The sequence below is a fragment of the Salmo salar genome, chromosome 27 (genome assembly GCF_965601325.2).
Source record: "Salmo salar chromosome 27, fSalSal1, whole genome shotgun sequence".
Lineage (NCBI taxonomy): Eukaryota > Metazoa > Chordata > Actinopteri > Salmoniformes > Salmonidae > Salmo > Salmo salar.
In genome coordinates, this window is record NC_138317.1 from 35,396,121 (window position 1) to 35,468,209 (window position 72,089).

General features: G+C 43.8%; 3 protein-coding genes across 4 annotated transcripts; 2 read left to right on the forward strand and 1 right to left on the reverse strand.

Annotated features, from left to right (window-relative positions):
* The first annotated feature begins 12,232 nt into the window (after positions 1-12,232).
* On the forward strand, positions 12,233-34,756 carry LOC106588968 (protein tyrosine phosphatase type IVA 3). Of its 2 annotated transcripts, XM_014178559.3 has the most exons (6): positions 12,233-12,487; positions 13,386-13,988; positions 14,853-14,945; positions 30,700-30,830; positions 33,806-33,880; positions 34,163-34,756. In XM_014178559.3, exons 2-6 carry the CDS (start codon positions 13,884-13,886, stop codon positions 34,278-34,280), a joined length of 522 nt encoding a protein of 173 aa, XP_014034034.1. In that variant the 5' UTR covers positions 12,233-12,487; positions 13,386-13,883; the 3' UTR covers positions 34,281-34,756. The 2 variants fall into 2 exon arrangements, with proteins under 2 accessions (XP_014034034.1, XP_014034038.1); XM_014178563.3 differs by lacking the exon at positions 33,806-33,880 and having other exon boundaries at positions 34,163-34,426.
* Positions 34,757-37,769: 3,013 nt separating this feature from the next.
* LOC106588967 (casein kinase II subunit alpha) lies at positions 37,770-56,470 on the reverse strand. The gene is made up of 13 exons (XM_014178557.3): positions 56,335-56,470; positions 45,232-45,366; positions 44,540-44,651; positions 43,757-43,858; positions 43,511-43,561; positions 43,323-43,382; positions 41,510-41,593; positions 40,759-40,869; positions 40,231-40,332; positions 39,813-39,913; positions 38,989-39,137; positions 38,643-38,732; positions 37,770-38,469 (listed from the first exon to the last, which is right to left on the reverse strand). Exons 2-13 carry the CDS (start codon positions 45,330-45,332, stop codon positions 38,357-38,359), a joined length of 1,176 nt encoding a protein of 391 aa, XP_014034032.1. The 5' UTR covers positions 45,333-45,366; positions 56,335-56,470; the 3' UTR covers positions 37,770-38,356.
* A 3,599-nt stretch (positions 56,471-60,069) lies between these two features.
* Positions 60,070-68,588, forward strand: LOC145864388 (uncharacterized). Its single transcript, XM_082970233.1, has 9 exons — positions 60,070-60,146; positions 61,040-61,104; positions 61,244-61,270; positions 61,410-61,442; positions 61,563-61,598; positions 67,383-67,418; positions 67,550-67,579; positions 67,719-67,751; positions 67,932-68,588. Exons 1-9 carry the CDS (start codon positions 60,136-60,138, stop codon positions 68,102-68,104), a joined length of 444 nt encoding a protein of 147 aa, XP_082826359.1. The 5' UTR covers positions 60,070-60,135; the 3' UTR covers positions 68,105-68,588.
* Positions 68,589-72,089: the final 3,501 nt, after the last annotated feature.

The following is a 72,089-nucleotide window of genomic DNA, read 5'->3' on the forward strand; positions in this document are numbered from 1 at the left end:
CGAGCCCCGACTGGTAAAAACGACTAAAAATACTAACCCTCACCATGTGACAGGTTACATAAGGCATTTAGGTGGCCTAGTTCAGTTCAGGGCCATGTTCAGCAGGGCACACCATAGTGAAACATTTTGCAATAGAATCTGTGTTGATTCATAATGGATAAGTTCAGGTAGTCCTAGTCTAAGTCCAGTTTCAAAATGTTCTCTCCCAACTGAACACGACCCAGCCATATTGTATATTTCAGATCTTCTGTCATTGCTCGAGACAGGTGGGTGCTCACCCCAAAAATGAGTGCGACTTAGAAATCTAACGTCACTTTGAATGAAACTCACCTGTTTCGTATCAGTGAGAGAAGATAGGAAACAAGACAATATGGTGGCGTACACATTGTTGGTTTACCTCATGGAGTAAAAATGTATTACATTTAATAGCAGAGCATTTTGTAAATTCTTCCGTTCCACCTGCAATTGGAGATGAGAAGACCCTTGTCACTTCCCAGTTGAGAGGAAGTAACGTTATCGTCGTGTTCATTTTAGTCGAAAGATTCCTTCCGAGGTGTTACTCTAGCTAAGCTGTAACGAGTAAGGGAGCATTACATATCCCGTTACAATTCTGTAGCTAGTCCTGAACATGTTAGGTATTTGATGAAAATTAGGATTTGACACTACTAATTTAATTTAACCCTCCATATGAGTCTCCATTTCCATGCCAACAATATTCATTTCCTAATTTCCAAGTTTAGCTTATGCCATCTTAATTTTCACTTTTTCAAAAGGCAGTGGTCAGTGGATTGCTTCATGGTGCGCATCTTTGATTTCAAAACAAGTGCACACCCCCTCCCCTCCCCACTCTCCCCTCCCCACTCTCCCATGCTATCTCATACTGTGCAGCCCTCAGCTTTCTGTACCCACAGGCCTAAATGCATCAGAAAGCAGCTGCCAGGTTTATTTTTAGTTCAGTTTCAGTCGAGAGAGCATCAGGTCCCTGTTCTTCAAAATCGCCTCACTGAAGTGTCAAAACAACCCTGTTGAACATGGAGGTTACACACACACACACACACACACACACACACACACACACACACACACACTGGCACCCAAACCACTTACAATCAGTACAAATGTCACCCCACCGCATGATGCTACACTCACTTGTCCTTACACCTCTGATATCGTGTGTCTCCACAACGATAAAACCGTCACACTTTGAAGAGGTCACTCTCATAATAAGAAACGGCAGCATTTTAAGGAGGACACCATGTTGGCACGGTCATATGACTTGGCATTTCAAAATAGCAAATCGACCTATCGGACCAACCACGTGCCAAGTCTGAGTGTCCTCCAAATTTAGAAAACAGATTCTGAGCTGAGGCCTCCAGGCAGGCCTCTCTGTGGCCATCAACCCCGTCAAGGTGCAGAAATATAGATCTCCAGATTCCATAGGGACACGTTGCAGCAATGTGACATGGGTGCACGAGCACTAGGGATGCATCTGTACTTGCAACCCCCAATGCTGATCCGTGGTGGGGGTTTGGGGTTGAAAGGTTTGCAGTTGACCCAGCCAACCAGCCTTGGATGCTGCTAACAGGGGCCTCCTCCTCCTTCTCATCCTCCTCCTCTTCCACCACCTCCTCTTCATCCTCCTCCTCCACCAATCCCCCATCTCCTTGCCGTTAATTAAACTTTACTGCAACGCTGCTCGCTCCTCTCCTCTCCCTGTTTTGAGGTTTATTTAAGTGCTGTCATACCCGGGTCCCAGATACAAACAGCTGCTCTTAAAATGGTCACTGTAAATATTTATTCATGTTACCCTTGTGGGAAACAGCTGGGTAATTGTCTTGAAGGAAGTGTAGACTGCCAGTCCGTTTTATTAAGGGCGTAGGAGCTCAATGGAGGATAATGCATGTGTGAGTAGGTGTCTCTACAATAGTAATAGAATGAAAAAGAACTCATTCTAGTTCTGTGGGTTTAACACCCCTAGATACTAAAAGCTGGAATCCTTAATAGTGAAACACCCCCCTCCCTCGGACATCATTGCACATGCGATAGAACAGCAGAATATATACTGCAATTTGTTTACCACGTTGGACGAAGCTCCTCACATCCGCTTCGTCAACATAAACAGTAACAACGGCCTTGTGGCGGACAGTGGCACTATTTCCTCTACCGCAGATTCCATCTATTCATTTAGCCAGTCAGTCCACCTGTTGTGTGTGTGTGTGTGCACCCATCGCCCTTGTACCTTCTAAGGATGTTTACTGGTCTCTCTCTCTCTCTCCTGTTGATTGCATGTGACCCTTGAGTCTAACCGGCACAAACACACATCACAGGAACACACAATTAAGCTCCATCATAGTTCCCGCTGTACTGCACTGACTTCTGGGAACTGGGCCCTACTCGGGGACCTCAGCCTGTAATTGTGTGCTTCTGTTTGTTTAATTTTGCCTGTTCTGCTCATCTACCCACCTAGAATCCCAGTTTGTCACTTCACTTTAAGATTATAGGGCTGGGGCTTCACTGTTTTCTCAAGCATCAAGCGTGATTGTCAGGGTGGTATAGAATAGGTTTGCTGTTTACTTGTGGTTCAGCTGCCTGGGCATGCAAGACGGGTAGAGGCCAGGCCGTAGAACTGTATGGCTAATGTTTAGACGGGTATCTCAGGGGAAAAAAAGAGAACTGCTGGACAGACGAGGCATCGAAAATCACAGATGTGAAAGTTAGATCACTTTACTCTCATTGTTTATTTGGAGTGCAAATGACCAGCCAAACATGTAATGGATTTTTTTGGTGGAGGACCTGACCTCTTTATTGGCTGTTTTACTGCTCTTTTTAAGGGCTCAGGGTGTTTTCCCCTGGGTCCTCATGAAATGTCGGGTCAGCATCTTTCGTCAAGCAACCCAATTCCTTATTTTGCTTAATCTAACATGGGCTGTCATATCTCCCTTCTTCAAATTTACTTTACTGGATGTTTATTCATTTATTGGGTCCAAAGAGGCACTTGTAATGTTTAAAATGTGACCTCTTTCAATAATATCTCATTCACAAAATGTCTGGAATTGATGTGACATTGTCACAGATATTAACCATGCTTGGGAATGTAGAGTCATTCTCCATTCAGAACTTCACTCTCTTATAGGGTTGCAAAGGGTAGTAAACTTTCTGGTAAATTTCCGGTATTTTGCTGTAAATTTTCCATGGGAAGTTAAGCCCTGGAATTTGGTGAATTTTTCTTAAATTCATCAAAGAAAGTTAGCTTATAACAGTGAACCTTTTTTGTTGGATACACATAAGGCAATTATAGGTCTTGTGGCATATTGTGGTTAAACTATCCCCAATTCAATGGAATTGCAACCCTCTGCATGCACAGTGCATTCTTCCATCACATGTACAGCTGATTCTCAAGATCTTTCACACTAATGAGATGCTATTGATCCCAGGACTACATGCTTTCTGGTAAGTTTTGATTACAATACTGGGTGGGGTGAATATATGTTATATGACAAACATGATTTTTTTGTTAACTAGTAAATAGTAGCTTACGGCAAAGTGTGTTTAAATCATTTCTAACATGTTAACAATTTCTGCTAGTTAGTTTTTGCTACCATGTGGGTTTTAGCTTGCTTGAGCCTGCTAACTGAGGAGTGTTAATTCACCTGTTTCCATACATGTTTCGTTTTAAAACATTTATCTTACAAATTAGTTGTTTAATCTAACTGCTTAACAATTTAGCTGTACATGGAATTGTATTTGGGGCTTTTTTACTCATTTTTTTCTAATCTTTATAGGAAAATGCCAAGGGCACTATGTGGAGACATTTCACTGCAGCTAATGTAGAAGGAAACGCTGTGTACATTTACAAATACTGTGCCAAGTCATATATGAAGAATGCAACAAAGATGCAGAATCATCTGGCCAAGTGCATAAAGTTCCCTCAGCGCTCACAACAAGCAACCTCTGACAAAAGTCCCTCTACTTCTATTTGAGGTGAAAATGATGAATCAGACACCGTATCGATAGCAACAGCTCATGGTCCTCCTGGAATCAGAAGTTATTTTGACTGAATGGAGGAACGTCATCAGAGAAATGCTGATGAATGTCTTGCTCGAGCTGTGTATTGGAAGAGATTTCTGAATGTTCTTCACCCAGCATACACCCCTCCAACCAGACATGCTTTATCTACTCATTTGCTGGATGCAGAGTTCAAGTGAAGGTCAAGCAAATCATAGAGAAAGCAGACTGTATTGCAATCATCTCTGATGGGTGGTCTAATATTTGTGGGCAAGGAATAATTAACAACATCATCTCCACCCCTCAACCAGTATTTTACAAGAGCACAGACACAAGGGACAACAGACACACCGTTCTCTACATTGCAGATGAGCTGAAGGCAGTCATCAATGACGGAGGACCACAGAAGGTATTTGCACTGGTGACAGACAATGCTGCGAACATAAAGTCTGCTTGGTCTAAAGTGGAGGAGTCCTACCCTCACATCACACCCATTGGCTGTGCTGCTCATGCATTGAATCTGCTCCTCAAGGACATCATGGCACTGAAAACAATGGATACACTCTACAAGAGAGCCAAGGAAATGGTTATGGATGTGAAGGGTCATCAAATTATAGTAGCAATCTACCTCACTAAGCAAAGTGAGAAGAATAAGAGCACCACATTGAAGCTGCCCAGCAACACCCGTTGGGGTGGTGTTGTCATCATGTTTGACAGTCTCCTGGAGGGGCAGGAGTCTCTTCAAGAAATGGCCATATCACAGTCTGTCGATATGGACAACCCCATCAAGAGGATCCTCCTGGATTATGTATTTTGGGAGAGAGTGGTAAGCAGCCTAAAACACCTGAAACCTATAGCAGTAGCCATTGCATGAATTGAGGGAGACAATGCCATCCTGTCTGATGTTTAGACTGCTTGCAGATGTAAGAGAAGAAATCCGTACTGCCCTGCCCACTTAGTTGTTGCTCCAAGCAGAGGAAACTGCAGTTCTGAAATGCATCAAAAAGCGTGAAGACTTCTGCCATCTCCAAGATGGCGTAGCAGTCGGACGTCTGTTTTGTCTTGTCCCATCCCATGTATATATTGTTTTCTTTGTATATATACAAAATATATACATTTTCAATCTCAATTTCAATCTACGGACTGAACATACTCTCCTGCAACCCGCCTCGCCCAATGTGGTACGGATCTGCTATTTTTTTACACTTTAGAACCAGAACCCCCATCAGCAGCTAACTAGCTACTAGCTAGTAGTCAGTTAGCCACTGCTAGCGGTCATCACTGTTAACTCGGACATCAGCCAGCCTCAGCCCGGTCAATTCCTACCAGTCTGCACAGCGCGATATCAACCCAGAGCATATCGGACTGCTTTTTCTCTACCACATCTCCGGATTCCTACCACAAGCTCTGAACCTTTACACCAGATCATCGCAGCTAGCTAGCTGCTATCAGAGTGGCTACTCCTGGCTAACGTCTCTGTCCCAAAGCAAGCGCCAGTTAGCCTGGAGCTAGCCTCGAGCTAGGCCCATCTCCCGGCTAGCCGAAGAGGTCCATCAGCCAATTCTTGGGTTACAATACCTATTTTGCCAATTGGCCTGGACCCCTTTACTGCCGACACAGAGCCCCGCCGATCAATCACGACTGGTCTGCCGACGTAACCGTCCGAGTGGGTTTCAACAGGCTCTTCCATTCCGACGTCCCCCGGAGGCCCATCTGCTAGCCCCAGCCCGCTAGCTGTCTGAATCGCCGTGTCTCCAGCTCGCCTAGCTACTCACAGGACCCTATGATCACTCGGCTACACATGCCTCTCCCTAATGTCAATATGCCTTGTCTATTGCTGTTTTTGTTAGTGATTTATTGTCTTATTTCACTGTAGAGCCTCCAGCCTTGCTCAATATGCCATTGCTAGCCCTTTTGTTCCACCCCCCACACATGCAGTGACCTCACCTGGCTTAAATGGTGCCTCTAGAGACAAAACCTCTCATCGTCACTCAATGCCTAGGTTTACCACCACTGTACTCGCATCCATCCATACCCTTGTCTGTACATTATGCCTTGAATCTATTCTTCAGTGCCCAGAAATCTGCTACTTTTACTCTGTTCCGAACGCACTAGACGACCAGTTCTTATAGCCTTTAGCCGTACCCTTATCCTAGTCCTCCTCTGTTCCTCTGCTGATGTAGAGGTTAACCCAGGCCCTGCAGCCCACAGCACCACTCCCATTCCCCAGGCGCTCTCATTTGTTAACTTCTGTAACCGTAAAAGCCTTGATTTCATGCATGTTAATATTAGAAGCCTCCTCCCTAAGTTTGGTTTATTCACTGCTTTAGCACACTCCGCCAACCTAGATGTCCTAGCCGTGTCTGAATCCTGGCTTAGGAAGGCCACCAAAAATCCTGAAATTTCCATCCCTAACTATAACATTTTCTGACAAAATAGAACTGCCAAAGGGGGCAGAGTTAGCCTGCAGAGGTCTGTCATGCTATCCAAGTCTGTGCCCAAACAATTCGAGCTTCTACTTTTAAAAATCCACCTTTCCAGAAACAAGTCTCTCACCGTTGTCACTTGTTATAGACCCCCTTCAGCCCCCAGCTGTGCCCTGGACACCATATGTGAATTGATTGCCCCCCCATCTATCTTCAGAGTTCGTACTGTTATATGACCTAAACTGGGACATGCTTAACACCCCGGCCGTCCTACAATCTAAGATAGATGCCCTCAATCTCACACAAATTATCAAGGAACCTACCAGGTACAACCCTAAATCTGTAACCATGGGCACCCTCTTAGATATCATCCTGACCAACTTGCCCTCTAAATACACATCTGCTGTCTTCAACCAGGATCTCAGCAATCACTGCCTCATTGCCTGCGTGCGTAATGGGTCCGCGGTCAAACGACCACCCCTCATCACTGTCAACCACTCCCTAAAACACTTCAGCGAGCAGGCTTTTCTAATCAACCTGGCCCGGGTATCCTGGAAAGATATTGACCTCATCCCGTCAGTAGAGGATATTGACCTCATCCCGTCAGTAGAGGATGCCTGGTTGCTCTTTAACCTCTATGGGCTAGGTGGGACGCTTGCGATATTCAAATACCTTAGAAATGCTATTACTTCAATTTCTCAAACATATGACTATTTTACACCATTTTAAAGACAAGACTCTCGTTAATCTAACTACACTGTCCGATTTCAAAAAGGCTTTACAACGAAAGCAAAACATTAGATTATGTCAGCAGAGTACCCAGCCAGAAATAATCAGACACCCATTTTTCAAGCTAGCATATAATGTCACATAAACCCAAACCACAGCTAAATGTAGCACTAACCTTTGATCTTCATCAGATGACAACCCTAGGACATTATGTTATACAATACATGCATGTTTTGTTCAATCAAGTTCATATTTATATCAAAAACCAGCTTTTTACATTAGCATGTGACTAGCATGTGACTAGCATTCCCACCCGAACACTGCCGGTGAATTTACTAAATTACTCACGATAAACGTTCACAAAAAGCATAACAATTATTTTAAGAATTATAGATACAGAACTCCTCTATGCACTCGATATGTCCGATTTTAAAATAGCTTTTCGGTGAAAGCACATTTTGCAATATTCTCAGTAGATAGCCCGGCATCACAGGGCTAGCTATTTAGACACCCAGCAAGTTTAGCACTCACCAAAGTCAGATTTACTATAAGAAAAATGTTATTACCTTTGCTGTCTTCGTCAGAATGCACTCCCAGGACTTCTACTTCAATAACAAATGTTGGTTTGGTTCAAAATAATCCATTGTTATATCCAAATAGCGGCGTTTTGTTCGTGCGTTCAAGACACTATCCAAAAGGGTAAATAAGGGTGACGAGCATGGCGCAATTCGTGACAAAAGATTTCTAAATATTCCATTACCGTACTTCGAAGCATGTCAACCGCTGTTTAAAATCAATTTTTATGCATTTTTTCTCATAAAAAAGCGATAATATTCCGACCGGGAATCTGCGTTTAGGTAAACAGACGAAAGAAAATAAAGCATGGGGTCGACTCGGGCACGCGCCTAAGCCCATAGTACTCTGATCGGCCACTTGCCAAACGCGATAAAGTGTTTCAGCCGGAGGCTGCCTCGATATCGTTCAGCTTTTTCCCGGGCTCTGAGAGCCTATGGGAGCCGTAGGAAGTGTCACGTTATAGCAAAGATCCTCAGTCTTCAATAAAAAGAGCCAAGATGAAACACAACTTGTCAGACAGGCCACTTCCTGGATGGAATCTTCTCAGGTTTTGGCCTGCCATATGAGTTCTGTTATACACAGACACCATTCAAACAGTTTTAGAAACTTTAGGGTGTTTTCTATCCAAAGCCAATAATTATATGCATATTCTAGTTACTGGGCAGGAGTAGTAACCAGATTAAATCGGGTACGTTTTTTTAATCCGGCCGTGTCAATACTGCCCCCTAGCCCTAACAGGTTAAAAGTGCTTTCCTCACCATTTTAAATGAGCATGCACCATTCAAAATTGTAGAACTAAGAGATATAGCCCTTGGTTTACCCCAGTCTTGACTGCCCTTGACCAGCACAAACATATCCTGTGGCGTTCTGCATTATTTTTATTTTATTTTTATTTCACCTTTATTTAACCAGGTAAGCTAGTTGAGAACAAGTTCTCATTTACAACTGCGACCTGGCCAAGATAAAGCAAAGCAGTCCAACAAACAACAGCACAGAGTTACACATGGAATAAACAAGCGTACAGTCAATAACACAATAGAAAAAATAACGTCTATATACAGTGTGTGCAAATGGCTTGAGGAGGTAAGGCAATAAATAGGCCATAGTAGCAAAGTAATTACAATTTATCAGATTAACACTGGAGTGATAGATGAGCAGATGATGATGTGCAAGTAGTGAAACTGGTGTGCAAAAGAGCAGAAAAGTAAATAAAAACAATATGGGGATGAGGTAGGTAGATTGGGTGGGCTATTTACAGATGGACAATGTACAGCTGCAGCGATCGGTTAGCTGCTCAAATAGCTGATGTTTAAAGTTAGTGAGGGAAATGTAATTAGCATCGAATGTCCCCCGCGATATGCAACTTTTCAGGGAAGTCAGAAACCAATATACTCAGTCAGTTAGGAAAGCTAAGGCTAGCTTTTTCAAACAGAAATTTGCATCCTGTAGCACTAATTCCAAAAAGTTTTGGGACACCGTAAAGTCCATGAAGAATAAGAGCACCTCCTACCAGCTGCCGACTGCACTGAGGATAGGAAACACTGTCACCACCCATAAATCTACAATAATCGATCATTTTCAAGAGGCATTTTTCTTCGGCTGGCCATGCTTCCCACCTGGCTACCCATACCGCGGCCAACACCTTAGCACCCTCTGCAGTAACTGGCCCAAGCCCCCCCCCCCCCCCCCCCCCCACTTCTCCTTCACCCAAATCCAGACAGCTGGTGTTCTGATAGAGCTGCAAAATCTGGATCCCTACAAATCAGCTGGGCTAAACACTCTGGACCCTCTCTTTCTAAAATGATCTGCCGAAATTGTTGCAACCCCTATTACTAGCCTATTCAACCTCTTTCGTATCGTCTGAGATCCTCAAAGATTGGAAAGCTGCCGCGGTCATCCCCCTCTTCAAAGGGGGAGACACTCCAGACCCAAACTGTTATAGAACTATATCCATCCTGCCCTGCCTTTCTAAAATCTTTGAAAGCCAAGTTAACAAACAAACAACCAACCATTTCAAATTCCACCGTACCTTCTCCACTATGCAATCTGGTTTCCAAGCTGGTCATGGGTGCACCTCAGCCACGCTCAAGGTCCTAAACGATGTCGTAACCGCCATCGATAAAAGACAGTACTGTGCAGCCGTCTTCATCGATCTGGCCAAGGCTTTCGACTCTGTCAATCACCACATTCTTATTGGCAGACTCGATAGCCTTGGCTTCTCAAATGACTGCCTCGCCTGCTTCACCAACTACTTCTCAGATAGAGTTCAGTGTGTCAAATCGGAGGGCCTGTTGTCTGGACCTCTGGCAGTCTCTATGGGGGTGCCACAGGATTCAATTCTCAGGCCGACTCTTTTCTCTGTATATATCAATGATGTCGTTCTTGCTGCTGGTGATTCTCTGATCCACCTCTACGCAGACGACACCATTCTGTATACATCTGGCCCTTCTTTGGACACTGTGCTAACAAACCTCCAAACGAGCTTCAATGCCGTACAACACTCCTTCTGTGGCCTCCAGCTGCTTTTAAATGCTAGTAAAACAAAGTACATGCTCTTCAATCGATTGCTGCACGTACCCTCCTGCCCGACTTGCATCACTACTCTGGACGGTTCTGACTTAGAATATGTGGACAACTACAAATACCCAGGTGTCTGGCTAGACTCACATTAAGCATCTCCAATCCAAAATTAAATCTAGAATCGGCTTCCTATTTCGCAACAAAGCCTCCTTCACTCATGCTGCCAAACATACCCTCGTAAAACTGACTATCCTACCGATCCTTGACTTCGGCAATGTCATTTACGAAATAGCCTCCAACACTCTACTCAGCAAACTGGATGTAGTCTATCACAGTGCCATCCGTTTTGTCACCAAAGCCCCATATACTACCCACCACTGCGACCTGTATGCTCTCGTTGGCTGGCCCTCACTACATATTCGTCGCCAAACCCACTGGCTCCAGGTCATCTATAAGTATATGCTAGGTAAAGCCCCGCATTATCTAAGCTCAATGGTCACCATAGCAACACCCACACGTAGCAGGCAGCAGGTATATTTCACTGGTCATCCCCAAAGCCAACACTTCCTTTGGCCGCCTTTCCTTCCAGTTCTCTGCTGCCAATGACTGGAACGTATTGCAAAAATTGCTGAAGCTGGAGTCTTATATCTCCCTCTCTAACTTTAAGCATCAGCTGTCAGAGCTGGTTACCAATCACTGTACCTGTACACAGCCAATCTGTAAATAGCACACCCAGCTACCTCATCCCCATATTGTTACTTGTCCTCTTGCTCTTTTGCATCCCATTATTTTCTACTTGCACATCATCATCTGCACATCTATCACTCCAGTGTTAATGCTGAATTGTAATTATCTCGCCTCTGCGTACATGTTGGACCCCAAGTATGCAGGCAAGAGCATCCTGTCTGGTGCAGAGTTCAACAAGGCCTATGGTGTCATCACTACCGTGTCTCGCCACCTTGGCCTGGATGAGGGCAAGAAGGTTCTTGGCAGTCTGGCAAAGTACACTTCCAAGCAAGGGCTTTGGGATGGAGATGTAATATGGCAGTCGTGCAAACATATCTCATCAGCCACCTAGTGGAAGGGACTTTGTGAATCTGAGGCTCTTCCCCCTGTTGCCTCCATCAACCTCCAAATCTCACCAACATCAGCCGGCTCAGAGCACAAGTGGTCCTTGTTTGGGAACACACACAACAAAGCACGCAACAGGCTGACCAATACAAGGGTTGAAAAATTGGCGGCCATTCGGGCAAATTTGAGGCTTTTTGAGCCTGACAATGAGCCATCCTCAACAAGGTTGGAAAGTGACAGTGAAGATGAGGCCTCAGAGTCTGATGTTCAAGAGGTGGACATTGAGGAGGTCCAGGGAGAAGGCATGGAAGCCTGAGAGGAAGACAACCAAAGCTTTAGTTTCTAGACTATCATTTTACAGACGTATGTTGAAAAAGTTTTTGGGAGATGCGATGGATCATTCAATATTCCCTTTCTTTTGTTGTTCAGTGAAATCATCCTGTGTGAAGTCAACTCATTTAATTAATGTTCAATTCATAACTAAAAATAATTCCATTTTGTTTTCTTCAATTGGAAAGATTTAATCATTTGCAATTATGTATACTTATAAGGTAAAATAATTGTTTCTGTCCTCATTTGATATGGTAAATATATCCACTGCAAAAAAATATAAATTTCAATTGTATTAATATTCATTTGCATATATTCCCTTTAATTCCCACGGAGAGTTTCCACCTCTGAATATTCCCCAAAATGTGCAACCCTACTCTCTCATAACCTCAACGAACTCGGGCGACATGAATGCGTCAAGTAGCATAATAAATACAAGATTTAGTCGTGGCAGAAAGTTTAACACATTCCTCACAATGTTGATTTCGTGCTGCAAGTAAGCAACTTTTGGCGGTTTCAGCGAAATACTGAGATGAGAACTGAATAATGAAAATGGGGTGGAAAATATATATAGTTGGGGTGGCTCTCCCTCCCTCTCGTATATGAGTAGAGGAGGCTGTGTCTGCTTTGCTGTGATATGAGTTGCAGACCGACGGAGTGTAGCGGAGTAGGCTACAGTGTGCTACGTGCCATAAATCAAGTCTGAACTGTCTCAGCCGTCTCAACCGAGTCTGAGAAAAAGGCATTTTGCTGTCGGCTGTAGAGACTGTTTACCTCCTCTTATTCTCGTGGGAACAACAGGCTGAATTCCGATCAGGGAGCTGCGTAAGGTAAGCGCCACCGGGAGGGGATAGAGCAACGAGAGAGAGGTAGAGACTTGTTTGGCCACATAGATCTCTTCTCTCATTATAATCAGCGTGCGCTTGTTCTTCGAGGGTTATGTAGGGTTTATTATCGACCCTGTACAAACTGAAAGCTGTTCTGCAAGATAACTGTTTGGTCTGTCTGTGTCGTATTCATTATTCGAGGAGCAGTTGGAAGATTCGGTGGATGTGGACCAGAGCCATATTCTAAATATATGGCTATGATGTGGACTAGTATTATGTTTTGTTCACACCGGGAGTTTTAACTCGCCAGAGTGAACAAAGGTGCGCCTTTTTTTTGGGGGGGGGTCGTCTTTTTTTGATTGCACAGATTAATTTTATAACCTCAAAATATAATTCAATCTGTATAAGTGTGTGTGTCATCAATGCAATAATAATGTTATTATTGAATCAGGATGAATGTGGGCAATTGTAAAGAATGTTTTTCAAATGTTTAGTTTTTTTGCACACAAAAAAATATTGTAGTTGGTAGAGCAGATGATAAAGTCAGTTTTATGTGATATTTTTTTTAAATAATTGCCATGCTTGTTATTGTGTTTATTTACAGCATATCTAATGTAGCAAATGAGTTGGGGAAATGAAAACAGTGACTGGAGGTGAAATGAATGCCTTTGTTGCTCATTGAAACATTAGACCATTATTTGATGTTGCACATCATCAATCAGTTTATTTACATAGTGCTAGTTGGGGGAAGGAGAGAAAGCGAGGGAAACAACATCATTGTGTAATCAGTTCTATAGTCAGCCCTTCATCAGGAGGCAGCCAATGTCTTGTTTGTCTCAGATTTTATCAGGGGTAACTCTTTTCTGTCTTTCTTTGCCCCTTCCCCTTTGGCTCCACACAGTTTTACACCCTTGGCGCTGTGCTTTTGATGGCGTTCTTGCAGAAGACTGGAGACTACTGCCACGCTCAACATCCCAGAGCATAGGCTGATCCAGGGGAGGATGCCCACTGCTTTGCCTTCTCAGCCTACTACCCTGCACTGAAGGGCTCCCTGCCTCCCAGGACTCTCCACCCCCTTAGATCTCTCACCGTAAGACCCTCTCTCAGGAACTCTAATGGGGTGATTGGACTAACTATTCCACTACTCTTCAGTGAAAGCCCCAAGACCGTGGCTACGCTCTTCCTCATCTCAACCAACCATATTGACCCCAGAGGATTGACCAACCCGAGGACGGATCTTTTCAAAGGAGGGGAAAGGACTGAGAAGAGCTTTGAAGAGGAGTTTTCGGAGGAGTTTAGCCCACCAGCTACCGTGGCGTCCGTGGTCCACCAGTTTGTGTCCCCTGTGCGTCCCTGTCCGTGTTGCATTCGCCCCCCCAGCTGGGTAACGGTTGTCAACATGGCCCGTATGAACCGTCCTGCGCCGGCCGAGGTGTGCTACAAGAACATGCGGCTACTCATCACGCACAACCCCACCAACTCCACCCTGAACAGCTTCATCGAGGTGAGGAGTGCTCTATCCAACCCTCTCTTTCTCCCTTGTTCTTTTCACTCCTTTATCTCTCTCTCATCCTCCCTCCTATTTGTTCTCTCTCTCTCCCCGTGTTCTCTCTCTCTCTCCCCGTGTTCTCTCTCTCTCCCCGTGTTCTCTCTCTCTCCCCGTGTTCTCTCTCGCTCTCTCTCTCTCCCCGTGTTCTCTCTCGCTCTCTCTCTCTCCCCGTGTTCTCTCTCGCTCTCTCTCTCTCCCCGTGTTCTCTCTCTCTCTCTCCCCGTGTTCTCTCTCTCTCTCCCCGTGTTCTCTCTCTCTCTCTCCCCGTGTTCTCTCTCTCTCTCCCCGTGTTCTCTCTCTCTCTCCCCGTGTTCTCTCTCTCTCTGCGCTTTGGTTGCACTATTACATTATGTCGATACTGCTCCAAGCCCCTCCTCCCCACACTGTTTCTACACTGATAAAACTGCACCGAGTACAGAGGCAGGATAACAACAGTGCGCTCGCGGCTCCTGATTTCACAAAGCCTCCGTTTCTATGGCGACATGTCCTGGTGCCACCTTCGGACACCTGGCGGTGAGAGGAGTGTGCCGCACGGTCAGACAATAGCAGAACTACCGCTACCCTTCTCAGAACAACATGTGGGCCACAAGTGCGCTTTCAAAGTGTACCACGGACAGGCGGACAGACAGACGGACGCGGACAGACGGACAGACACAGACAAAACCGTTAAAAATAACTCAATCAGACTCCTGTTTATTTGTTTACTCCTGTTCTACCATATGAACATGTGCATGCAGACATATCGGCTATATTTGTATACCCTCCCCACACACACACAGTGTGAGTTACTTTTAACCTAACTTGCCCCCCTCCCTGTAGGACCTTAAGAAGTACGGAGCCACGACGGTGGTGAGAGTGTGTGAGGTCACCTATGACAAGGCTCCGTTGGAGAAGGACGGCATCACCGTGGTGGTGAGTACAGACCACAGTGTCACATGTCCCTCACATTTCCCTGTGAAGAGTAGAGGGGAGTGTCTCAGACAGGACTTCCCTTACTGATTCCCCCGAAAGACACGACGAGGGAGGGAAGGAGGGGGCAGAGTGTTATCAAACAAACTGCGCTGTGTTCAGTGGGGGCGGAGGTAGATGATGGGGGGGGGCAAATTCCTGGAGCACACCCGGTCCTTATATGCACATAAAAACAGACATGCATGCATAAATACTGATATACACCCAACATCCTGATAACAGCCAATACCCCTTCGAAGACTCATCAGGGTCACCCCTAAACACACAACTCTGACCAGTATCTGTATCTGAACTCGAAGACACACTGTTTCTGATTACCCATACGTCAACGTTCCATCGTTGCCATGGCAGCTGCAGAGCCCGGTTACTCCGCACGGCCTCCACATCTCCATTTTTTTCTCTCTCTCGTTACGTAAGCACTAATCTTGTTGCCAGACACTTCCACCCAAATGGGAGAAGAGTCTGGTGGACCAATGTGTCAAACTTGGCCTTTGTTAGCCGAATACAGAAAGATATTGGCTTTATCTCCCACAACAGACAATGATGACAAATACTTTACTCAGTAGGTCACCCCATTGAATTCTATGGTCACTCCCACTAAGGCCAACTTTTAATCGTTGATATCCCAGTCTTATATGCGCCGTGGGCAATAGCTTGGGGACGAGGTTAAGTAAACACAAGACCCTGGATTTTTGTTTATGTGAAGGACATACTTGGCTTTCTGCCAGAGCCCTGGAAAACATTGAGGATCATTGCAATTGGCAATAGCTCTCCAGCATCCAGAAAAACAGAAGTGAATGCCTGGGAGGGGGTAGCCTTTGTCTCGGGGGCGTTATACACCTCAAATATCTGAGGGGGTACAAAGTACGTGAGGACGGCTGGGGGGGATGTCCGGAGTGGGGCTAGGCCCCCTGTCCGGAAGTTGGAGAATTTAGAATTTTTCAAACACCTAAAACCGCTTTTTCCCTGCAGCTCTGCAGAGTGGTCACTAGCTGGCACAGCCACAAAGTCATACAATCTGATTCTAACCTTAACCACACTGCTAACCCTAATGCCTAACCTTAACCACACTGCTAACCTTAACCACACTGCTAACCCTAATGCCTAACCTTAACCACACTGCTAACCTTAACCACACTGCTAACCTTAACCACACTGCTAACCCTAATGCCTAACCTTAACCACACTGCTAACCCTAATGCCTAACCTTAACCACACTGCTAACCCTAATACCTAACCTTAACCACACTGCTAACCCTAATGCCTAACCCTAACCACACTGCTAACCCTAATACCTAACCTTAACCACACTGCTAACCCTAATGCCTAACCCTAACCACACTGCTAACCCTAATGCCTAACCTTAACCACACTGCTAACCCTAATGCCTAACCCTAACCACACTGCTAACCCTAATGCCTAACCTTAACCACACTGCTAACCCTAATGCCTAACCCTAACCACACTGCTAACCCTAATGCCTAACCCTAACCACACTGCTAACCCTAATGCCTAACCTTAACCACACTGCTAACCCTAATGCCTAACCTTAACCACACTGCTAACCCTAATGCCTAACCTTAACCACACTGCTAACCCTAATGCCTAACCTTAACCACACTGCTAACCCTAATGCCTAACCTTAACCACACTGCTAAACCTAATGCCTAACCTTAACCACACTGCTAACCTTAACCACACTGCTAACCTTAACCACACTGCTAACCCTAATGCCTAACCTTAACCACACTGCTAACCCTAATGCCTAACCTTAACCACACTGATAACCCTAATACCTAACCTTAACCACACTGCTAACCCTAATGCCTAACCTTAACCACACTGCTAACCCTAATGCCTAACCTTAACCACACTGCTAACCCTAATGCCTAACCTTAACCACACTGCTAACCCTAATGCCTAACCCTAACCACACTGCTAACCCTAATGCCTAACCCTAACCACACTGCTAACCCTAATGCCTAACCTTAACCACACTGATAACCCTAATACCTAACCTTAACCACACTGATAACCCTAATGCCTAACCTTAACCACACTGCTAACCCTAATGCCTAACCCTAACCACACTGCTAACCCTAATGCCTAACCTTAACCACACTGCTAACCCTAATGCCTAACCCTAACCACACTGCTAACCCTAATGCCTAACCCTAACCACACTGCTAACCCTAATGCCTAACCTTAACCACACTGCTAACCCTAATGCCTAACCTTAACCACACTGCTAACCCTAATGCCTAACCTTAACCACACTGCTAACCCTAATGCCTAACCTTAACCACACTGCTAACCCTAATGCCTAACCTTAACCACACTGCTAACCCTAATGCCTAACCTTAACCACACTGCTAACCCTAATGCCTAACCCTAACCACACTGCTAACCTTAACCACACTGCTAACCTTAACCACACTGCTAACCTTAACCACACTGCTAACCTTAACCACACTGCTAACCTTAACCACACTGCTAACCCTAATGCCTAACCCTAACCACACTGCTAACCCTAATGCCTAACCTTAACCACACTGCTAACCCTAATGCCTAACCTTAACCACACTGCTAACCCTAATGCCTAACCTTAACCACACTGCTAACCCTAATGCCTAACCCTAACCACACTGCTAACCCTAATGCCTAACCCTAACCACACTGCTAACCCTAATGCCTAACCTTAACCACACTGATAACCCTAATACCTAACCTTAACCACACTGATAACCCTAATGCCTAACCTTAACCACACTGCTAACCCTAATGCCTAACCCTAACCACACTGCTAACCCTAATGCCTAACCTTAACCACACTGCTAACCCTAATGCCTAACCCTAACCACACTGCTAACCCTAATGCCTAACCCTAACCACACTGCTAACCCTAATGCCTAACCTTAACCACACTGCTAACCCTAATGCCTAACCTTAACCACACTGCTAACCCTAATGCCTAACCTTAACCACACTGCTAACCCTAATGCCTAACCTTAACCACACTGCTAACCCTAATGCCTAACCTTAACCACACTGCTAACCCTAATGCCTAACCTTAACCACACTGCTAACCCTAATGCCTAACCCTAACCACACTGCTAACCTTAACCACACTGCTAACCTTAACCACACTGCTAACCTTAACCACACTGCTAACCCTAATGCCTAACCCTAACCACACTGCTAACCCTAATGCCTAACCCTAACCACACTGCTAACCCTAATGCCTAACCTTAACCACACTGCTAACCCTAATGCCTAACCTTAACCACACTGCTAACCCTAATGCCTAACCTTAACCACACTGCTAACCCTAATGCCTAACCTTAACCACACTGCTAACCCTAATGCCTAACCTTAACCACACTGCTAACCCTAATGCCTAACCTTAACCACACTGCTAACCTTAACCACACTGCTAACCTTAACCACACTGCTAACCTTAACCACACTGCTAACCCTAATGCCTAACCCTAACCACACTGATAACCCTAATACCTAACCTTAACCACACTGCTAACCCTAATGCCTAACCCTAACCACACTGCTAACCCTAATGCCTAACCCTAACCACACTGCTAACCCTAATGCCTAACCTTAACCACACTGCTAACCCTAACCACACTGCTAACCCTAATGCCTAACCCTAACCACACTGCTAACCCTAATGCCTAACCCTAACCACACTGCTAACCCTAATGCCTAACCCTAAACTTAAATTAAGATTTTTAAAAAAGCACAATTTTGTCATAAAGTTTTATGATAGAGCCAATCTTGACTTTGCAGCTGGCCCATCTAACGCCCAGTTCTGCCTCCAGGGCAAGATTCACATTTTATTTGTCACGTGCCGAATACAACAGTGAAATGCTTACTTACAAGCCCTTAACCTACAATGCTTTAAGAAGTTAAGAAAAAAAATACAAATAAGTGTACATTTTTTTTAGTAAAGTAACAAATAACTAAACGGCAGACGTAAAATAACAAGCGAGGCTATATACAGGGGGTTACCAGTGTGGGGGTACCGGTTAGTCGAGGTAGTATGTACATGAAGAGTTTAAGTGACTATGCATAGATTATAAACAGAGAGTAGCAGCAGTGTAAAAGAAGGCTCTGGGTAGCCCTTTGATTAGCTGTTCAGGAGTCTTATGGCTTGGGGGTAGAAGCTGTTAAGAAGCCTTTTGGACCTCGACATGGCGCTCCGGTACCGCTTGCCGTACGGTAGCAGAGAGAACAGTCTATGACTACGGTGGCTGGAGTCTTTGACAATTTTTAGGCCTTTCTCTGACACCGCCTGATATAGAGGTCCTGGTTGGTAGGAAGCTTGGCCCCAGTGATGTACTGGGCCGTATGTTCTAGCCTCTGTAGTGCCTTGCGGTCGAAGGCCGAGCAGTTGCCATACAAGGCAGTGCTGGAACCAGTCAGGGTGCTCTCGATGGTGCAGCTGTAGAACCTTTTGAGGATCTGAGGAACCATACCAAATCTTTTCAATCTCCTGAGGGGGAATAGGTTTTGTCGTGCCCTCTTCACAACTGTTTTAGTGTGTTTGGACCATGATAGTTTGTTGGTGATGTGGACACCAAGGAACTTGAAGCTCTCAACCTATTCCACTACAGCCCTGTCGATGAGAATGGGGGTGTGCTCGGTCTTCCTTTTCCTGTAGTCCACAATCATCTCCTTTGCCTTGATCACATTGAGGGAGAGGTTATTGTCCTGGCACCACACGACCAGGTCTCTGAACTCCTCCCTATAGGCTGTCTCATCGGTGATCAGGCCTACCACTGTTGTGTCATCGGCAAACTTGATGTTGGAGTCGTGCCTGGCCATGCAGTCATGAGTGAACAGGGAGTGCAGGAGGGGACTGAGCACGCACCCCTGAGGGGCCCCCATGTTGAGGATCAGCGTTGCGGATGTGTTGTTCCCTACCCTGCTAGAAAAACAATCCTGTAGCTTAGCATATGCTTCATCTGGCCACTTTCTTATTGACCAAGTCACTGGTGCTTCCTGCTTTAGTTTTTGCTTGTAAGCAGGAATCAGGAGGATAGAATTATGTTCAGATTTACCAAATGGAGGGCGAGGGAGAGCTTTGTACGCGTCTCTGTGTGGAGGAAAGGTGGTCTAGAGTTTATTTTATTTTTTCCCCCCCTCTGATTGCACATTTAACATGCTCATAGAAATGAGGTGAAACTGATTTGAGTTTTCCTGCATTAAAGTCCCCAGCCACTAGGCGTGCCGCCTCTGGATGAGCGTTCTCCTGTTTGCTTATGGCCATATACAGCACATTGAGTGCGGTCTTAGTGCCAGCATCGGTCTGTGGTGGTATATACACAGCTATGAAAAATATAGATGTAAATAGACCGCTCCTGCTGTCTCTAGAGAGTTGAAAACAGCAGGTCTGGGACAGGTGGCACGTCCGGTGAACAGGTCAGGGTTCCATAGCCACAGGCAGAACAGTTGAAACTGGAGCAGCAGCACGGCCAGGTGGACTGGGGACAGCAAGGAGTCATCAGGCCAGGTAGTCCTGAGGCATGGTCCTAGGGCTCAGGTCCTCCGAGAGAGAGAAGGAAAGAGAGAATTAGAGAGAGCATACATAAATTCAAACAGGACACCGGATAAGACAGGAGAAATACTCCAGATATAACAGACTGACCCTAGCCCTCCGACACATAAACTACTGCAGCATAAATACTGGAGGCTGAGACAGGAGGGGTCGGGAGACACTGCGGCCCCATCTGACGATACCCCGGACAGGGCCAAACAGGCAGGACATAATCCCACCCACTTTGCCAAAGCACAGCGCCCACACCACTAGAGGGATATCTTCAACCACCAACTTACCATCCTGAGACGAGGCCGAGTATAGCCCACAAAGATCTCCGCCACGGCACAACCCAAGGGACGGGCGCCAACCCAGACAGGAAGATCACGTCAGTGACTCAACACACTCAAGTGACGCACCCCTCCTAGGGACGGCATGGAAGAGCACCAGTAAGCCAGTGACTCAGCCCCTGTAATAGGGTTAGAGGCAGAGAATCCCAGTGGAGAGAGGGGAACCGGCCAGGCAGAGACAGCAAGGGTGGTTCGTTGCTCCAGTGCCTTTCCGTTCACCTTCACACTCCTGGGCCAGACTACACTCAATCATAGGACCTACTGAAGAGATGAGTCTTCAATAAAGACTTAAAGGTTGAGACCAAGTCTGCGTCTCTCACATGGATAGGCAGACCATTCCATAAAAATGGAGCTCTATAGGAGAAAGCCCTGCCTCCAGCTGTTTGCTTAGAAATTCTAGGGACAGTAAGGAGGCCTGCGTCTTGTGACCGTAGCGTACGTGTAGGTTTGTACGGCAGGACCAAGTCGGAAAGATCGGTAGGAGCAAGCCCATGTAATGCTTTGTAGGTTAGCAGTAAAACCTTGAAATCAGCCCTTGCCTTAACAGGAAGCCAGTGTAGAGAGGCTAGCACTGGAGTAATATGATCACATTTTTTGGTTCTATTCAAGATTTTAGCAGCCGTGTTTAGCACCAACTGAAGTTTATTTAGTGCTTTATCTGGGTAGCCGGAAAGTAGAGCATTGCAGTAGTCTAACCTAGAAGTGACAAAAGCATGGATACATTTTTCTGCATCATTTTTGGACAGAAAGTTTCAGATTTTTGCAATGTTACATAGATGGAAAAAAGCTGTCCTTGAAACAGTCTTGATATGTTCGTCAAAAGAGAGCTCAAGGTCCAGAGTAACACCGAGATCCTTCAGTTTTGAGACGACTGTACAACTATCAAGATTAATTGTCAGATTCAACAGAAGATCTCTTTGTTTCTTGGGACCTAGAACAAGCATCTCTGTTTTGTCCGAGTTTAAAAGTAGAACATTTGAAGCCATCCACTTCCTTATGTCTGAAACACATGCTTCCAGCGAGGGCAATTTTCAGGCTTCACCATGTTTCATCGAAATGTACAGCTGTGTGTCATCCGCATAGCAGTGAAAGTTAACATTATGTTTCCGAATTACATCACCAAGAGGTGAAATATATAGTGAAAACAATAGTGGTCCTGAAACAGAACCTTGAGGAACACCAAAATGTACAGTTGATTTGTCGGAGGACAAACCATCCACAGAGACAAACTGATATCTTTCTGACAGATAAGATCTAAACCAGGCCAGAACTTGTCCGTGTAGACCAATTTGGGTTTCCAACCTCTCCAAAAGAATGTGGTGATCGATGGTATCAAAAGCAGCACTAAGGTCTAGGAGCACGAGGACAGATGCAGAGCCTCGGTCTGACGCCATTAAAAGGTAATTTGCCACCTTCACAAGTGCAGTCTTAGTGCTTTGATGCGGTCTACATTGTTTATCTTCAGGAAGGCAGTGAGTTGCTGCGCAACAGCTTTTTCAATTTTCTTTGAGAAGAATGGGAGATTCGATATAGGCCTATAGTTTAAAAAAAAATATTTTCTGGGTCAAGGTTTGGCTTTTTCGAGAGAGGCTTCATTACTGCCACTTTTAGTGAGTTTGGTACACATCCGGTGGATAGAGAGCTGTTTATTATGTTCAACATAGGAGGGCCAAGCACAGGAAGCAGCTCTTTCAGTAGTTTAGTTGGAATAGGGTCCAGTATGCAGCTTGAAGGTTTAGAGGCCATGCTTATTTTCATCATTGTGTCAAGAGATCTAGTACTAAAACACTAGCCTGTGTTTTAGTAGCCTGAAATGGTTTCTTGGTAGCTAGTTGGCTGGGCTAGCTAAAGCCAACTTCATACATTTGCTAGGTGGCTAGTAGTATTACAGATACATTTATTTTATTTTAAACAGGACAAATCTGAGGGAGCACGTGTCCCTGTGCCCCCTATGGGAATGACACCTCCGCTACCTCCCACCCTCTCCTTTATCTCTGTTGGGGAAATCTGGAGAGATCTAGTCAAAGGGCTTGTACTCTATTAAGCAATCAGCTGTCCAGTGCCCCAAAATATCGACAACAACAATGAAGCTAGGGCCAGACAGATGGATAGAGCTGTACTCTGTTATCATAGCTCTATCTGTCTGGCCTGCAGGGTGTTTTGCCTAGAACTCCACTCACATGGACAGAGACCTGGGAGGATGGCTGTTCTTCATAAAGGCTGCTTCAACTGTTGAATAACTGTTGTAATAGTGAAGAAACAGGTGATGTAACGTTTTTCAGTTGAAGTGTAAACTCAGTTGGGATATCACTGTTAACTAGGAATTGATTATAGTGAATTGTATGTTTATTTAATGTCTCCACTGCGATTTGATGTTCTGGAGGCTGTGAGTTGCCTTGGCTACAGGATTTCACAGCTAGGGTCTCATAATTGGATAGTTAATGTGAACGGTGTGTTCTGTGTTGAGAGCATGGTATTGGAGCAGGTCATCTTGTATCTATGACATTCTAAAAAGCATTCCGAGGTCACGTTGACCGGAACGGAACCCTGGGGCTGTGTGTGTGTGTGTGTGTGTGTGTGTGTGTGTGTGTGTGTGTGTGTGTGTGTGTGTGTGTGTGTGTGTGTGTGTGTGTGTGTGTGTGCGTGCCAGCATGCGACGTGCGCGCGCACGTGTGATCATACCTCGTTTCCGAAGTAGGCCAGTGCTGCTGTTCCTGCCCTGTTGAGCCCATATTACCTCAGCCAACATCATGCAGCAGCTTACAACATGTACTACACTGCAGATATTTAGGCTTCAGGAGCTGATGCTAGAAAGCCTAGGAAAACAGTAAGACACAGCCCAAGGCAAATAAACAGCCTAACCCCCAAATGAGAGATGGTCTGTTTTGGTGGTGGCTGCCGCCCCAGCTGCCTGGTAGGGATTATGTGTGTGTGCGTGCGTGCGTACGTGTGTGTGGGGGTAAGAGGCTCTTGGTCTCTTCTTCCTCATCAAAGGCCAACTCCCTCCTCTCTTAGGTGTTACTATGGTAATTCCACACTGTTTACTATAAATTACACACCTACAGCTAAACTACCAGTCAAAAGTTTGGACACACCTACTCATTCCAGGGTTTTTCTTTATTTTTACTATTTTCTACATTGTAGAATAATAGTGAAGAAATACAAATTATGACATAACACATGGAATCATGTAGTAAGCAAAAAAGTTTTTAAAGAAATCAAAATATATTTGAGATTCTTCAAAGTAGCCACCCTTTGCCTAGATGACAGCTTTGCACACTCTTGGCATTCTCTCAACCAGCTTCATGAGGTATTCATCTGGAATGCATTTCAATAATTCCGAAGATTATTCCTATTGGTAAAATACCATGTCCATATTATGGCAAGAACAGCTCAAATAAGCAAAGAGAAACGACAGTCCATCATTACTTTAAGACATGAAGGTCAGTCAATCCGGAAAATTTCAAGAACTTGAACGTTTCTTCAAGTGCAGTCGCAAAAACCATCAAGCGCTATGATGAAACTGGCTCTCATGAGGAACGCCACAGGAAAGGAAGACTGAGTTTCCTCTGCTGCAGAGGATAAGTTCATTAGAGTTACCAGCCTCAGAAATTGCAGCCCCAGTAAATGCTTCACAGAGTGTGACAGACACATCTGTCAGATGATCTCCGCATGTGTGGTTCCCACCGTAAAGCATGGAGGAGGAGGTGTGATGGTGTGGGGGTGCTTTGCTGGTGACACTGTCAGTGATTTATTTAGAATTCAAGGCACACTTAACCAGCATGGCTACCGCAGCATTCAGCAGCGATACGCCATCCCATCTAGTTTGCGCTTAGTGGGACTATCATTTGTTTTTCAACAGTACAAAGACCCAAAACACCTCCAAGCTGTGTAAGGGCTATTTGACAGAGAAGGAGAGGGATGGAGTGCTGCATCAGATGACCTGGCCTCCACAATCACCCGACCTCAACCCAATTGAGATGGTTTGGGATGAGTTGGACTGCAGAGGGAAGAAAAAGCAGCCAACAAGTGTTCAGCGTATGTGGGAACTCCTTAAAGACTGTTGGAAAAGCATTCCAGGTGAAGCTGGTTGGGAGAATGCCAAGAGTGTGCAATGTTGTCAAGGCAAAGGGTGGCTACTTTGAAGAATGTAAAATCTAAAATATATTTTGATTTGTTTAACACTTTTTTGGTTACTACATGATTCCATATGTGTTATTTCATAGTTGTGATGTCTTCACTATTATTCTACAATGTAGAAAATAGTAAACATTAAAAAAAACCTGGAATGAGTAGGTGTGTCCAAACTTTTGACTGGTACTGTATGTGGGACTATTGTTGAGAGGTATGCGTTAGTGATGCATTTTAAACGCTCCCCAGACAGCCAGCCAGGTTTGTCCCTCCCTCCCTGGAGATCAACAGGGCCTGGGTCCAGACCACTGTAGCTGATACTGTAGATCAACAGGCCCTGGGTCCAGACCACTGTAGCTGATACTGTAGATCAACAGGGCCTGGGTCCAGACCACTGTAGCTGATACTGTAGATCAACAGGCCCTGGGTCCAGACCACTGTAGCTGATACTGCAGATCAACAGGGCCTGAGTCCAGACCACTGTGGCTGATACTGTAGATCAACAGGGCCTGAGTCCAGACCACTGTAGCTGATACTGTAGATCAACAGGCCCTGGGTCCAGACCACTGTAGCTGATACTGTAGATCAACAGGGTCTGGGTCGAGACCACTGTGGCTGATACTGTAGATCAACAGGGTCTGGGTCGAGACCACTGTGGCTGATACTGTGACTAGATCAACAGGGCCTGGGTCCAGACCACTGTGGCTGATACTGTGACTAGATCAACAGGGCCTGGGTCCAGACCACTGTGGCTGATACTCATTCCAAAATCATGGGAGTTGCCCCCCCCCCCCCCCCCCTCTTGCTGCTACAACAGCCTCCACTCTTCTGGGAAGGGTTTCCGCTAGATGTTGGAACATTGCTGCTGGGTCATGCTTCCATTCAGCCACGATCATTAGTGAGGTCGTGCACTTATGTTGGGCGATTAGGCCTGGCTCATAGTCGGTGTTCCAATTCATCCTAAAGGTGTTGAAGTCCGGGCTCTGTGCAGGCCATTCAAGTTCTTCCACACCGAACTTGCCAATCATTTCTGTATGGACCTCATTTGTGCATGGGGGCATTGTCATGCGGAGATAGGAAAGGGCCTTTCCCAAACTGTTGCTACAAAGTTGGAAGCACAGAATCATCTAGAATGTCATTGTATGCTGTAGCATTAAGATTTCCCTTCACTGGAATTATGGGGCCTAGCCCGAACCATGAAGAAAAGCCCCAGACCATTACTCCTCGTCCACCAAACTTTACAGTTCGCACTATACATTCGGGCAGGTAGTGTTCTCCTGGCGTCCGCCAAACCCAGATTTGTCCGTCGTAAGCTTGACTCATCACTCCAGAGAACGCTCTTCCACTGCTCCAGAGTCCAATGGCGGGGACCTTTACACCGCTCCAGCCGACGCTTGGCATTGCGCATGGTGATCTTAGGCTTGTGTGCGGCTGCTCGGCCGTGGAAACCAATTTCATGAAGCTCCAGACAAACAGTTCTTGTGCTGACGTTGCTTCCAGAGGCAGTTTGGAACTCTGTAGTAAGTGTTGCAACTGAGGACTGATGATTTTTAAGCGCTTCAGCACTTGGCGGTCCTGTTCTGTGAGCTGGTGTGGCCACTTTGCGGCTGAGCTGTTGCTCCACTTCAAAATACCAGCACTTACAGTTGATCGGTTCAGTTCTAGCAGGGCAGAAATTTGACGAACTGACTTGTTGGAAAGGTGGCATCCTATGACTGTGCCATGTCAAAAGTCACTGAGCTCTTCAGTAAGGCCATTCTACTGCCAATGTTTGTCTATTGAGATTTCATAGCTGTGTGCTTGATTTTATACACCTGTCAGCAACGGGCGTGACTGAAATAGCCGAATCCACTAATTTGAAGGGGTGTCCACATACTTTTATTCAGTGCCTTCGGAAAGTATTCAGACCCCTTCTAAAATGTATTAAATACTTTTTCCCCTCATCAATCTCCACAAAATACCCTAAAATGACAAAAAAAAACTTTTTATGTATATATATTTTTTAAACATACAGTTGAAGTTTACCTACACCTTAGCCAAATACATTTAAACCTAGTAAAAATTCCCTGTCTTAGGTCAGTTAGGATCACCACTTTATTTTAAGAATGTGAAATGTCAGAATAATAGTAGAGAATGATTTATTTCAGATTTTATTTTCTTTCATCACATTCCCTGTGGGTAAGAAGTTTACATGCACTCAATTAGTATTTGGTAGCATTGCCTTTAAAATTGTTTAACTTGGGTCAAATGTTTCGTGTAGCCTTCCACAAGCTTCCCAGAATAAGTTGGGTGCATTTTTGGCCCATTCCTCCTGACAGAGCTGGTGTAACTGAGTCAGGTTTGTAGGCATCCTTGCTCGCACACGCTTTTTCAGTTCTGCCCACAAATTTTCTATAGGATTGAGGTCAGGGCTTTGTGATGGCCACTCCAATACCTTGACTTTGTTGTCCTTAAGCCATTTTGCCACAACTTTGGAAGTATGCTTGGGGTCACTGTCCATTTGGAAGACCCATTTGTGACCAAGCTTTAACTTCCTGACTGATGTCTTGAAATGTTGCTTCAATATATCTACATAATTTTCCTGCTTCATGATGCCATCTATTTTGTGAATTGCACAAGTCCCTCCTGCAGCAAAGCACCCCCACAACATGATGCTGCCACCCCGTGCTTCACGGTTGGGATGGTGTTCTTCGGCTTGCAAGCTTCCCCCTTTTTCCTCCAAACATAACGATGGTCATTATGGCCGAACAGTTCTATTTTTGTTTCATCAGACCAGAGGACATTTCTCCAAAAAAGTACGATCTTTGTCCCCATGTGGAGTTGCAAACCGTAGTCTGGCTTTTTTATGGCGGTTTTGGAGCAGTGGCTTCTTCCTTGCTGGGCGGCCTTTCAAGTTATGTCGATATAGGACTCGTTTTACTGTGGATATAGATACTTTTGTACCTGTTTCCTCCAGCATCTTCACAAGATCCTTTGCTGCTGTTCTGGGATTGATTTGCACTTTTCGCAGCAAAGTACGTTCATCTCTAGGAGACAGAATGCATCTCCTTCCTGAGCGGTATGACGACTGCGTGATTCCATGGTGTTTATACTTGCATACTATTGTTTGTACAGGTTAACGTGGTACCTTCAGGCATTTGGAAATTGCTCCCATGGATGAACCAGACTTGAGGTCTTAGCTGATTTCTATTGATTTTCCCATGATGTCAAGCAAAGAGGCACTGAGTTTGAAGGTAGGCACTGAAATGCATCCACAGGTACACCTCCAATAGGCTAACTTACATCATTTGAGTCAATCAGAAGATTATAAAGCCATGACATAAAGCCATGACAAGCTATTTAAAGGCACAGTCAACTTAGTGTATGTGAACTTCTGACCCACTGGAATTGTGATACAGTGAATTCTAATAGAAATAATCTATCTGTAAACAATTGTTGGAAAAAGTGCTTGTGTCAGGCACAAAGTAGATGTCCTAACCGACTTGCCAAAACTATAGTTTGTTAACAAGACATTTGTGGAGTGGTTGAACAACTTGTTTTTATGACTCCAACCTAAGTGTATGTAAACTTCCGACTTCAACTGTACCTTATTTACATAAGTATTCAGACCTTCTTTTGCTATGAGATTTGAAATTGAGCTCAGGGGCATCCTGTTTAAATTGATCATCCTTGATGTTTCTACTACTTGATTGGAGTCCACCTGTGATAAATTAAATTGATTGGACATGATTAAGAAAGGCAAACAATTGTCTTTATAAGGTCTCACAGTTGACAGTGCATGTCAGAGCAAAAACCAAGCCATGAGGTCGAAGGAATTGTCCGTAGAACTCCGAGACAGGATTGTGTCGAGGCACAAATCTAGGGGAAGGTACCAAAACATTTCTGCAGCATTGAATGTCCCCAAGGACAAGGTCGCTTCCATCATTCTTAAATGGAAGAAGTTTGGCCAAACTCAGCAATCGGGGGAGAAGGGTCAGGGAGGTGTCCAAGAACCCGATGGTCACTCTGACAGAGCTCCAGAGTTCCTCCGTGGAGATGGGAGAACCTTCCAGAAGGACAACCATCTCTGCAGCTTTCTACCAATCAGGCCTTTATGGTAGAGTGGTCAAAACGAAGCCACTACTCCATAAAAAGCACATGACAGCCTGTCTGGAGTTTGCCAAAAGGCAACTAAAGACTCTCAGACCATGAGAAACAACATTGAAATCTTGGGCCTGAAGCCAAGCATCACGTCTGGAGGAAACATGGCACCATCCCTACGGTGAAGCATGGTGGTGGCAGCATCATGCTGTGGGGATGTTTTTCCGCAGGAGTATTGTGTTAAAAAAATTCATCCATTTTAGAATAAGGCTGTAACTGTGGAAAATGTGAAGGGGTCTGAATACTTTCCGATTGCACTGTGTGTGTGTATGTATGTGTGTATATATGTATGTGTGTGTATATATGTATGTGTGTGTATATATATATATATATATATGTGTGTGTGTGTGTGTGTGTGTGTGTGTGTATATATGTATATATATATATGTGTGTGTGTGTGTGTGTGTGTGTGTGTGTATATATATATAAAATCTCTTGCTGCGCTTTGTAAACACAGATCTAAAATGAGAATTCACAAACGCATTCTATCAGCAGACTGCGCTCTAACTGATTTGTACTGTAGCTACTGTTCTCCGGTGCTTTTCTCTTTGTAGCCAGCCTATTTCTCAGGTAAAATGCAAGATTAACTTTTTAAGCAAAAAATGTGAAATATAGCTGGCTACATTATTTTTATGATAGGCCTACACATTAGACATATGGACATGCATAGTGTTAGCTTTTTCATTGTAAGCTCATTTACTTGTGGCTGCCAGCCAAATAGCATTGCACTTCTGTTTATTTTCTGCTGAATGTGTTGCACTAATGTATTTTCTGTTAAGGAAAACTATAGTTGCACGTCCCTGATCACTCTGTTGAGGAAACAAAACACTTTCAATATAAAACGCGACTCAGCTGGACTCACCTGCTCCCACTTTCTTCCGCTGTGCTATTTACTAACAAACACGTGACTGGATAAACTGTTCTGGGGAACTAAGTAAGCTTCATAATGTAAAATAATGTGACAGATGGAATGAAGAACACAATCTGCTTCATCTCCTAATGTATTACACAAGTTAACTGCAGATATTTACTTATAAAAAAAATCTACAAATATTAAAATGTATTGAAAAACGTCAAATAAATAGTTTCAATGGTATTGAGAAACCCTCCCAAATACCCTGGTATACTGTATATACGGTATACCGCCCAATCCTAGTATGCATGTCATTGCAGTGGCATGCAAACCAATGCTTTCACCACTGTGGTCACCTGAACTTTCATTTGAAACAACTTTGTGAAGCTTAGAAAATGACAACAGAGAACACTTCCAGTACAGTCAACACAACATTCCAAAGTGCTATGGATGAGATTCCAAACCTTACTATTTCCCAGGAGCATCGTGTCGTTAATGCTCCAACACATCGCAACGAAAGTAGATCTAGTGTTAATCTGCCAATCGTTTTCACAAGATTCTACATGTAAAATTGGTGCGCTAATTATGTTCAGAGGTGCTAAGTACTCTCAGCCAGCAAATGCTATTGGTGTGTCTGAGCCCTAAGGCCGCAGTCTATCTCTCTCTCCCCAGGACTGGCAGTTTGATGACGGCGCACCCCCTCCCTCTAAGGTGGTGGAGGACTGGCTGAGTCTGCTACGGTCCCGTTTCCTAGAGGATCCAGGCTGCTGCGTAGCTGTGCACTGTGTGGCTGGACTGGGCAGGTGAGGGGACCAGTTCAGTTGGTAGAGCATGGTGCTTGCAACACCAGGATAGTGGGTTTGATTCCCGGGACCACCTATATTTAAACTGTATGCACACATGACTGTAAGTCACTTTGGGTATATGCATCTGCTAAATGGCTATTATTATTATTGATACTCTGTATTAGGGGACCAGTAGGATGCTCTGTAATGAATAGACAACAGTGTTTGAGTATTCATGCATATCATTGCCTATAATCAGATCAAGGGGACATTTTTGATTTAAGGTTAACAAGGTATCACAGGGAAGAGGATCCAAAGAGGTTGTGTTGCCTGTCACTGAGCTTTGCACAGTGCTTACCAAGTTTATCTTCCAGTTGGTTAAACCTGGGTCAAGGGAGGCTCATTCTCACTGTACCCTCACCTCTCCAAGTTCAAGGATAGGATATGCACCTCTGGTTGCGTCCCGAGTGGCACCATTCCCTGTACACTATATATGGTGCCGTTTGGGACATACCCATTGTTAATCTCTAGGGAAAGGAAAAGGGTAAGACAGATAATGGCGGCGAGTGTCCTTCTAGCTCAGCGCTTCAGCGTGAGTTTTCCCAGTACCCACTCTTCCTCTACACAGCCACAATGAGGTAGCCTGGTAACCAAAGGAGTCGGCAAGAAATCACAAAAACATCTGGGACCAGACTAATGCGTAGCTGCCCACCCCATCAAACTGAACAACCTCTTCTAGACCTGTGTCTGTAGACTCAGACCCCCTCCCTGTCTCCCCTTCTCTCTGAGGGCTAGCTAGCTAGCCTAGCACTGGGCCAAAGTCAACACAAACAGTCCCCTTGGTGCCCCCGTGCTGCAGCAATTCAGTAATCCCACAGTATTATTAGAGGCACCGGGGGGTGAAGTCTGAAGACGAAACAGGAAGGAGGCATTTGTTTTTGCGGTCCCCTTTTCACTGTACGTACGCTGGGCTCTTTCCATGACCTTTTAGCTGGGATCAGGCCCGGCCCCAGTCGGAGCGGAGCAGGGGCCAATACCCTATAATTGAATCTGCTGTTCCATCCCATTCCATCTAGTGTTTATATCAGGCCCCAGACCAGCAGCCCAGTAACTAGAGATGACCCTGGATCCACCCCTCTGTCTGCAGCAGGGATAGGCTAACTTTCCCTCCTGTCGTTTTGAAGCTGTGAAGGGAGAAAGTGAGCCATTCTAGCTAGCAACCGCCCCACTGGGACAGTTGGTGTCGCTCCCCACTGGGACATGTTTTTGAACAATAGGACAGTATTATACTGATCAGACTTTGTGTAAACACAGTGTGGCTGCTGCTCTTCTTATTAGAGAGTGTGGCGCGCACGCACACACACACAAACAAACAGTACAACAGAATGTATTGGGGTAGAGTCATAAACCAAGTGACATGGGGGGAGGGGGCCCCCGCCCCTGGCAGTCTGGATTTGGGGGCAGTATAACCCTGGCAGTCTGGGTTTGGGGGCAGTATAACCCTGGCAGTCTGGGTTTGGGGGCAGTATAACCCTGGCAGTCTGGGTTTGGGGGCAGTATAACCCTGGCAGTTTGGGTTTGGGGGCAGTATAACCCTGGCAGTCTGGGTTTGGGGGCAGTATAACCCTGGCAGTCTGGGTTTGGGGGCAGTATAACCCTGGCAGTCTGGGTTTGGGGGCAGTATAACCCTGGCAGTCTGGGTTTGGGGGCAGTATAACCCTGGTAGTCTGGGTTTGGGGGCAGTATAACCCTGGCGGTCTGGGTTTGGGGGCAGTATAACCCTGGCGGTCTGGGGGCAGTATAACCCTGGCGGTCTGGGGGCAGTATAACCCTGGCGGTCTGGGGGCAGTATAACCCTGGCGGTCTGGGGGCAGTATAACCCTGGCGGTCTGGGGGCAGTATAACCCTGGCAGTCTGGGTTTGGGGGCAGAACAACCCCATCTCTGACGCACGTCTCCCTTCTCCCCAAGGAGCGAGGCTCAGCTTTTGAAAGGGTGCCAATGTTTTCTTGGCCAAACTTATTTATTTTCATACGTTTCAAATGGGAAAGACTATTTCAGCACCCTTTTTCTCTGAGCGAAGGCTCACTAAGAGGGGGTTGCAGGCTTAAGTTTAGGTTAAGTGTTTTGGATTTGTGTGTCTAACAGTAAAAATCTTAATGGCCCATGATTGATTTGTTTTGAAACGTTCACAGACTATTATGTTCCTGGTTATTCTGAGAATTGCCATGTTTTTGTGGCGACTTACACATCTTTATCCCCGCTCCTCATTAAAAAGACCCAAAACTCTGAGGTTATGGCGGAACGAGCCCCCTTCCCTTAACCCTATTAGTAAGCAGTGTTGCGCTAAAGCTTTTGTGGATTAAACAGGTTAGTGGAAGTTTGTCTGGCTGAAAGCACATAGCTCTGTCTGTACCTTGTAAGGGATGCTCTGTTTGAGAAGGTTGTGTATGGGAGTGCACACACACACAGCCATTGTCTCACACTTTGCCTTTCTATGTCCCACACACTGGGGGGAAGTTTTCATCTGGGTACACATCTAGCTTTTCCTTCCCCAATCCTAACCATAACCATTAGTGGTGGAAATGCTAAACTGATCCCAGATCAGCATCTAGCAGCAACTTCACCCTCCATGTCCCAAGCTTTCACTGTTTCTTGTAAAGGGCACCACTAACCAGCTGTACTTTGGCCCTAGTATTCTGGAGGAGTCACTGTCCTATCCAGCCACAGGTTGTTCTGTTCTGTACAGTAAGGTATAGCAGGGTGTCCCCTACCATTTGTATAGTTGGCCTTAGCCCCCTATCTATCCTCTCCTCTATTGTACCCTGCCTAAAATAATTTGGTTTAAATTTTGGTGCCGGAGGGCCTGAATGAAGCTTAGGGACCCTTTGCATTCCATCTGGAAAGGAATCTAAGAAAGAAAATCATCTTTCTATATCAGTTAGTGAAGTGATTGTTTCTGACTGGCCTGCTGTGGATGTTCTGTCTTGGCAGAGCCCCGGTACTGGTGGCGTTGGCACTGATCGAGAGTGGTATGAAATATGAGGACGCCATCCAGTTTATCAGACAGTGAGTATCTCTCACTATCTTTCCGTCTCTGTTCTTCTCTTCTGTATTCTGCCAAACTCTCTTGATCTACTGCGGTCATGTTATGAAACGTGTTGCTCTTGGGTAATATTGCGTTCATTGTCATGGCTGTCAGACACACCTTTTTTGGCTGATTTAAAAGCGTGTTATGAACAAGTGGCCCTGTTATTAGAGAGGATATGAACCTCTTCAGATGAGGTCTGTTGAGCTCAGTTCTCTTACTGTAGTTACTTCTTGAATATCCATGTTTTTTTTGTTTTCCAGGAAGCGCCGAGGGGCGATCAACAGCAAGCAGCTGACCTACCTGGAGAAGTACCGACCCAAACAGAGACTGCGCTACAAAGACCCACACATCTTCAAGAACAAGTGCTGCGTCATGTGACCCCCCCCAACCCCTCTCCTGCTCAGCCAATCAACTGCCTGCCACCGACTGATCTGACCCCGACAGACGAGTCCACAGCCAATGCACTTTGACTGAACTTTTGAGAACTATTGGATTTATAAATCATGAACTGACCTGAGCAGCTCCACCAAAGGGTGTGATGTCTCCCTGGTGCCTAACGACAGCGCTTACTGAGGGGGTCGATGGATCCAGCCAAGACCTCCTTGAATCTGACTTTTTATCCAAGAGCCAGGTGAAGGTAGCTTGGAATGGATGGTGGACGTGGCATAGGACGTTGACTCTCGCCACATTGAACTCCATCATAACCATTGGGTGGTGCCTCGCCGCAAATGACTTGACTTGGTAATTGTACCTCCAACACCCCTTGCTACCAAACGGTGGTAGCGCCTCAACTCATGGTCTGAAAGACAGCCAGCTTTAGCTGTATGAATATAAAACCAATGTGAATCATGGGATTTTTTGTTTTTTGTGCCTGGTTGCCCCTTTTCCTCCCTGCCTAGAGTAGGTACTGGCCTGTTCAGTCCTTGTTCCAATGACCTGATGTTTACTGTAATATATTTTTGTCATGATGCCCTTTTCTAGCTTGAATATTCAGTGGGCTTGCAGATGAGAACAGAGGGGTTAGGATGGTTACAGGAAAAGGGTGGGGTGCACTTGGATGATAACCAACAGGTTTAGTTGTACTGTACCTCCATTTTGTGACTGATGTTAGGCTAGGTAGGATGGTTATTCACTTACACTGGCTCACAGGTGTATGGGAGGAAGTAGGGTCAAATTGCCCCTAGACTCTGATCTTGGGTCAGTTTTGCAGTTTCCCCACTAATGTTTAAAGGTTAGGATTTGAGGGGAAGCTGATCCTAGATCTGTACCTAAGGGACATAGACTGAGTAGAGCACTTTATGGCTCTATGGTCATATCCTGTACTGAATATGTGTCCCTCTCTCTACCATACTCTTTGTTACAGGGAGTTAAAAGCTGTTGCTGAATTCAAGGGTCACGTCGAAGCACTTTGATTTGGTTTACCCCACCCGCCCCCATTGGCATAGTTGGTTAGGCCAACCAGAATGAATGCAAGTTCTGCGTTGTTTTCTAGCCCAGGTTCTCTATCAGGTCAACTCTTGTACAGGTGTAGTCAGTTTACACCTCACCAGACACACAGCCTTGTCTCTGTTCTCCGCATTGAAGTCGCCTTCTGTCTGCCTTTTGAAGAAACCACCTTCAGCTGTATAGAAATAAAGTGTTTCAGTCATGGAACTGCTCATTCCTGGTGCTGTCTGGTATGATGAGCTGAGTGGGAGTAGTGTAAGACATTGGATTATGTAAGAGGAGTGTGAAAATATGACACAGCAGTAGCAGTCATCCACTTTTTGATTGACTCACTACTTTAATTACTTTCCCAAGAAATGCTTCCACCTGCTGGACGTAATGAGTAACTACAGGGTGTGGATTTAACTTCGATGGATTCGATCCAAAAGATGGTATAATTAGCCTTATTAATAATATACAATGTAATCAGAGTATTTCAAATGTTATGGAATAGTAATATTTGGCTCTCTGAACAGTAAAAATACCTGTTTTGCCAAGTAGATGGTGCCTTTGAGTTATGGGTAGACCTCCATAGATTTACAGAGGTGGATTGACCTGTTCATACGTGGTGCATGATCTTGGCCACATGTTAAGGTGTAGACGAGTAAAATAACTGATTGTGGACATACTCACCACCTCCAGAGGTAGACTGGACAAAAGAATACCTTTTATTTTACTAGGCGAGTCAGTTAAGAACAAATTCTTATTTTCAATGACGGCCTAGGAACAGTGGGTTAACTGCCTTGTTCAGGGGCAGAACAACAGATTTTTACCTTGTCAGCTCGGGGATTCGATCTTGCACCTTTCGGTTACTAATCCAACGCTGTAACCACTAGGCTACGCTGCCGCCCCAAATTTGGTAGTCTTTACTGTGTGTAGGGGCCCACGCTCATATTCCATTCTTCCACTTCAGCAGGACCAGAACCCTGGGCCATGTTTCCCTTCCTAACCTTCCCCAGATGGAAGAGACTCTGGGCTAGCCTGGGAATCCAAACTGTTTGGTTTCGATTCCCAGGCTGTATCCCAAATGGCACCCTGTCAAAAGTAGGACACTATATAGGGAATAGGGTGCTATTTGGGGTGGGCCCAGAACTGACCCAGGACTCAGTGAGATCTATGTGGGTGCTCTCATCCAGCATCAAATGAACCAGAACACCATCGTCCTTGTGACTCCCATCACAGCATGGAAATCCCCGCTGATGTTGAATGCCGCCAAGTCTCGACTTGACAGTTCATGCAGCGTTTGTATTCTGATCATGGAAATCTGAACACATCATGAATCCAGTGTCTAGATGCCCTTTTCCCACGCTATAGTCAAATGGAATAGGCTAAATCTGACAACTTGATGGCTGTAGCCAGCTAACCGCTAAACAAAACGTTTTTCTAAATAAGCTTGCTGGGTAGCATTTATGAAGCCTCAAAACCAAGGCATGAAAAAAGGTCACTCTTGCTCCGACAACACAGCTTTACTGCAGACTTGTGGGTGGAGTGCTGATGTTGCCACTATGTGGTTTCGGTAGCCTGATCGCATCAGCAATGTGTCCCTGACCACCATCCAACTTTTGTGCATCTAGACCGGTCTTTTCAATGTGATATTCGAGTGCGGGCCAGGGCTTTTCCACTTAAAGCTGCAATATGTCACTTTTTGGGCTACCTGACCAAATTCATATAGAAATGTGAGTTATAGATCTGTTAAGTGACACTTTTGCTTTGTACACCAGGTTCAAAACAGCTGAAAATATTTCACAGCGGTTGAAATGCGACTATTTTTCTCTACAGTATACTTGTTTTATCGCAGACTATTCGAATTTCTGCATAGTGCATAACCAAATCTACAGGTTGTCATACTGGCCCTCCTGGGTAATGATTCAGTAGGGTACACCAAAGCAAGAGGTTTTGCTAAAAAATAAAAAAATTTAAAAGTTATTGTTGTAGCTCCCAGTAAAAAATAAATCCCTTCTGAACAACCCTCAATTTCCCCACCCGACAGATACTGAGCCCTAGTCCTACCTTACCGTTGAGTCATTTAGCAGAGACTTAAAGTAGTGAGTGCAAACTCTGCTGCAGCCTTTCATCTCAGAATTGGAACTCGTGATAACCCTTCAGCTACGGAGTGAAAGATTCCATTCCTGGGCTCATTCATATATACTTACATGGTTGTTTACAACAACAAAAAAAGGAGATTCAATAATTAATCTGGGTGCTTTTCCGGAAGGTAAGAAACTAGCAGACTTAGGTTTCTCAAAGTGTATGATCATTTATCCAACTGGACTGCTTCCATTTTCCATCTCAGCTTCAAACAAGTCATTTAGTATAACTGGGGCAGTGAGGTCTTAAACTAAAGTACACACTGCATGTAGTAAAAAAAAAAAAAACATGTGCTTATTGAATACATTTTATAAACACAATGTCAGATATGTCACCTTAACTCTTGTACAAAATGGTTGTTCAATGAGCCTTGAATAGCCACAACTAAATAACACGCATTATCATTGTGAAAATGCCTCATGATAAAAACATTATGGATAACATTGAAAATAACTACCAGGGGGTGCTGTTCTATAGAGAAATTCATTGTTGAAACTATATGACCAACAGAAGAAATGGATTTAACAAACAAAGTGTTACATGCAGCCACTAACGGTTGATTAAAACAACCTCTGGTCCATAGAAAACCACCTCAAACAAAAGTACTTTAGGGACATATAAAATACATTTTATTATCCATTTTGCTTCATTGTAGTTGCATTTCTAGACACTCATTATGAAAGAACGCAGCTACTGTTTTTATCCGGACACAGACGCAAGTAATGTTTGTTTTATCTTCTTTTTTCTGTCTCTCGTTGTGCGCCCGGATCTCAATATATAATTATTGTATGGAAAAAGAAAAAAGGGAACCTAATATCTTTTCTCTTTGTTATACTCAACATAAAAATGATTGTTCCCGGGCCCCAGGCTGAGAGCACCGTTCAGGGCTGGGCCCCGGCAGCTGGCACCTGCGTGGCCAGAGCACTGGGGGAAGAGATCACAGGAGAGCCTGCCACGTTAGCCAGGGGCTGCGACGAGGACATGGAAGTGATGCCTGGAGAAGAGAAAAACGGGGTCAGAGGAAGAGTGGGGTCTTACCTAAGAAGAAAATGATGACATAAGAACTGATAGTATTTTCTAGAATGAACAGTTCTCCTTAGCCAGCTGTAGAATCTCTTCAGAACAGCAACATAGTGTTAGGACCCCTGCAGACAGCATGTGTGTTACCTGTCATCATACTGGAGGAGCTGACTGGGGTTGAACCAGTCGACAGCCCTGATATAGAGCCCATCCTCGCCTGGTCTTTCACAATGGGGTCTGACAGACAGAGAATGACAGAAAAGCCCATGAATGATAAGCAAAACAAGCTAAGGCCGCAGATATTTCAGACACAAACGCAGCTATGCATCACAACCGTGACCTCAGAGTTCAATACATTCCTGTGAACAATGGGAAGAAATGTGTATGTAGGAATGCCTTGCAGCTCACAGAAGTAGGAGAAATCAATGGCCTCCACTCTGACCATGCATGTTAAGTATGTATGTATGTATGCTATTTAAGAGGTGGAGCTCACAGAAGTAGGGGTGTTCCATGGCCTCCCGGGCGGTGAGGCGGGCGTGGTGGTCGTAACGCAGCAGCTTGTCCAGGAAGTCCAGTGCCTCAGTGCTGACCAGGTGCTGGTTCTCACTGTGGACAAACCTCTCCCACCGCTTACGGGAATGCCTGGGAAACAGAGACTAAACAGTCATAGACAGAACACATCATGGACACAGCCTCTCCTCTCAGTCATAGACAGAACACAGCCTCTCCTCTCAGTCATAGACAGAACACATCATGGACACAGCCTCTCCTCTCAGTCATAGACAGAACACAGCCTCTCCTCTCAGTCATAGACAGAACACAGCCTCTCCTCTCAGTCATAGACAGAACACATCATGGACACAGCCTCTCCTCTCAGTCATAGACAGAACACAGCCTCTCCTCTCAGTCATAGACTGGACACAGCCTCTCCTCTCAGTCATAGACAGAACACAGCCTCTCCTCTCAGTCATAGACAGAACACATCATGGACACAGCCTCTCCTCTCAGTCATAGACAGAACACATCATGGACACAGCCTCTCCTCTCAGTCATAGACTGGACACAGCCTCTCCTCTCAGTCATAGACTGGACACAGCCTCTCCTCTCAGTCATAGACAGGACACATCATGGACACAGCCTCTTCAGACAGAATGCGCAGAATCTCTGAACTAGATTGACTATCGCAGTTGGAATGCGCAGAATCGCGAATCTACAAATCACACTGCATCAAAAATAACTAGTCATTGTGATTCTACGCCTTGTCATGCTGAAACTGACAGACAGACGCAACACTAACTTCTGTGATTTGAGACCTACCTGCCCAGAATGTCATTGAACCTTGGGTCTAGCTCGATGTTGTATTTGTCGATGTAGTCGTACAGGTCTTCTGTGCCCAGGACTTTTGCGATCCGTACAAGCTGCAAAACAAACGAGACATGACATGCATTCAACAATGGAGGGCAGCCCCGGCTGTCTGAACATCACTAGAACCACTACAACTAGTTGTCTATCAGAGGGGATAAAGCAGCAGACATGCCATTGGACAATAAAGTAATGTTATAATCAAATCATATTTTGTCACATGCGCCGAATACAACAGGTATACCTTACCGTGAAATACTTACAAGCCCTTAACAACAATGCAGAGTTAAGAAAATATTTACTAAATAAACTAAAGTATCTATAAACAAATACAATACAATTGATTGATTTGATGGGATGGCTGAGCTCTCACTTGGTCGTAATTATCGTGTCCGTGGAAGAAAGGCTCCTTCCTGAAGATCATACTGGCCAGCATGCAGCCCAAGCTCCACATGTCTAAACTGTAGTCGTACATCTATACAGGGACAATACAGGGAATGGTATCAAAACATCGGACCACAGAATAAGTCAAGGAAAAGGAGACAGAATTAAATTAGATGTAGGTTATTGAGGTGAATTTTTAATAGAACAACAAACAAAAAAGATCCCTTTTATATTTTGAGTGGGTTTTTTTCTGGGACCGTGTTCTGGGCAGATGTGAAATGACATCTGCTCTGAATGCATGATTTATTTCCTGGATAAAATGTGGCATAAACCTACGTTGTACAGAACAGATGCATCTAATTCAATCTTCTGAGGACGAAAGTAAACCAAGAAGAACCATAGCTCTACGACTGAGTGGATTGTTCCCCAGATCATGCAGTAGGAATACAGTACATCATCTTTAGTAGAAAGCTGAGAAAACAGGGCCGTGTTCAATGGGGCAGGACGCCTGACTGACCTGGTAGTCGACCAGCAGCTCTGGACCCTTGAAGTATCGGGAAGCCACTCGTACGTTGTACTCCTGAGCAGGGTGGTAGAACTCTGCCAAACCCCAGTCTATAAGGCGAAGCTAGGAGACAGAAGATGAAATCCAGTTAGTTTGAAAACATTACTAGAATCCCACGGCCAGGACTAATATTCATATAGATGGATTAAATCAACACACTCAGGACTTTGTCAAAAATTTTGCAGACGTGTGTGGGGAGTGCACAAATTGTCATTTGTGTATACAGAATCAGATAAATGATCAATTCATTTACGAGATTTCTATGTTTACTAGTCACAATGGGGGACCGAACCTTAGTAAATAAATATGATTAATGTTTTATATCAGAAAAATAAACCAAAGACTATCTCTTAAATTTGTCTTACCTCAGGAGGCAGTATGAATTACCCTACCAAGTGAATGAAAAGGTCCCATTAGACCCCTCAGAGGGGTTGTGCTGAGTAGTTCTCTATTGGGGAAAGATTCATGTTGAGCTTTCTACTGTGGTGGTTAAACACTCACACGCTAGTCAACGATTGGCTACATTTCTTGTTTGCCACAATTGGACCAATCACAGATGAGAGTGCTTTGTGAACCAACTAAATCCAACAGCAGCAAACTGTCAGGCAATACTCCGCCCATAAGTTGGTCTCTGTGACCACACGTACATTAGCCAATCAAAGCAGAGAAAGGAGGGAGGGAAAAGGGAGAGATAGGCCAGTACCTTTCTGTGTTCGTGGTCGATCATGACGTTGTGTGGCTTGACGTCTCTGTGCATGATTCCCATACTGTGACAGTAGTCCAGAGCCTGAGTGTGGGAGCAGAGAGGACAAACAGCTGACAACTGGCTCACGTTCACTACGGCACACCGTGGAAAAACATTTTGCAACGAAAAAAGAAAAAAAACAAGCATTTCTCATCAGCCAAGTTCAGATAGTACCTCCCAGTTTGTGAGCATTTCCATCCGTTGTGTGCGTACTGAATACAGCCCAGAACATAGCCACGGTGCTCACAGGTCCCTCTAACGTATTCCACACAATTAAGTGGGGAGAAAAACCTTGCCAGTCATCTTTATGGCTGCATTAAGTCCTAGTGACCAAAACATCATGGAAAACACTTGGCTAACACACCTATTGGGTATTATCATCAGTGGTGTAATGATTGATTTGCTTTCCCACCAGCAGCATGTGACCCTACACACACTATAAATGACTAAAAAAGACTTATTAATAAAGTATTATAGTTTTACATACAATAATCCTACTGAAAAGCAGATGAAGCGTGAACATTATAGGCCAGTAATTCTCACCAACCCTGCTCCGGGAGATCTGCAGGCAGCAGTACTGCAGCTTTCTGTACAATGATTGGCAGTAGGAATCAACAAGGCTACTACCACTGTCTGAGTCAGAGCTGTTGTAGAGCAGCAAACCTAAGTGAACCCTGTCCATAGTACTGCCATTTTTAGAGCCTTTTTTTTTTAACATCAGGTGTCTTCACGAGAAAAATGCTGAGGACAAACAAAAGTCCAGTATATTCCCATTGTCCTCAGAGATCAAGTCAACGGGTAAATGCTTAAAAATGCTATTAAAATAATGATAAAAGCCACAGGTTTTTATCCATCCATACAGGCTACAGTGTAAAGTGAATAATAATAAACTGATGAAGTCTCAGGCATAGTGGTTTTCCTGTAGCTAGTTGAAAAGCAGCCACGTGAGGAGCAGCTGTGGTACGGGCCGGAGACGGGCTGTGCCGAGCACGGGCCGGAGACGGGTTGTGCCGAGCACGGGCCGGAGACGGGTTGTGCCGAGCACGGGCCGGAGACGGGTTGTGCCGAGCACGGGCCGGAGACGGGTTGTGCCGAGCACGGGCCGGAGACGGGTTGTGCCGAGCACGGGCCGGAGACGGGTTGTGCCGAGCACGGGCCGGAGACGGGTTGTGCCGAGCACGGGCCGGAGATGGGTTGTGCTGAGCACGGGCCGGAGATGGGTTGTGGCTGGCAGCACAGAGAGAGGCGCGACGTGTCAGGCCTGTCCACTTAGATAAATCCTCTCGTCTTTAACACGTCTCCTCCATATGGGTCGCCTGCCCTGATCGCCACGGTGAGGACTGAGGCCCTCAGCAACAGCAGGGGTGGGGAGGGATTAGGCTTTAGCCAAAATTCAGCTTTTAAAAATAGACACCGGAGTGACCACTATAAAAAAAGATCTTAGCTCCGTTTACATTGTTCTCTTGCATTCTGTAAATGACTAAACATCGTCTGTCACATCACGATGACGTCACCATCGACAATTGCCGTCAATCATCTTCAGTATCCGATACTATCCTAATAAATCGCCCAACTCTAGAGTGCTGCGACTTAAAGCTGAAGTCCTGAACAACACAACGCTATTTTAATCAGGGGGATTGGAGAAGCTTCAGTCTCAATCACCCAGACGGTGTCCCTAATTGCACCATATTCCATTATAGTTCACTATATAGAGAACAGGGTGCCATTTGGGAGGCACAACCAGTTACAGGTTACAACAATGGGGTCTTACCTTCAAGATCTCATACATGTAGAACCGTATGTCGTAGTCGGATAGCGTTTGATACAATTGCTGCAGAAAGAGAAGAAAAACTGAAGACATTTCAGCAGAATGCCACCATGAGGGAAGTAATAGAGGCATATGGTCAAAGCTTCAGCTTCCATTTTGACTGGATAAAAATTAACTGTGATTCTTCTTACCTTGAAGTCTGTGTTGTTGACGTGTTCAAAGACCAGAGCTGGAGTCCGAGACTGCAATAAAAATGTAAAAATAAAAGACAATTTCTTTTGAAAAAGAGACCAAATATGATCAGTATAAACTACCATTAAATAGCGGATTCATACCAGATTCAGCTGGATTTTCAGCGAGAGTGGTAGCCAAAATGTCATATGATATGTACGGAGCAGCATGATGGCATGTATTATTGGTAGGTTGATGAAACTGACCACTGGATCCTTGACGATGTCTAGAAGTGAGATGATGTTGGGGCCGCCTCGCAGGTTTTCTAGAATCTTGATTTCTCGCTTGATTTTCTTCTTTTTTACTGGCTGTTGAGCACGAGAGAAGAACAGACCGAGAGATTGGTGCAAAGAGAATGTTTAACAGAGCTTCTGTGAAATACTATGCTGTGAGCGGTACAGGGAAAGCCTACAGGGCTGGGGTCCCAGATTATATTCAGCCTTGGGCAAAATAAATTATTGAGTCGGGAGGCCGGAACACTACAAATTGACCATACAGATATAGTAGGCCTATTTGACAAAAACAATCATTTCAAACCTGGATTACATTGGGATACGATCACATACGCCTGTATTTATGCGTGGGAATACTTGGGATCACTTTGAGCTGATTTCCTGGAGAATTTACAGTCGTTAATGTCCAACAATTAAAATAGGCCGCCTATTGGGGAGCCCTGCTATATGGCCCATACATAATCATCAGTCATAGGCCAAATAACAGGTAAAAGACTAGCTGCCAATCTCTTAGTGAAGCCCATCCACAGCTTCAGTAACTTTGGGTCTGAGTTGCAGAGCCTGTGGCCTAGAGGATGTACGTCTCTTCCCAACAGAGACATGCTTCCCCCCTGACTCCAGCCTTCCCACTGTTACTCCCACAAGCCCGTCTCCCCCTCCCCCAACGGTCTTTAATAAAGGGTCAAAAAAACATTCAAAACATATATTTCAAAGAAACACACTGGGTCTCAACAGGGTGAAGTCCAGCGCCAGTACCTTGAGTATTTTGACGACTACTTTCTCGTTGTTTGTGATGTTGATAGCTTCAAACACTTCGCTGTATTTGCCCCGGCCGAGCTTTCTCACCAGCTGGTAGTCATCTTGATTCCTGAGGGACAGACAGACAAAGATAACAATGAGTAATATTCACAACAATGTTAAAACAGATAAGCCTTGATTCCCCCAACTGATAGTTAACACTGATACCTGATGATAAAGCTGGCACATTCCACATTTTAGATTAGACCTGCAACGCACCAGGGCCATGTTCAGTAGGCAAACGTTGTGGAATGTTGCAGATCGAAATGTCACCAATAAAGCCCACATGACACCTTGTTCTACATTTCAGAGATTGTTTGTTCTACTTCATATATTTCTATCTGAACATTCCAATTCCACACAGTTGTGCCCTGCTCTGCTCTGCTGAACTTGATCCTGATAAGTCTCTGTTGTAGTGATTCCTCACAAATGATGGTCAATTATGCTTTTATATACACATGACAAATATATGTCAACAACCCTTCCTCCAAAGGACCATTCTATGCATTACATTTTGTGAACCCCCCCCCCCAAAAAAAAAAATCATGGTATTTTTTTGGTCCTGCTGCTGTGTCTAACACCGAATGGGGTAAGGGTGTAGTGCTGCCGCCACCGACCAATCAGATGGCTTGACGACTAGCTCAGCTCACCCCCACTCCACAACGTGTGACTCGTAGTCCCAGTACTCCCGGGGTCTCTGTGTGTTCACATCGGGGTAAACCCGGGATCGGCTGGTGACCGGGCCAGACATCTTCAGGTGGATAGAAAGGCTCTCTCCTCAGGACCTGTGGGTTGGGCGGGAGAGAAAAGAAGCCCATAGAAATTCAATAGACAGAGAGAGAAGCACACACACGCTCTAACATGGATGGACCAGTGTGGCGAAGTCGCCAAACTCCCACGATGCACTTCATTGGCTGCATCGACATGGCTAAAGGCATAATGAATCATATGACCTACTTTGAGTCCAGACTCCAGATAATATCAACTATAGGTTGAGCGATATGAAACCAGGGTGTTTTTGTCATCACGGCCTATCCTAGAGCCTCAGCCTCTCATTCCAAATGGTCACCATGTGGGCGGTTACTCTGGAAACATTTTTATTTTGCAGGAAATTTGACTGGGCCTACTCTCAGAGCCAATTGGATTTCAGCTCCTGATTCAATAAACCGGAAAAACATGGCCTCTAGCCTAAATATAGGCCAAATAAAAAAAACATACAAGTTTTGTTAACGCAACATTTAACCTAGCAACAGAATGAATGTATTGTGTTCCCCAGGCAACTAGACACAATAGCTGTTTACGAGGTGTTGACACTATGGTAACTGGGAGGCTACCAATGTCATTTTAAAAAGGTGGGAGGAGGGGAGTAGCACAGTCTTGAGCTTAGCTTCCCAGTCAAAACATTTTGTGAAATTTCTTTTCATTTTGGTCTATGGCAGATTTCTTCCAGCTGTTCATACACAATTTTTTTTTTTTTTTAAGATGAAGTTCATTAGCCGAAGTCTACACCCCTTCGTCAGTGATTTCTCAATAGTACTACTCCCAGGAGTGGGAACTATGGACGGGATTCTTCAATTAAGTGTTTGTTGTCATTCAATGAGAGACGACTAGATTTCATGCTATTATTTTCACTTCAGAAATACTGCACCGAACATCTTAGATGTAAAATTGCACGACTAAGATCTCCTTGGCAAAATATATATATATATTTTTTTTTACAGATTTCTTGATTAATTCTGCCCATTTTGAGGAAGAGTTACTGGGTATGTTGTTGCTACGGTGGCTCAAGAGGGACAAACTGCGCTTTTTTCAAATTTTTCAAGCTAAGGTCTTTAAGGAGTAGGCTATGCGAGGACATACATTTGTTTCGTCTGGCTGAGTTCTGCTAGAAGCAAACCGAACTGATGTATGCTGCAAGGTTTCCGTTAGGAAAATGTGGCACCGGACAACGTGACCGTGAAGATTTTAATTTACTGGACCCATATGTATTGGGTGCAGAATCCTTGAGGTCGTATGCTCCAAAATCACATTTACATTATGGTAATGCATCTTAACAGAACAATTAGTGTAATGAAGCAGCCAGTTAAAAATACATTTTCAAACATTTGCCAAAATGCCATTCTAAAACAAAGCACCTGGGAAAATTCCATTCTAAACCGTGTACATTATAGCGGTTCCATGTGTGACAGATGAAAATCTCTTTTAGAAACTTTGAAAAAGGGGGAATCTAAAGATGAATGGGTTGCTAACATGACTAGGACTGTGACTTTGGCTTCAGGACAACGAAAGAAAGTTGATATGAAAACCAATAGAACAGGAGAGAGAAATGGCATAGCGGTGGGTCCAATAGGAATATTATATAGTTACTCCAGACTAAAATATGTGAAGATAATGTCTTGAGTATAATTTAAAATGTTGAGACAAGGGGAGGGGTGTGTTGAAGATATAGGCGAGTCTCTCTCCAGAATGTCTCAGCTGTCTCCCGCCAATTCTTGAACATTCATCATTTCATTGTGTGAATTAATTCTCCCCTTCGATAATCACCAATCCTCGGTGTGAAAGAGCAATGGGCCTACTGCTGCATTTGCCTGCATATAGGCTATGAGTTCCATGCGCTCATTTCTTTAGCCACCAATGGATCACAGTGTGTCCATATGGCAGAGGTTGGTGAACTCGCATTAGTTGACTTTATTTTTTTATTTAAATTCAGCTCTTTATTATTAACCACGTGACAATGATTTTGAGAAACAAAATCGTTACTGAAATGAAACTGTTCCACGGAAACGCGCATATGAAAATCACCGGCACGCAGAATGGTAGAAATGGTAGGATAAATTGTAAGCTTCCCCAAGGCCTCATAATATGAAATAAAACATTCAGGTTTCAAACAATTAAGCATGTTTTCATGCATACTGCCTCCAGCTCACATTGTAAAGTGGTGGGTGACTTGCTAATAGCCTGTTGCCTGCACTTGAATGGTGAATGGAAGGTGCGCTTCAATTACCAGTTGAGAAATAAAAATAGCTCTTTTTAAGCGTGCACCAAGTTTCTAACCCTCGATTGCATTTAGAATTGGTGTGCAATGAAAGCACGTTTTTACTTCAGCAGCAACCAGCTGAGGTTTTGCAGGAGAAATCCCACTCAAAATAGGCTCTGTATGCTGTGTGCGTGTGATAGTTGTGTTGGATAAATAAGATACATGATGACCAATGTTCCCTCAACAACAACAACAAAAAAATGGCCACTGGGAAAATTTCAGGTCTGCTGAGCACAAACTTGAATGTTGTGAAAATTCTGTGCAACTTCCGGACCGCTTTAAGTTACAGTTTTAACAGTGGTCAAGTAGGCTACAGTGGCTATTTAATCATAATGTAGGCCTACCAGAGTGGCCTACCATCAAAAACAATGGAGAAAAACACATCCCATATCCAGGGATGCAAACTGGTGAGGGCCCAAATTGGTGACTCCCCTTTTTTTTTTGCACTGAAACATGCAAAACAAAATCCCTATTAGGAGGAAATGCAGATTTTAACTAATTAACCTGTTAGGGCTAGGGGGCAGTATTTACACCGCCGGATAAAAAAAACGTACCCGATTTAATCTGGTTACCACTCCTACCCAGTAACTAGAATATGCATATACTTATTACATATGGATAGAAAACACCCTAAAGTTTCTAAAACTGTTTGAATGGTGTCTGTGAGTATAACAGAACTCATTTGGCAGGCAAAAATCTGAGAAGGTTTCATTCAGGAAGTGGCCTGTCTGACAAGGTGTCGTTCTTCTTGTCTCTGTTTATTGAAGAGTGAGGATCTTAGCTGTCCCTTGACACTTCCTACGGCTCCAATGGGCTCTCAGAAGGCGGCAAAAAGCTGAATCGTGGCTTTGCAGGTTCTGGTTGAAACAAAGTAGCGCGTTTGGGTAGTGGCTGGTTACAGTACTGCGAGACTCAGGCGCGTGCCCGCGTCGACCGAATGCTTTGTTTTCTTTCCTCTGTTTACCTAAACGGAGATTCCCGGTCGGAATATTATCGCTTTTTTACGAGAAAAATGGCATAAAAATGGATTTTAAACAGCGGTTGACATGCTTTGAAGTACGGTAATGGAATATTTAGAATTCTTTTGTCACGAATTGCACCATGCTCGTGACCCTGATTTACCATTTCGGATAGTGTCTGGAACACACGAACAAAACGCCGCTATTAGGATATAACGATGGATTATTTTGGACCAAACCAACATTTGTTATTGAAGTAGCAGTCCTGGGAGTGCATTCTGACGAAGACAACAAAGGTAATCAAACTTTTGTAATAGTAAATCTGACTTTGGTCAGGGCTAAACTTGGTGGGTGTCTAAATGGCTAGCCGTGATGGCTGGGCTATCTACTGAGAATATTGCAAAATGTGCTTTCACAGAAAAGCTATTTTAAAATCGGACACCTCGATTGCACAAAGGAGTTCTGTATCTATAATTCTTAAAATAATTGTTATGTTTTTTGTGAACGTTTATCGTGAGTAATTTAGTAAATTGTTAGTAAATTCCCCGGAAGTTTGCGGGGGGTATGCTAGTTCTGAATGTCACATGCTAATGTAAAAAGCTGGTTTTTGATATAAATATGAACTTGATTGAACAAAACATGCATGTATTGTATAACATAATGTCCTAGGTGTGTCATCTGATGAAGATCATCAAAGGTTAGTGCTGCATTTAGCTGTCTTCTGGGTTTTTGTGACATTATATGCTAGCTTGAAAAATGGGTGTCTGATTATTTCTGGCTGGGTAAAAATAGAACTGTTTGGCCATAATGACCATTGTTATGTTTGGAGGTAAAAGGGGGAAGCTTGCAAGCCGAAGAACACCATCCCAACCATGAAGCACGGGGGTGGCAGCATCATGTTGTGGGGGTGCTTTGCTGCAGGAGGGACTGGTGCACTTCACAAAATAGATGGCATCATGAGGAAAGGAAAAGTATGTGGATATATTGAAGCAACATCTCAAGACATCAGTCAGGATGTTAAAGCTTGGTCACAAATGGGTCTTCCAAATGGACAATGACCCCAAGCATACTTCACAATTGTTCCCATTTGAAAGCTGCAACTTTAGGACATTAAACATTTGACTAGAATAACCTATTTAGAATATACTCTTCATAACTTTAACTTGTCTTAATGCTCTTGATACACTATTTTAATTAGTAGGATTTGGCTTTTGGCCAATTGGGTCGCAACAGCAAGTAGGAGGGATGCATGTATCATTTATTTTATAATACACTAATCTTTGCTCAATTGTAAGGCTTGTTCAAACTACTCATTAGATTTATCTATCTTGCTATTGTTTTTTCTACTGCTCATTATTACCTTGGTCCTTTATGTTTCTAGGTCATTCAAAAACAACTGAACTTTGAGAACACAGTTAGATAAATGCATTGTTTGATCATGAAGTAGCGAGTGGGATGAGGTGGGAGAAAGCCAACATGTATAAAAACTGAAGTCATATTCATATCAAATGTAGAGAAAATTCTATTTTTTTAATAATTAGACACCGGAGTGTCTGCTATTATAAAATAGGCTTTCGCTATACGGCCTAGAACATCCGACATTGAGAGAAAAAATAAATGACTGGACATTTTGCACCACTTTAGTGAAAATCTTAGCTCCGCTAACATTCTTCTCTTGCATTCTGTAAATTGTTTGTACCATATTTTTTTTAATAGGTTATGCATGCTATAGCAAAGGAATAGGCCACTTGGCATGGCCCCGCTGTGGGCTGCCCAGTCAGCTCTTTACTGCGTGGTGCCAGTCAAGTTGAAATAAGCTAAACATCGTCCGTCACATCACGATGATGTCACTATCGACAATGGCCGCCAATAATCTTCGATATCCGAAACTATCCTAATAAACATGATCAAACCCTAACTGACATTCAACCTGTCGTTACTGCAACAAAGGGAAACACTAACACAACCCCATATTGACTCACAATATGACAATGGCACACAATCTCACAATGGCTTCAAATACAAAACTTGAAACAAGTAGACACATTCCAATCAAACCAAAACGCCAAAGCCACCTCAAAATAGAAACATTTAACAGAGACTTGTGCATTGTAACTGCTCGGCTTACAGAGGTAGTGTGTGCAGCCCAGTACATCACTGGGGCCAAGCTTCCTGCCATCCAGGACCTCCATACCAGGCGGTGTCAGGGAAAGGCCCTAAAAATTGTCAAAGACTTCAGCCACCCTAGTCATAGGCTGTTCTCTGCTACCGCACGGCAAGCAGTAACGGTAGTTGTTGGGAATTGTTAGATATTACTGCACTGTTGGAACTAGAAGCACAAGCATTTCGCTACACTTGCATTAACATCTGCTAACCATGTGTACGTGACCAATAAAATTTGATCAAATGGCTACCCAGACTATTTGCATTGCCCCCTCCCTCTTCTATACTGCTGCTACTCTCTTACTACATTGAAGGAAATAAAGTATTTGATCCCCTGCTGATTTTGTACATTTGCCCACTGACAAAGAAATGATCAGTCTATAATTTTAATGGTAGGTTTATTTGAACAGTGAGAGACAGAATAACAAACAAATCCAGAAAAACGCATGTCAAAAATGTTATAAATTGATTTGCATTTTAATGAGGGAAATAAGTATTTGACCCCTCTGCAAAACATGACTTAGTACTTGGTGGCAAAACCCTTGTGGGCAATCACAGAGGTCAGACGTTTCTTGTAGTTGGCCACCAGGTTTGCACACATCTCAGGAGGGATTTTGTCCCACTCCTCTTTGCAGATCTTCTCCAAGTCATTAAGGTTTCGAGGCTGACGTTTGGCAAATCGAACCTTCAGCTCCCTCCACAGATTTTCTATGGGATTAAGGTATGGAGACTGGCTAGGCCACTCCAGAACCTTAATGTGCTTCTTCTTGAGCCACTCCTTTGTTGCCTTGGCTGTGTGTTTTGGGTCATTGTCATGCTGGAATACCCACCCACAACCCATTTTCAATGCCCTGGCTGAGGGAAGGAGGTTCTCACCCAAGATTTGACGGTACATGGCCCCGTCCATCGTCCCTTTGATGCGGTGAAGTTGTCCTGTCCCCTTAGCAAACTTCAGACGGGCATGTATATGTGCTTTCTTGAGCAGGGGGACCTTGCGGGCGCTGCAAGATTTCAGTCCTTCTCCGCGTAGTGTGTTACCAATTGTTTTCTTGGTGACTTTTGTCCCAGCTGCCTTGAGATCATTGACAAGATCCTCCCGTGTAGTTCTGGGCTGATTCCTCACCGTTCTCATGATCATTGCAACTCCACGAGGTGAGATCTTGCATGGAGCCCCAGGCCGAGGGAGATTGACAGTTATTTTGTGTTTCTTCCATTTGCGAAAAATCGCACCAACTGTTGTCACCTTCTCACCAAGCTGCTTGGCGATGGTCTTGTAGCCCATTCCAGCCTTGTGTAGGTCTACAATCTTGTCCCTGACATCCTTGGAGAGCTCTTTGGTTTTGGCCATGGTGGAGAGTTTGGAATCTGATTGATTGATTGCTTCTGTGGACAGGTGTCTTTTATACAGGTAACAAATTGAGATTAGGAGCACTCACTTTAAGAGTGTGCTCCTAATCTCAGCTCGTTACCTGTATAAAAGACACCTGTGAGCCAGAAATCTTTCTGATTGAGAGGGGGTCAAATACTTATTTCCCTCATTAAAATGCATTTTTGTCATGCGTTTTTCTGGATTATTTTGTTGTTATTCTGTCTCTTACTGTTCAAATAAACCTACCATTAAAACGATAGACTGATAATTTCTTTGTCAGTGGGCAAACGTACAAAATCAGCAGGGGATCAAATACTTTTTTCCCCCCTCACTGTATCTATGCATAGTCACTTTAGTAACTCTACCTACATGTACATATTACCTTAATTACCTCGACTAACCGGTGCCCCCGCACATTGACTCTGTACCGGTTCCCCCTGTATATTGCCTCACTATTGTTATTTTACTGCTGCTCTTTAATTATTTGTTTCTTTTATATCTTACTTTTTTTTTGTATTTTCTTAAAACTGCATTGTTGGTTAACTTGTTATGGATAGGGGGCAGTATTTTCACGGCCGGATAAAAAAACGTACCCGATTTAATCTGGTTATTACTCCTGCCCAGAAACTAGAATATGCATATAATTAGTAGCTTTGGATAGAAAACACTCCAAAGTTTCTAAAACTGTTTGAATGGTGTCTGTGAGTATAACAGAACTCAAATGGCAGGCCAAAACCTGAGAAGATTCTGTACAGGAAGTACCCTGTCTGACCATTTCTTGGCCTTCTTTGTCATCTCTATCCAAAACAGAGGATCTCTGCTGTAATGTGACACTTTCTAAGGCTCCCATAGGCTCTCAGAAGGCGCCAGAACGTTGAATGATGACTTTGCAGTCCATGGCCGAAAAACAGTAGCGCATTTGGATAGTGGTCGATCTGAGAACAATGAGACGGGTGCGTGCGAAGAGTCCATTTTGCATTTTCAGTCTTTGAACGAAAACAACGACTCCCGGTCGGAATATTATCGCTTTTTTATGAGAAAAATTGAATAAAAATTGATTTTAAACAGCGTTTGACATGCTTCGAAGTACTGTAATGGAATATTTTGAAATTTTTTGTCACGAAACGCACCGGCGCGTCACCCTTCGGATAGTGTCTTGAACGCACAAACAAAACGCCGCTATTTGGATATAACTATGGATTATTTGGAACCAAACCAACATTTGTTGTTGACGTAGAAGTCCTGGGAGTGCATTCTGACAAAGAACAGCAAAGGTAATCCAATTTTTCTTATAGTAAATCTGAGTTTGGTGAGTACCAAACTTGGTGGGTGTCAAAATAGCTAGCCTGTGATGGCCAGGCTATCTACTCAGAATATTGCAAAATGTGCTTTCACCGAAAAGCTATTTTAAAAATCGGACACCGCGGTTGCATAAAGGAGTTCTGTATCTATAATTCTTAAAATAATTATGTTTTTTGTGAACGTTTATCGTGAGTAATTTAGTAAATTCACCGGAAGTGTTCGGTGGGAATGCTAGTTCTGAACGTCACATGCTAATGTAAAAAGCTGTTTTTTGATATAAATATGAGCTTGATTGAACAAAACATGCATGTATTGTATAACATAATGTCCTAGGATTGTCATCTGATGAAGATCATCAAAGGTTAGTGCTGCATTTAGCTGTGGTTTTGGTTTTTGTGACATTATATGCTAGCTTGAAAAATGGGTGTGTGATTATTTCTGGCTGGGTACTCTCCTGACATAATCTAATGATTTGCTTTCGTTGTAAAGCCTTTTTGAAATCGGACAGTGTGGTTAGATAAAGGAGAGTCTTGTCTTTAAAATGGTGTAAAATAGTCATATGTTTGAAAAATTGAAGTTTTCGGATTTTCGAGGAGTTTGTATTTCGCGCCACACCCTATCATTGGATATTGGAGCGGTGTTCCGCTAGCGGAACGTCTAGATGTAAGAGGTTTTAAGGGCTTGTAAGTAAGCATTTCACTGTAAGGTCTACACCTGTTGTATTCAGCACGTGACAAAAAAAATATTTGTACGAGGTGAACCAGAAACAACAGCTACTGTGTTTTGCAGCATAACTTTTTGGAATGAATATCATTCCAGAGATTCCAAAGCCCCCCTTCCAACAATCACCCATGCCTCCACATTACCTTAAAGTCAGCAGTCTTGCTCAACAGTAAGTACCATGGCTAAACTAACTTCAGGTCACATGCCTATCAAAATGAGAGCCAGTCACAAGACATGTGCCAACCCCTCAACTGCAGATCTTTGTTGACCTCGTTGATTAAAAAGGGAAAATATAAAGCTAGGGAGTCAAATCTAAAATACCCAAGAAATTCAAAGGAAAAACCAATGCAAAGGGATCTGGATCTCAGTATTTTAGACTAGAGTATGAGACCTAGGCAAGATCAAAACAGGCTACATTCAATTTTCTTTCAAAGTTCGAAACCGACTGTCTCAATTAAATATCAAATTATTGAATAGGCATAGTCCTAGATAGCATGGTAAAACAACTGGGTTTCATCAATAGAAAGACAGAGGAGCATTAGCCTAATGATCATGGCAGACATGATCCGTGAGAGAACATGGTTTCACCTTGAATGGTAGTTAGAGGAGCTACTCAGGGCGAGAAAGGTATATTGGCAGGATGGGTCTGGTATCAAATCAAATGGCTTTTCAGTTGAAGGTTGAACTGTAAGGGCCGTCTGGATTCATAGAAGCTGGTTTTGGTGGGGGCGATACAGAAAATGGAGGCTAGTCCTAGCTACCATTGGAAACCAAGAAGTGAAGCCCAAAAATGTGATTGAGTCTGGAACATAGCCCAATTCAAGAAGGTCAACATGAGTAATAACTAACATATTAGCTACATTTGTGGACCTTGGTTCCATTTCCTTAATTTTCCTATCAGAAGTTACTCTGTCTGTATGAACACTGAAAGAGATCAATTGCAAGAGATGGGGCGGCAGGTAGCCCAGCGATTAAGAGCGTTGGGCAAGTAACGAAAAGGTGCTGGTTCAAATCCCAGAACCGACTAGGTGAAATCTGTCGATGTGCCCTTGAGCATGGCACTTAACCCTAATTGCTCCTGTAATTCGCTCTGTGTAAGAGCGTCTGCTAAACGACCAAAAAAATGCATGTTAAAATGTGATATCTAACTTTAGCTAGTTACCTTGCTATAATTCCCCTGTAATACAATTAGCTACAAGATGTAGCCAGAGCTTGCGCCAAGTTTGTGGTCGTTCAATAACTTAATGAGTTGTTACTCATATGATTTAATGGCTTCTAGAAGCAAACATTTGTTTTATTGTAATTGAACAGTAATAAGTAGTAAGACAAGAGACATTGCATAAATTAGCTAGCTACAGTAGCTATCGAACAAAATGTCCTCTTTACTTTAGCTTCAGACTGACTCAACATTTATCAGAATGTCAGCTGTGAAAATATAAACCCAACTAGCTAGCTAGATGAGATGGTCATTCACCTGTACAAGGCACTAAATGATTACAACATTACACAAAGTTAATCAATAGATCCCTAAATATATATTTATATTCAATATTAGTTGGTACTAGTAGCTAGCTACCTACTTGATAGCAGCAGCATCAACTGGTTAGCCGGATAGCTAGATATTCACCAATACTTTGTTAGTTCCTGGTAGTAGCTATAGCTTAAAAATTGTAACAGCTTTAAAAGGCACATTTAAGGCCATCATTGCCCATCACAGTGGTCTTCTTGTTGCCGTTACCAAAAAGCACATTTCATTGATTGATAACCGCACGGTCACAAGGCCGCAGAGGCCTGAGGTTTTCCTAGCTCAAGTCTGGGTCTGGGATTAGTCGATGAGCCTAGCATAGCCAGCATAGCTCGAACTGGTGCTTCCCTACAGTAAAATGTCCACATTTAGTGATTTTAAAATTAGTGTGTGTTATATTCTTAGCTACGTGAGTAGGATATTTCATAGCCATTTCTATCCTGATGCCTTAGTTTACGCCTTGCCACAACGATAAGAAATAGCTTGTTAACTAGCTAAAGTTAGCCGCTCACTAGCAAGCCGTGGCCGGGGAAAAACTCACTTCACAGTAAGTTAACTAGCAAGCTATCACATCCATCCCACGAGACGATAATGACTCTAACCATTCATATGTTTTCTAGGTGAAAATGGACAATTAAACGCTGGTAAAATCGATTAAAATATACAGTATATTACCTCTCAGAGGTTCGGGATGACAATATGGCGACACCGGACTCCAGCAACCAGTTTTTCGATAAAGGAGGGCAGTTACTCAAGACCTCCACTCCTCGGGGTGGCGCATGTCAGCACTCATTTGATGGGTACTACATAGACAAGAAGGCTGGTAGTAGCGAAGCAGGTCAGAGCCAGGGGCAATGCAACAACATAACAAGATGTTAGTAAACCCCACACTGAAATTGGAGGCAGTGAACAAAATGTAACTATATTACCACAAGACTGTGTTAGCTCGCCAAGCTAAAGCATTCACTCACAGAGCTAATGCAAATCTTCAGATATCAGGCAAGGACATACTGTATCACATCATTCAAGCATGGTTCACTGAACCACCTGCAACTTCACCCTCCGTTGACCCCCCTCTTCTTTGCTTAGAACAATCCAAGTCAAGTTACCAACCAACAGGGAATCGAACCTGCATCTTCTGCACCACAAGACCAAACCAAACACCACCATTACATATAGTAGTTTATACGATTAAATCCTGAAATGAATGAAGTTTTTTCCTATTTAAACCTAAATTCAACAGTTAGAAGTGTTCAGTCTGTCCATTGGGCAGGACAATGGAGGACTTTATCTGATGAGACAGTTGGCAGACTGTAGTAGTCTGGAATGTGATTGCATTGCACGATGTTCTTGTTACACTGACCTTGATATATATAAAAAATTTAATCCAGGGCTGTTGTGCAACACAATTTCCCCCAAAAAGTGGTCTCTGTCTGTACCATAAAGGCAACATGAGTACTTTTTAGATAATCTATAGGCCTATTGATATAAAATCTTGACTTGTCTGCATATATCATAGGTTATAGGTGTTCCCTTCATAAACAGTGTTGAACATGTCACTCAGCACAACCCAAAAGATAGGTAGGCCTAAGTATCTATACTGTTCATTATAGTTGGTGAGTCCATAAATGATACAGTCCATAGATATTCCTCTGCACAATAAAGACAATACATCATGATTCAGGTTCATTCTAGGCCTATGTGGGACACTATATATTAAAAAGACATTCAATACCCTCCCCACTTGAATAAATCCTGTCTGGTATGTGCTAGTCATAGGGTCTGATTCTTCATGGTGATGGAGAACCTGGAAATTGCAGCTAATAGGCAATTTACAATGTGGGCATGAAACGATCATATTCAATAATATCTGAGAGAACACTGGAGACCTGAGAGTGTTTGCTCTTATGTCATCACATCGTATTCAAAACAGATTATTACAGTGAAAGTCCAGATGTATCAGGAGTAAATCACTATGTCTTGTCTTGAAAAATAAAACTGTGATTTTTAATTCGTATCAAGAATAACTCAAGGATTTGTATGTTGTTTAATAAACAGTAAATAAAAAATAGTGACGTCAATGAGTTCGGTATAATGTGTTTACATTCTCATGAACTTTCCCCAAGAGGGTTCACTGCCACTGTCATTGATATACAGCGCGGTAATCTTCCTTTTTTTTTTTTTACTGTACGAGGTTCACTACTGTACAGTGAAGTGAGGACACAGTCCTTTCAGTCCTTGGGTTGGAACCCTAGTAGTCCAGTGCACCCAATGGGCTTCCTCCCTATGCACATGTAAATCAGACATTACCAGCTTTCAAAGGCTTTCCAGGCCAATGTTTGCCTTGAAAAGATCTCTCCAAACGGCCTGATCAGCCGCTCCATAATGTAAGAGAGAGAGAAACATCTAATTATCTTTTAACATTTAAAGAGAGAAATCCTTTTAGTGAGAGCTGACAGAGGACTCCTTTGATACCTGGGCTGGAGAAGGCTTAAATACCAAAGCAAGAGGACGTGTGAGATGTAACTGTACTACAGGGGGACTACTTTCTCCCTTTATCAGCACTCTAACCTCTGTTCTGCTCTGGAGAGGAGCCTTCCTTTTTGCGTCGGCTCCCCATAGAAAGCCAGGAAAGGTAAACCCAGATGGTTAGACTTCGTGTCTTGTCTAAGGAAGGTCAATTAATTTCCATTAGCATTTGTTCCTTCTGATAAAAAGCAAATAACCTGGCAGATCGGATGACGACGGTGGACGAGATGAGAATGGGAGGGGGGATTTACAAGGGCATTAGTCTTAGCGGCATGAGCTTGTGAAATCGACCATGTCTGGTAGTGCGGGTGTTCTTTCTCCTCTTTTCCAGGTTATTTTGGATGCACATGAGACAAACTTTACCGCAGTCTGGGGCTCAAAGTTGCTTTTCATTCTCCAGAGAGCAATGCTCGTGTTGCCATTGTATTCAGACTGGGGCAATGAGTTCAAATAGCTACTGCACTCTAATGACTATTAGTCTATACTTGACTTATTCACTGAAATTGAATCTGTATTGTGCTGGAGAAGGTTTTCATTCATTAAAAGCTGGTTTTGTTGAAAAAGTGCAACATCAGACATGCAATTGGATTTATTAGTAATTTATAATGCTAACTGTACTTTACAATTGTATCTGCTGCTGAAAATGGAACATGTTATTTTATTTTGTGTGTAATGTATTTTGTGTGTGACTCTCTTTATAATTGTTATAAAAAAAGAAAAGAAAAAAAACAGACTTGCAATTGGATTTGGCATCTGTGAATCAAAAGCCTGCATATACTATCCTTAGGTCAGTAAGGGCCTGGGGCCCTTCTCCATAACTCTCGTGACTATATAAGCTACCCTGAGGCTACAAAGTCTGCATTGCAAGGCAAGATCCTACTTACATGTTCACTGCACTTAAAAACTAGTATAAGCTATATAGAGAGTTTGAAGAGGAATACCAAATGATGAATACAATCTGCCTGTGCCAAGCTAAGCCTGTTGTCAAGTTTGATAGAATCATGGGTTCAGCCTATCAAGCCCATCTACGGAAACTAGCTCCTCAGGATTATGTTAGAATGAAACAGACCCTTCTCTTCTTATTTCACCAACTGTTTGGACCAAAATCAGACCATTTATCCTGACCTTCCCCTAGTCTGGGTTTGCCTTACTTGTTAAATTGGGTTAACATTTCAGTCCAGGATCTCTATTTGGGACCAGGGAATTCCCCCTACCAAGATGCTGCCGTCCACTAGCCTCAAGTGCAGGAAAGTACACACATTTCTCAGGAGAAGTAGTGAGTGTAATCCTGGCCAGGTGGTCTGGTCTGGACAGAGACTGTTCAAAGCTTCCCATCATCAGGGCTGCTCCCAAATGGTACTCTATTCCTTATTTAGTTCACTACTTTATTGGCTCTGGTCAAAAGTAGCGCACTAAATAGGGAATAGAGTGCTATTTGGGATGCAGGTCTAGCAATCATTCCACTATGCTTTCCACTAAGACCTCACTACTTAGCACAGGTTCCCAACACCCCCTCAGAGAGTAACTGTAGCGTAGAGGCTGAACTTTAAAGGGACTGTAGTGTAATGTCTACTTCAGATTAAAAAAAACACACATAGAAAAGAGAGGGGAATAGGAAGTTTGAGATACTCCCATGTAACAATAGGGTTTCTGTGATATTTAGTTGTGCCCTTTGGGGGAATGAGAGATTCCTTTGAGAGAATGTATGTAGGTAGGAGACATACAAATTCTTACATTAAACCACGCAATGAAATCCAATAGGTATGTCACCGTTTTTTTCCTCTTTCACCGGTTGTCCACAATAAGCAGGCCACTCCTCCTTCCATCCCCAATGGGCTTTGGGATAGGTATAAAAACACCACCACCCCCTTCTGCATCAGGACCAGTTGAAGTGCAATATCGACACCTTTACGGTACAATTCAGGATCCAGACTCTAACCTCAAGGCATGTTGACCAGGTAAGTCTATTATCATTACTATGAGCATGTTTGAGGGTTATTAAAAGTATGATGCAGAATGTGCCATGTCTTAGTGGACGCTACATGGTTTTAATGAGGTTTACATCTTTAATATGAATGTTTTTTTTACGCATTTTACTTCTTTTTGATGCCACTATACCTTTGCAATGAAACATAAAATAAATGTTAAAATGTAGGTGGTGGTGGCGCCAGGAGTGTGCAGAGCTGTCATCAAGACAAAGGGTGGCTATTTGAAGAATCTCAAATATAAAATATATTTAGATTTGTTTAACATTTTTTGTGTTTCTACATGATTCCATATGTGTTATTTCATAGTTCTGATGTCTTCACTATTATTCTACAATGTAGAAAATAGTAAAAATAAAGAAAAATCCTTGAATGAGTACGTGTTGTAAAACCTTTGACCGGAAGTGTAGGGTTTTTCAATAGAACGTTCATTTAAAATGCACCATTAAGATGCTACATTGATTAAAGAACTGGGTCTGCTCTCAGGTCAATGGGAAAAGGTTGTGGACAATTTCAGAAGTCCTTCGGCTGACACTTCAACTGAAATATTCCTCAAACAGCCAGTTGATTAGAAGGATTTGGTGTCTGATTGGAAATTGGAATTCAGAATTATAATAACAGAGACAGGCATGCAGTACCAAAGTGAAAGAGTCTGAAATAGAGAAGGTGTCAAGGCCAGTGATCAGCACTTAGCACCCTAATCTGCTCCAGGGGCGCTGTACTACTATGGCTGACCCTGTAAAACAACACATTTCACTGCACCTATTGGGTGTGTGTAATAATACAAAATATAAATAAATACTATCTAGTCTGCAATTTGCAGAGCACATTGGTTTTAAATTCCTCTTTTGAATTTCTGTTTCCAGGAATTTTCTCATCCTCTGCTCTCTGGCAGCTGTGCTAGTACAAGCTGACCTTGATACTAATAGCAGTAAGTGTTGGCACTATGACTGAATACAGTACCACAGCTGCTCAATCAAACAGTATGTACAGTAACATTAGCAGAAAGTATTTCATTGTTATTAATTAGTACATTACAGTATCTTGTGTGTCTTGTGTGATATTTTCAGATCGTGCTTCCCAAGCCATTTCCACAGGTAACCACAGAAGTCTGAGCGACGTTCTTCTTTTGCTGAACTTCTATGCTAATCTTTGTGCAACTTTAAAATCATTCCAATTAATAGGAAGAACCATTGCTGTCTTTTTCTGAACAATACTGCCTTTTCTTACAAACAGATAAGGACTCAACCTCGGATGAAGCACCAACTGGTAAGAGCATCATCACCTCATTGGCTGACTCTTTACAACCAATGCTCAGTAAGCCTAGTCTTATCTATAATCCGTGGTCAATATACCCATTCATAACGGTAATCTCTGCTTCTTCCACAGAGAGCATGAATGCCATCTCCTCGGACCAGTCTAACCGTGAGCACAGTAGAGAGGGGAGGGGTGTGTTGTCCGACCTATGGGAGAGGGGAAGCTCTGGCCTGGTTCTGACTCTGGCAGGGAGTGTGCAAGTGCACACTTTGGGAAGAGAGTGGATGATTGGGATGCAACCTATCGTCCTCAGTAAATATGGGTGGGTCTTGTAGTCTTGACTAGCCCAGGTCAGATGGTTGTTTGTCAGCTGAGTCACGTACCAGGTAAGCATTTCACTGTAAGGTCTACCTACACCTGTTGTATTCGGCGCATGTGACAAATAACATTTCAAATCCCCCCCCCCAAAAAAAAATATATATAGCCCTTCTTACATCAGCTGATATCTCAAAGTGCTGTACAGAAACCCAGCCTAAAACCCCTAACAGCAAGCAATGCAGGTGTAGAAGCACGGTGGCTAGGAAAAACTCCCTAGAAAGGCCAAAACCTAGGAAGAAACCTAGAGAGGAACCAGGCTATGAGGGGTGGCCAGTCCTCTTCTGGCTGTGTCGGGTGGAGATTATAACAGAACATGGCCAAGGTGTTCAAATGTTCATAAATGGCCAGCATGGTCAAATAATAATAATCACAGTTGTCGAGGGTGTAACAAGTCAGCACCTCAAGAGTAAATGTCAGTTGGCTTTTCATAGCCGATCATTGAGAGTATCTCTACCGCTCCTAATGTCTCTAGAGAGTTGAAAACAGCAGGTCTGGGACAGGTAGCACGTCCGGTGAACAGGTCAGGGTTCCATAGCCGCAGGCAGAACAGTTGAAACTGGAGCAGCAGCACGGCCAGGTGGACTGGGGACAGCAAGGAGTCATGTCAGGTAGTCCTGAGGCATGGTCCTAGGGCTCAGGTCCTCCGAGAGAGAGAAAGAAAAAAAGAGAGAAAGAGAGAATTAGAGAGGGCATACTTAAATTCACACAGGACACTGGATAAGAGAGGAGAAATACTCCAGATATAACAGACTGACCCTAGCCCCCCGACACATAAACTACTGCAGCATAAATACTGGAGGCTGAGACAGGAGGGGTCAGGAGACACTGTGGCCCCATCCGACGATACCCCCGGACAAGGTCAAACAGGAAGGATATAACCCCACCCACTTTGCCAAAGCACAGCCGCCACACCACTAGAGGGATATCTTCAACCACCAACTTACCATCCTGAGACAAGACCGAGTATAGCCCACAAAGATCTCGGCCACGGCACAACCCAAGGGGGGGCGCCAACCCAGACAGGAAGACCACGTCAGTGACTCAACCCACTCAAGTGCCGCACCCCTCCTAGGGACGGCATGGAAGAACACCAATAAGCCAGTGACTCAGCCCCTGTAATAGGGTTAGAGGCAGAGAATCCGGCAAGGCCGGTTCGTTGCTCCAGAGCCTTTCCGTTCACCTTCACACTCCCGGGCCAGACTAAACTCAATCATAGGACCCACTGAAGAGATGAGTCTTCAGTAAAGACATAAAGGTTGAGACCGAGTCTGCATCTCTCACATGGGTAGGCAGACCATTCCATAAAAATGGAGCTCTATAGGAGAAAGCACTGCCTCCAGCTGTTTGCTTAGAAATTCTAGGGACAATTAGGAGGCCTGCGTCTTGTGACCGTAGCGTACATGTAGGTATGTACGGCAGGACCAAAACGGAAAGATAGGTAGGAGCAAGCCCATGTAATGCTTTGTAGGTTAGCAGTAAAACCTTGAAATCAACCCTTGCCTTAACAGGAAGCCAGTGTAGGGAGGCTAGCACTGGAGTAATATGATCACATTTTTTGGTTCTAGTCAGGATTCTAGCAGCCGTATTTAGTACTAACTGAAGTTTATTTAGTGCTTTATCCGGGTAGCCGGAAAGTAGAGCATTGCAGTAGTCCAACCTAGAAGTAACAAAAGCATGGATACATTTTTCTGCATCATTTGTGGACAGAAAGTTTCTGATTTTTGCAATGTTACGTAGATGAAAAAAAGCTGCCCTTGAAACAGTCTTGATATGTTCTTCAGAAGAGAGATCAGGGTCCAGAGTAACACCGAGGTTCTTCACAGTTTTATTTGAGACGACTGTACAACCATCAAGATTAATTGTCAGATTTAACAGAAGATCTCTTTGTTTCTTGGGACCTAGAACAGCATCTCTTTTTTTGTCCGAGTTTAAAAGTAGAAAGTTTGCAGCCATCCACTTCCTTATGTCTGAAACACAGGCTTCTAGCGAGGGCAATTTTGAGGCTTCACCATGTTTCATTGAAATGTACAGCTGTGTGTCATCCGCATAGCAGTGAAATTTAACATTATGTTTTCGAATGACATCCCCAAGAAGTAAAATATATAGTGAAAACAATAGTGGTCCTAAAACGGAACCTTGAGGAACACCGACATTTACAGTTGATTTGTCAGAGGACAAACCATTCACAGAGACAAACTGATATCTTTCCGACAGATAAGATCTAAACCAGGCCAGAACTTGTCCGTGTAGACCAATTTGGGTTTCCAATCTCTCCAAAAGAATGTTGGGATCGATGGTATCAAAAGCAGCACTAAGATCTAGGAGCACGAGGACAGATGCAGAGCCTCGGTCTGACATCATTTAAAGGTAATTTCCCACCTTCACAAGTGCAGTCTCAGTGCTATGATGGGGTCTAAAGCCAGACTGAAGCGTTTCGTAGACATTTTTCGTCTTCAGGAAGGCAGTGATTTGCTGCGCAACAGCTTTTTCATTTTTTTTTGAGAGGAATGGAAGATTCGATATAGGTCGATAGTTTTTTATATTTTCTGGGTCAATGTTTGGCTTTTTCAAGAGAGGCTTTATTCCTGCCACTTTTAGTGAGTTTGGTACACATCCGGTGGATAGAGAGCCGTTTATTATGTTCAACATAGGAGGGCCAAGCACAGGAAGCAGCTCTTTCAGTAGTTTAGTTAGAATAGGGTCCAGTATGCAGCTTGAAGGTTTAGAGGCCATGATTATTTTCATCATTGTGTCAAGAGATATAGTACTAAAACACTTTAGTGTCTCCCTTGATCCTAGTTCCTGGCAGAGTTGTGCAGACTCAGGACAATGGAGCTTTGGAGGAATACGCAGATTTAAAGAGGAGTCCGTAATTTGCTTTCTAATGATCATGATCTTTTCCTCAAAGCAGTTCATGAATTTATTACTGCGGAAGTGAAAGCCATCCTCTCTTGGGGAATGCTGCTTTTTAGTTAGCTTTGCGACAGTAACAAAAATAAATTTCGGATTGTTCTTATTTTCCTCAATTAAGTTGGAAAAATAGGATGATCGAGCAGCAGTGAGGGCTCTTCGATACTGCACGGTACTGTCTTTCCAAGCTAGTCGGAAGACTTCCAGTTTGGTGTGGCGCCATTTCCATTCAAATTTTCTGGACGCTTGCTTCAGAGCTCGTGTATTTTCTGTATACCAGGGAGCTAGTTTCTTATGACAAATGTTTTTAGTTTTTAGGGGTGCAACTGCATCTAGGGTATTGCGCAAAGTTAAATTGAGTTCCTCAGTTAGGTGGTTAACTGATTTTTGTCCTCTGATGTCCTTGGGTAGGCAGAGGGAGTCTGGAAGGGCATCAAGGAATCTTTGGGTTGTCTGAGAATTTATAGCGACTTTTGATGCTCCTTAGTTGGGGTCTGAGCAGATTATTTGTTGCGATTGCAAACGTAATAAAATGGTGGTCCGATAGTCCAGGATTATGAGGAAAAACATTAAGATCCACAACATTTATTCCACGGGACAAAACTAGGTCCAGAGTATGACTGTGGCAGTGAGTAGGTCCAGAGACATGTTGGACAAAACCCACTGAGTCGATGATGGCTCCGAAAGCCTTTTGGAGTGGGTCTGTGGACTTTTCCATGTGAATATTAAAGTCACCAAAAATGTGAATATTATCTGCTGTGACTACAATGTCCGATAGGAATTCAGGGAACTCAGTGAGGAACGCTGTATATGGCCCAGGAGGCCTGTAAACAGTAGCTATAAAAAGTGATTGAGTAGGCTGCATAGATTTCATGACTAGAAGCTCAAAAGACGAAAACGTCGTTTATTTTTTTTTTGTAAATTGAAATTTGCTATCGTAAATGTTAGCAACACCTCCGCCTTTGCGGGATGCACGGGGGATATGGTCACTAGTGTAACCAGGAGGTGAGGCCTCATTTAACACAGTAAATTCATCAGGCTTAAGCCATGTTTCAGTCAGGCCAATCACATCAAGATTATGATCAGTGATTAGTTAATTGACTATAACTGCCTTTGAAGTGAGGGATCTAACATTAAGTAGCCCTATTTTGAGATGTGAGGTATCACGATCTCTTTCAATAATGGCAGGAATGGAGGTCTTTATTCTAGTGAGATTGCTAAGGCAAACACCGCCATGTTAAGTTTTGCCCAACCTAGATCGAGGCACAGACACGGTCTCAATGGGGATAGCTGAGCTGACTACACTGACTGTGCTAGTGGCAGACTCCACTAAGCTGGCAGGCTGGCTAACAGCCTGCTGCCTGGCCTGCACCCTATTTCATTGTGGAGCTAGAGGTGTTATGGCCCTGTCTATGTTCGTAGATAAGATGAGAGCACCCCTCCAGCTAGGATGGAGTCCGTCACTCCTCAACAGGCCAGGCTTGGTCCTGTTTGTGGGTGAGTCCCAGAAAGAGGGCCAATTATCTACAAATTCTATATTTTGGGAGGGGCAGAAAACGATTGAGTTGTGAGACTCTGCTGTAGAGCTCATCACTCCCCCTAACTGGGAGGGGGCCAGAGATAATTACTCGATGCCGACACATCTTTCTAGCTGATTTACACACATTTGATTTGATTTGAGTCACAGATCCCACCCCTTGTGACACGAGACTGGGCACACTTGCTTGTAAACTCAGGCAGGTTGAGACTGGTTACTCGAAAGTCAAATAAATCCGTTTTCTCAAGAGAGTGGAAGTACAACAGTGGTGTAACTATGGCGACTGTGTGTAAGGCATAAACAGGTAAACCATGCACTCTGAAAGTTACGTTTTTCATTATTTGTTGTTGGAATGAGCTGAATTAACATGTTTTATCAACAAATCTCTGCCAAAGAAGTGATGTTAAATGACTAGTTCTAGAACATGCTGCCTGTCACCTTTGTGGTAGCCTGCTCTTGGGATAAAGTGAGGTTTTGTTCTGTGCATGGATGTTCCGGAGTGTTCCTGAGAAGACCAGAGAGATATCACTGCCTCTCAGTGTAGATTGGAGTCAAAATCACAGATACAAATACAAGTGACCTATGGGAAGGGCTATACAGACCGACTAGCCAAAATCAAAAACTCATCCTTAACCCCTAATCAACCCCTTAACCCTGTCCCTAACCCTAAACCAATTGTAACAAATTCTGAAATTACATATCGGTTTGCATGTCAGAAAAGTCTGTATATCCCTTTCAATGACTCAGAACCAACCAAAACAGAGAAATGCTGAAACTTTGTCCTACACCTCCATCTAGTGGTAATTATTATATCTTGCAACATTTCCTCAGTATAGGGAAGCTTGCTAGCAGACAGTAACATTTGTTACATAAATGTTGAAGCAAGGCAATATAGTGATACTGTTTTTTAATTTTGATTATGCCATTTTTGTGCAATTTGTTTATAGTATTCGAATGGAGGGACTGCTGCTAGGGACTTTTTAATTCTCTGGTGTAGTATAATGGCAGATTAGCAAATACCACAACATTAAACACAATGAAATGTGATGTCTTTGAAATGAACTAAACATTATTTAGACAAAAAATGTGTGCCTCGCTCTGTAACATGTCAACATGTCTCATCTTAGATGTAAGCCGCACAAGTGTAGAAGTTGGACAAGATGGTGAGTTTACCTCGTTCTGTATTCACAATACAACTACTGAATGAATATTGGTAAACAAAAATGAAGAATGAAGGAATAAACCTAATTGTGTGGATATCTAAAGTATCTGTTTATAATATGTTTCCCGACAGCTTCTAAACCGAACGGGGTGACTGGACCTGGTAGGTGTCTTTTTGATATGTGTAGGTATATAACACGTATATCGGATTCATTTAATCACACATGTATTGCTATGAGAAGAAACAAATAAAATATGAATGTGATTCAATTCCTTAATGTGATTGCTTCTTCTTCCAATAGGTGGCACGGCAAACAGTGTTGAGGACCGTGAAGGTAAAAGACTATAATCAAACACAAACGCACACATGCACACACCTTGTCAACACAAAGCACAAATATCTCAGTCGTATCATTCTAGATATTGAAAGTGGATTAAAAAAAAACAGTCCATGACAAACCAGTCAAATGTGTGTAAAGTTACACAATTAAGTTTCACATGAACCTATTTTTCAGAGAATGAGAGCTCCGATGAAGGTGTGAGAAAAAGAATCGTTCCTCCACCTCCTCCTCCTGCTGCTCCACAACAAAGGTCACGGAAGTTAGTTGGGCCAGCAGGTGGTAACCGAAGAAAGGCAGCAGCACCAAAACAGAAGAGGAGATCACGGCCCTCTCGTCATCAATCCTGAAACGCCACAAAGACACACAAAGGCAAACATTTAATTTTAGTGATTACGTAGAAAAAACCCATGTTGTATCTTATTACTGTCTATGCCATAACATGGACGTGTACAGAACCGTACGCACATGATGAAACTGTTTTGCTGTATCTTGGGCTGTAAAACAAAGTCAGCATGACATGGCATATTGTTTACTTTAACACCTGTGGAACAACTCAGTGGTAGGTTCAACACAAACTCATGGGCCTTTCTCTGTGAATAAAATATACCATTGCATTTACCATTTAATGTGATGACATGACAACAGGCCCAAAAACACCAGTCTGAGACCAGTTCACGCATCCATTAAAATCCAGGATGAGGCATGCTTTTTGCAGCATCATGACTTGACACTGACCTTAAGAGCCAATGAAACTGCTCTAAATTCACCAACCTGTTTCAAAATGGAAAGGATTTCACTCCCATGAAAATAAACTAAGCAACAACAAAAACATCCTCTCACTGTCAACTGCGTTTATTTTCAGCAAACTTAACATGTGTAAATATTTGTATGAACATAACAAGATTCAACAACTGAGACATAAACTGAACAAGTTCCACAGACATGTGACTAACAGAAATGGAATAATGTGTCCTTGAACAAACGGGGGTCAAAATCAAAAGTAACAGTCAGTATCTGGTGTGGCCACCAGCTGCATTAAGTACTGCGGTGCATCTCCTCATGGACTGCACCAGATTTGCCCGTTCTTGCTGTGAGATGTTACCCCACTCTTCCACCAAGGCACCTGCAAGTTCCCAGACATTTCTGGGGGGGAAGGGCCCTAGCCCTCACCCTCTGATCCAACAGGTCCCAGACGTGCTCAATGGGGTTGAGATCCGGGCTCTTCGTTGGCCATGGCAGAACACTGACATTCCTGTCTTGCAGGAAATCACTCACAGAACAAGCAGTATGGCTGGTGGCTTTGTCATGCTGAGGGTCATGTCAGGATGAGCCTGCAGGAAGGGTACCACATGAGGGAGGAGGATGTCTTCCCTGTAACACACAGTGTGGAGATTGCCTGCAATGAAAACAAGCTCAGTCCGATGATGCTGTGACACACCGTCCCAGACCATGATGGACCCTCCACCTCCAAATCGATCCTGCTCCAGAGTACTGGCCTCGGTGTAACACTCATTCCTTCGACGATAAACGCGAATCCGACCATCACCCCTGGTGAGACAAAACCGCAGCTCGTCAGTGAAGAGCACTTTTTGCCAGTCCTGTCTGGTCCAGCAACGGTGGGTTTGTGCCCATAGGCGACGTTGTTGCCGGTCTGGTGAGGACCTGCCTTACAACAGGCCTACAAGCCCTCAGTCCAGCCTCTCTCAGCCTATTGCGGACAGTCTGAGCACTGATGGAGGGATTGTGCGTTCCTGGTGTAACTCGGGCAATTGTTGTTGCCATCCTGTACCTGTCCCGCAGGTGTGATGTTCGGATGTATCGATCCTGTGCAGGTGTTGTTACACGTGGTCTGTCACTGCGAGGACGATCAGCTGTCCGTCCTGTCTCCCTGTAGCGCTGTCTTAGGCGTCTCACAGTACGGACATTGAAATTTATTGCCCTGGCCACATCTGCAGTCCTTCTCCTCCAGGCCTCCTTGCAGCATGCCTAAGGCACGTTCACACAGATGTGCAGGGACCCTGGGCATCTTTCTTTTGGTGTTTTTCAGAGTCAGTAGAAAGGCCTCTTTAGTGTTCTAAGTTTTCATAACTGTGACCTTAATTGCCTACTATGTCTTAACGACCGTTCCACAGGTGCATGTTCATTAATTTTTCATGGTTCATTGAACAAGCATGGGAAACAGTGTTTAAACCCTTTACAATGAAGATCTGTGAAGTTATTTGGATTTTTACGAATTATCTTTGAAAGACAGGGTCCTGAAAAAGGGACGTTTCTTTTTTTGTTGAGTTTACCTCAGTTTCTAAGGGAGCGCACACACGGCACTGAATGTCAATCTGCCGTTCATCTGCTGTTCGTTTACCGCTCGTTCACCGCACGTTTGACTGCCAACATTTCTACATGTAGAATCGGTTTGCACTCGGTTAGCAAATTACGGCTGGTGTTCAGAGGTGCTAAGTACTCTCTGCAGTCAAACGCTACCGGTCTGTTCATACAAGACTCTTGCTATTTTGATTATTAGCCAGTTGGTGGCAATATGGAGTTATGAACTAAGACAAATAACTGTCATTAGCTAAGGTGAAAAGACTAGATATACTTTATCAACTATATTTTTCATGATCCTTTACAGAAAATTGTTAAAGAAATCACAGAATCTTTCTCAGAGTTGAGGACAATACAGTACATTTGACTGATGCTGCCTACCAGAAGGCTGTTAAACTGTACTCAGTCTTGGCATAGATTTAGTTGATAGCCTAAAAATAACCCTGCTCTCGAACACAAAGCCAGTGTTTCAATCCAAAGTGTTTCTTAGATTTTTCTAATCCGAGCTTTTATACACACAGTATTTAACACATTATGTATGAAACATGTTTGATGAATATACATATCAAAACATGTTTAAGTGTAAACCTCTGTCACTTACATCTCTATATAAACTTCTTTGAGCAAAGTGATATTTCTACCTGACTGATTTCCATAATTGAACCATGTCTGATTGTTAAAAATGAATCAAATTGAGATTGTATTCCTACATAACAAACAGGATTCAAAATAGTTTTTTTTTTTTTTTTTTTTACAGTAAATGGCCTTGATTAGCTGGAGTTTCAGAATGCTATTCTTATTCTGGTTAACATGTAAAATCTTGATAGAACACCCCCATGTTCTACTTTAAATCATTTCTAACTGTTTCAAGGCAGGGTATCTGGAAATGGAAATTACACATGCAAATATGAGGATGAAAGAAGACCCAAGTAAAATGCTAATAATATTTAATACATTTTACTACCATTTTCCATCTTATTACATACTGTAAGTGGTATTTTTTGTACAGTCCATACAATTAAGTGCAACCATATTTTGTGTTTACAATGGGGGTGTGCACACTGCTCTGTTTCTGACCTGAAGCTTCCTGTGTTCTGAATACCAATCCTGGAGTCACTGCTCTGTTTCTGACCTGAAGCTTCCTGTGTGGTCTGAATACCAATCCTGGAGTCACTGCTCTGTTTCTGACCTGAAGCTTCCTGTGTTCTGAATACCAATCCTGGAGTTACTGCTCTGTTTCTGACCTGAAGCTTCCTGTGTCCTGAATACCAATCCTGGAGTTACTGCTCTGTTTCTGACCTGACGCTTCCTGTGTTCTGAATACCAATCCTGGAGTCACTGCTCTGTTTCTGACCTGAAGCTTCCTGTGTTCTGAATACCAATCCTGGAGTTACTGCTCTGTTTCTGACCTGAAGCTTCCTGTGTTCTGAATACCAATCCTGGAGTCACTGCTCTGTTTCTGACCTGACGCTTCCTGTGTTCTGAATACCAATCCTGGAGTCACTGCTCTGTTTCTGACCTGAAGCTTCCTGTGTTCTGAATACCAATCCTGGAGTCACTGCTCTGTTTCTGACCTGACGCTTCCTGTGTTCTGAATACCAATCCTGGAGTCACTGCTCTGTTTCTGACCTGACGCTTCCTGTGTTCTGAATACCAATCCTGGAGTCACTGCTCTGTTTCTGACCTGAAGCTTCCTGTGTTCTGAATACCAGTCCTGGAGTTACTGCTCTGTTTCTGACCTGAAGCTTCCTGTGTTCTGAATACCAATCCTGGAGTCACTGCTCTCTGTTTCTGACCTGAAGCTTCCTGTGTTCTGAATACCAATCCTGGAGTCACTGCTCTGTTTCTGACCTGAAGCTTCCTGTGTTCTGAATACCAATCCTGGAGTCACTGCTCTGTTTCTGACCTGAAGCTTCCTGTGTTCTGAATACCAATCCTGGAGTCTGCCAATATGAGTCATGTGCTTTTCTCCAGCGTAGTATTACTCTGGCATGCACTGTTTTAACATTTCCA

Excerpts from the sequence above, each read along its gene's own strand:
- LOC106588968 (XM_014178559.3), top strand. The coding sequence starts at position 13,884 with ATGGCCCGTATGAACCGTCCTGCGCCGGCCGAGGTGTGCTACAAGAAC. Across the intron at positions 30,831-33,805 it reads TGTGTGGCTGGACTGGGCAG|AGCCCCGGTACTGGTGGCGT; the intron begins GTGAGGGGACCA and ends CTGTCTTGGCAG. Across the intron at positions 33,881-34,162 it reads GCCATCCAGTTTATCAGACA|GAAGCGCCGAGGGGCGATCA; the intron begins GTGAGTATCTCT and ends TTTGTTTTCCAG.
- LOC106588967 (XM_014178557.3), bottom strand. The coding sequence starts at position 45,332 with ATGTCTGGCCCGGTCACCAGCCGATCCCGGGTTTACCCCGATGTGAAC. Across the intron at positions 43,859-44,539 it reads TAGTCGTCAAAATACTCAAG|CCAGTAAAAAAGAAGAAAAT; the intron begins GTACTGGCGCTG and ends CGTGCTCAACAG. Across the intron at positions 43,562-43,756 it reads ACATCGTCAAGGATCCAGTG|TCTCGGACTCCAGCTCTGGT; the intron begins GTCAGTTTCATC and ends TTTTTATTGCAG.
- LOC145864388 (XM_082970233.1), top strand. Across the intron at positions 61,271-61,409 it reads TTCCCAAGCCATTTCCACAG|ATAAGGACTCAACCTCGGAT; the intron begins GTAACCACAGAA and ends TCTTACAAACAG. Across the intron at positions 61,599-67,382 it reads CTCCTCGGACCAGTCTAACC|ATGTAAGCCGCACAAGTGTA; the intron begins GTGAGCACAGTA and ends GTCTCATCTTAG.